This window comes from Punica granatum, chromosome 3 (assembly GCF_007655135.1).
Source record: "Punica granatum isolate Tunisia-2019 chromosome 3, ASM765513v2, whole genome shotgun sequence".
In the NCBI taxonomy this organism is placed as follows: Eukaryota; Viridiplantae; Streptophyta; class Magnoliopsida; order Myrtales; family Lythraceae; genus Punica; species Punica granatum.
Genome location: NC_045129.1, coordinates 7490119 through 7542161, shown reverse-complemented (window position 1 = coordinate 7542161; position 52043 = coordinate 7490119). Strand labels below are relative to the sequence as shown.

At 38.1% G+C, this 52043-nt stretch overlaps 4 protein-coding genes and 1 long non-coding RNA gene across 17 annotated transcripts; 2 read left to right on the top strand and 3 right to left on the bottom strand.

Annotated features, from left to right (window-relative positions):
* Positions 1-10489: 10489 nt before the first annotated feature.
* Positions 10490-15305, bottom strand: LOC116199596 (TMV resistance protein N-like). The gene is made up of 4 exons (XM_031530022.1): positions 14693-15305; positions 12559-13636; positions 12118-12402; positions 10490-12024 (listed from the first exon to the last, which is right to left on the bottom strand). Exons 1-4 carry the CDS (start codon positions 15169-15171, stop codon positions 10582-10584), a joined length of 3285 nt encoding a protein of 1094 aa, XP_031385882.1. The 5' UTR covers positions 15172-15305; the 3' UTR covers positions 10490-10581.
* Positions 15306-17463: 2158 nt separating this feature from the next.
* LOC116199598 lies at positions 17464-20856 on the bottom strand. Its single transcript, XR_004155570.1, has 2 exons — positions 20562-20856; positions 17464-17816 (listed from the first exon to the last, which is right to left on the bottom strand). It is a non-coding gene; the product is annotated as an uncharacterized LOC116199598 (long non-coding RNA).
* Positions 20857-24438: 3582 nt separating this feature from the next.
* Positions 24439-29778, top strand: LOC116199595 (TMV resistance protein N-like). Of its 5 annotated transcripts, XM_031530021.1 has the most exons (6): positions 24439-24540; positions 24662-25309; positions 25475-26564; positions 26853-27125; positions 27246-27332; positions 27468-29778. In XM_031530021.1, exons 2-6 carry the CDS (start codon positions 24678-24680, stop codon positions 28971-28973), a joined length of 3588 nt encoding a protein of 1195 aa, XP_031385881.1. In that variant the 5' UTR covers positions 24439-24540; positions 24662-24677; the 3' UTR covers positions 28974-29778. The 5 variants fall into 5 exon arrangements, with proteins under 5 accessions (XP_031385881.1, XP_031385877.1, XP_031385880.1 ...); XM_031530017.1 differs by having other exon boundaries at positions 27246-29778; XM_031530020.1 differs by having other exon boundaries at positions 24443-24540; positions 24676-25309; positions 27246-29778.
* Positions 29779-35972: 6194 nt separating this feature from the next.
* On the top strand, positions 35973-36594 carry LOC116200333. The gene is made up of 2 exons (XM_031531193.1): positions 35973-36181; positions 36264-36594. Exons 1-2 carry the CDS (start codon positions 35973-35975, stop codon positions 36592-36594), a joined length of 540 nt encoding a protein of 179 aa, XP_031387053.1.
* A 2941-nt stretch (positions 36595-39535) lies between these two features.
* Positions 39536-45307, bottom strand: LOC116200955 (TMV resistance protein N-like). Of its 9 annotated transcripts, none has more exons than XM_031531972.1 (6): positions 45099-45307; positions 44953-45026; positions 43849-44502; positions 41699-42773; positions 41257-41541; positions 39536-41164 (listed from the first exon to the last, which is right to left on the bottom strand). In XM_031531972.1, the coding sequence occupies exons 3-6, from the start codon at positions 44325-44327 to the stop codon at positions 39722-39724; spliced, it is 3282 nt and encodes a 1093-aa protein (XP_031387832.1). In that variant the 5' UTR covers positions 44328-44502; positions 44953-45026; positions 45099-45307; the 3' UTR covers positions 39536-39721. The 9 variants fall into 9 exon arrangements, with proteins under 9 accessions (XP_031387832.1, XP_031387836.1, XP_031387835.1 ...); XM_031531976.1 differs by having other exon boundaries at positions 43849-44478; XM_031531975.1 differs by having other exon boundaries at positions 43849-44458.
* Positions 45308-52043: the final 6736 nt, after the last annotated feature.

Below are 52043 nucleotides of genomic sequence, written 5' to 3'. Positions count from 1 at the left end.
TGTAATTATGTTCCGCAAGACAAATGGCCAGTGGGTACGGTACGGTACGGTACAATTTCCCTAATTGTTACGGCAACGACAATCATCATGGATTTTCTATAATAGCCATTAGCTGCCACGACCCGAAATTTCAGCAGATTAACTCCTATATTTCCCTCGATAACATGCTTTCCATAAATTTTCCAATATATATAACCAATTCAGCAAGCTCTCACATATATACATACATTCCAAGAGAGCCACAATACTAAACCAATTAACTAAAAGTTTCAGGTTGTAACATTTAAATACATTATCTACAAAAAGAATACTTTTCAACTAACTAAGGCCTAACTACAAAAAAATCCTTCACGCTGATCTCTAATATCTAGAAAGTTCTCGTGTGCTGCTAGTCTAGCTCCTAACTCATCTGAAAAATATATGCAGGATGTGAGCTGCATCTCAGTGAGCACAAAATTCCAGAGTGAAATGAACTATTATTAACTAAAAATATATTTTTAAATGAACAATGATAATATTTGTATATCCAAGTCTGTCATTTAATTCACCAACACAGTATGATTTACATTATACACAAATAATTACTAAATTGATTTTTAGACTATCAATTATCTTTATAACCATATAATAATAGTAGAATTAACCATTAATTCAGCACCACTTAATATTCATACATTGACTATATCCAACTCTAGCAAACAACACGGCTATCACAGAACAACTTCAAATAACCTCAACAATCATCACATCTATAGCAATCAGATCAAACAAACAATATATAACACAATCAATCAATATAGCCATAGGGTCGCATTTCATTACGACAAGTTAAGACGGTACTGTAACCCTGCACTTTTCACCCATATCATCATCAACTCCCAATATCCATATCTCATAAGTGGGGGCCGCCTATTAACCTCTGGAGGTAAGAGTTGACCTCAATTTATATTCCGCTTGGTCTAGCGGCCGATCGGGACCCCTTTTTATATTCCATCGGGTCCAGCGGCCGATCAGGCCCCTATTTATATTCCGCTGGGTCCAGCGGCCGATCGGGCCCCCATTTATATTCCGCCGAGTCCAGCGGCAGATCAAACCCATTTTATAATCCGCTGGGTCCAGCGGTCCCATGGATATAGCCAAACAACACAAACATAATCACTTGTAATCACGCTATCTCACCTCATATATCCATACCAAATTCTTATTCCCAAATTATCACAATATTTCCTTTAATAATACTCCGTATAATAATAGTAGAATTAACCATTAATTCAGCACCACTTAATATTCATACACTGACTATATCCAGCTCTAGCAAACAACACGGCTATCACAGAACAACTTCAGACAACCTCAACAATCATCACATCTATAGCAATCATATCAAACAAACAATATATAGCACAATCAATCAATATAGCCATAGGGTCGCATTTCATTACGACAAGTTAAGACGGTACTGTAACCCTGCACTTTTCTCCCATATCTCATAAGTGGGGGCCGCCTATTAACCTCTGGAGGTAAGAGTTGACCTCAATTTATATTCCGCTTGGTCTAGCGGTCGATCAGGACCCCTTTTTATATTCCGTAGGGTCCAGCGGCCGATCAGGCCCCTATTTATATTCCGCTGGGTCCAGCGGCCGATCGGGCCCCCATTTATATTCTGTCAAGTCCAGCGGCCGATCAAACCCATTTTATAATCCGCTGGGTCCAGCGGTCCCATGGATATAGTCAAACAACACAAACATAATCACTTGTAATCACGCCATCTCACCTCATATATCCATACCAAATTCTTATTCCCAAATTATCACAATATTTCCTTTAATAATACTCTGTATAATAATAGTAGAATTAACCATTAATTCAGCACCACTTAATATTCATACACTGACTATATCCAACTCTAGCAAACAACACGGCTATCACAGAACAACTTCAGACAACCTCAACAATCATCACATCTATAGCAATCAGATCAAACAAACAATATATAGCACAATCAATCAATATAGCCATAGGGTCGCATTTCATTACGACAAGTTAAGACGGTACTGTAACCCTGCACTTTTCACCCATATCTCATAAGTGGGGGCCGCCTATTAACCTCTGGAGGTAAGAGTTGACCTCAATTTATATTCCGCTTGGTCTAGCGGTCGATCGGGACCCTTTTTATATTCCGTAGGGTCCAGCGGCCGATCAGGCCCCTATTTATATTCCGCTGGGTCCAGCGGCCGATCGGGCCCCCATTTATATTCTGTCAAGTCCAGCGGCCGATCAAACCCATTTTATAATCCGCTGGGTCCAGCGGTCCCATGGATATAGTCAAACAACACAAACATAATCACTTGTAATCACGCCATCTCACCTCATATATCCATACCAAATTCTTATTCCCAAATTATCACAATATTTCCTTTAATAATACTCTGTATAATAATAGTAGAATTAACCATTAATTCAGCACCACTTAATATTCATACACTGACTATATCCAACTCTAGCAAACAACACGGCTATCACAGAACAACTTCAGACAACCTCAACAATCATCACATTTATAGCAATCAGATCAAACAAACAATATATAGCACAATCAATCAATATAGCCATAGGGTCGCATTTCATTACGACAAGTTAAGACGGTACTGTAACCCTGCACTTTTCACCCATATCATCATCAACTCCCAATACCCATATCTCATAAGTGGGGGCTGCCTATTAACCTCTGGAGGTAAGAGTTGACCTCAATTTATATTCCGCTTGGTCTAGAGGCCGATCGGGACCCCTTTTTATATTCCTTTGAGTCCAGCGGTCGATCAGGCCCCTATTTATATTCCGCTGGGTCCAGCGGCCGATCGGGCCCCCATTTATACTCCGCCGAGTCCAGCGGCCGATCAAACCCATTTTATAATCCGCTGGGTCCAGCGGTCCCATGGATATAGTCAAACAACACAAACATAATCACTTGTAATCACGCTATCTCACCTCATATATCCATACCAAATTCTTATTCCCAAATTATCACAATATTTCCTTTAATAATACTCCGTATAATTTTTGTATTCATATAGTGTGTATATATATATATATATATCATTTCACAATGGAATAGAGTACTCACCGATAACTCCAAGAAAAATAGCTCACTGGGTCGCACCTTCAGAGTGCAAGAATTTAGTCTCCTTGACCCCTATGATTTGCAAACATAAATTTAGAGAATACTTAACATATCACCATTACGGTCTTCCTATACCTCCCACAATCTTCTTTAGAGCCTGTTATTTCCAATAAGTCCTTGATTTTTATATGTATATATACATACACATATATCATATTCATTATATCCATTTCTCATCTATGCCAAAAACTACTTAAAACAATCTTCATATTATCATTTAAACAAACCTGATTGTTCTTGTCAATTTCAAGATAAATGAGAGATTCATAAAAGACCAAAAATATATAATCATAGTAATAGCAGCAGCCAGACAATACTCTATACAAGAAATCTAACATCATGAAACTCATGGCAGCAAAGCGTAATCTCTTAGCATTGCCTATCCAATATTATTTATAAAAATTTATAATAACTTGTTTAAGCTAAAATAGCAATAATTAGAACTTTAGTAATTTAACAACAATAAATATAATTGAATTCAGTAATCATATCTAGTTAATACAGATTGAACAACAATCATTATTCTTCAACTACCTTACCAACTCACATATCTAGCTAGCTCCTAACTTCCCCAAATTTCCACCTCAACTAACTGTCATTCTAAAACTCAATTTTTGATCCATTTCAGTTAAATCCCCAAATTCATTAATTCATTAATTCATTTAGATCATACTTAAGCAAATGGAATGTGTTCTTGATTACTTCACAAACACACCTCCCATTTTAACTTAATAAACTAACTATAGAACACTGAATCAGCAGCTAGCAGCAAAGGAAAAAACTGAATGCCTCGAAGGTCCTAAGACCCTGAATAAACTATAAATCCAACTTATTAACTAACTACTTGAACAGATTTTCACTTCATAGCCCACAAAAACAGTTAACGTTAAGTAAAATGGAGATCTAACCAATGAAAGAAAACAAGAATTCCGCTATTTACATATCCAAACTCTGTCAATATCCAATCGAAAATGCAATACTAATTCTTCCTTGTTAGATGACTTCTATCTCGGTAGTTCTCTCTCCCTCGCCGTTCTCCATCTCAATAAGACTAAAAAATACTTCCATGAAAAAGTCCATTGCTTATCTCAACTATGCTTCTATAAGAATATAAATGATAAGAATGAAACTTCCCCTACCATCCACTAATCTATTTACAGTACTCTATCTCAAACAAATCTAAGGAAAATGCTTCTTGCAATAACCAACCAAATCAATATCTAGCTCACAAATTTCAGCACCATCAATGTGGCCTATCTTAGTTCACTAAACATTCAAATGTACTAGTCTAAGTTATTCCATCAATTTCTCTAATTTAGTCATCCAACTAACTTCTTGTTTCTAAATCCATAGCAAGGACACAATCAAATAAATAAAGCTCAATCAAAGAAGAATTGGCAACATACCTAAGCTATCCCGTAACCTAATTCGATGCTGCTAAGCTTTTCCCCATTCGATGCCTCTCTCATCCGTGAGTTCCTCGACATCAGAACGAAGCCAAACCAGCAAGAACAAGCAAGAGGAACATAAAATCGGCAATGGCGAGAAGCTAGGGAATCAATTAGAAGCTCATGAGATAGAAAAAGAGAAGCACGGATGAGCTCGACGAATCTCAAGAAGGTCGTCAATGACGAGCTCTCGTTCTCCTCTGTCTATTATTCTCTCTCTCTCTCTCTCTCTCTCTCTCTCTCTCTCTCTCTCTCTCTGTTTCTTTCGTTTTCCCCCCAGCCCCAGACAGAACAAGAAAAAGGAAAAGAAGGAAGTCAATGGCGGTGGAAGCTCAGGGAGGAATTTCAAAGAAAAAATCGACTTTATTCTATTTCTTGGTAGGTTTCCAGTTGGAAAAAGAACTCGGCCTATTCAGTCATGGCGGTCATTTGTTTCAGGGAACACTGATGCAGATGGAAATGATTTTTCAGGTCCTGTGCATATTTAGAGGCTGGCCAAGTTTTCACATTACAAATGAGGTGAAGCTAATTGCGGCCCACCTACGACCTAACAGAACAAAATTGTATTATGTCAAGTTGGTCTCAGTCCTACTGCCCCGGCCTAGATCACTGGAGGAGAATGCGTCCACCTCTTTGGTTTTATGTGATTCAATCAGATTAAAGGGTTTATGAAAGTCGTAATTTGTCACCAACTGTTGTGTAATTTTACTGTTTCTGCAGCAAACTCACTCACACACTCACACAAGGATAGAGAGATAGAGAGAGGTGAAGGAATAAAGAAAACGTATATTCACTAATCTGCAGAACAGAGTTTTGAGTACAAGAAACAAACATAAAAGGAGAGAGTACAGAAACTGTCCTCACGTACAGGATAACTGCAGAACTGCTTCTGCACACCTGTCCTACAAACCTTAAAATTAGCTACTAAAAGTAACAGTAAAAGATAATGCAACCTAATAACTTAAATGCAGATAAACACAACTGCTTAACAAAGCAGAACGACAAAGATAAAATTAATTCAGCAGCACTGAGACAATACTCCAACAAACTCCTCCTTGGATCAGATGCTGCTACAAACTCCAAACTTCTGCATGAAACATTTGACCTTATGTGCAAGTTGGACTGCACCAACTTCCCTTCTAACTTGCAATGTCTTCTTACTCATGCCTCTTCCAAAGCCTAGATTCAGGAGGTGTTCATCCATCTTGCTATACCAAGCTGTAGGAGTCTCTTTTAATTCATAAACTCTATTCTCCCGCTTTAGCACTTGAAAAACTTCTGATGAGCCCTCAAGATCAAACTTTGTATTGGGCTCTAAAATAGCCAACTCCTCCTTGGTTGCAACCATCACTCTTTTATCAGCTTTGCCTTCTACTTCTTCTGCAACTTCTAAAAATGCAATTGCATCTGCAATATTGCAGCTTTGTTGCTCGTCTGCAAGCGGTGTAATCCCTTTAATAGACTGATCATCATCCACCTTAGACTTCATCTTCAGTGGATCCAAAGAAAAAGACTTATTCTTCATTGGAATCTCAAATAACTTCTGACACTTTGAATCATAAATCAAACATTTTTTCTCCTCAAACATCACCTTGTATCCTTTCTCTACAAGCTGACCAACACTAAGTAAGTTTTGGTCGATTTGAGGCACAAACAACACTTCAGTAATCAGCTTAGTACCACCAGGACCCTCAATCAATACATCTCCGTTCCCTTCAACAGCAATGAAATCACCATTCCCTATTCTCACTTTTGACTTTACTGATTTGTCTAACTTACAAAACAAGCTTTCATTGCCTGTCATATGGTTAGTACTACCACTATCTACAAGCCAGCCATCCCAAGATGCATTTGAAGTAAAGCAGGAGACCACAAACAGATGCTCTACCTCATTTGCTGCTGCAGTCTGTGCTTCTCCAAAATGATGATGCTGCTCCCTACAAATCCTCTCTACATGCCCCATTTTGTGGCATTTTCTGCACTTTACATCAGGTCTCCTCCAGCATCTAAAATGAGGATGACCTTTCTTCCCACAGTGCTTACAAGGATCTGTATAAACCTTGCCATCTCCAGCATCTAAACTCGTGCTCCCTTGGTTGTTTGGAAGATTGCCTTGCTTCACTTCGGCTTGCAATGCACCCTCTACTGGCTCTTCTCTCCTCATCATTCTCCTCTGTTCTGGTGCTTGTAAAGCACTTAGAACTTCAGCAAACTTTAGATCTGACAACTCCTTAGTATTCTCAAGAGAGGCAATTTTTGCCTCATATCTCTCTGGCACTGAAACAAGTAGTTTTTGTACCAACCTGCTATCACTTAAATCAGTCCCTAACACCCTTATCTTGTTTGCTATCTCCACAAGCTTGTCTGCAAACTCTTTCACAGTCTCTCTCTCTTCCATCTGAAGCCTTTCAAATTCTCTCAACAAATTTAACACTTTCATATCTCTAATCTTCTCATCTCCTTCATATTCTTCCTTCAAGTAATCCCATATAGCTTTTGCTGACTCAAGCCTCATGACTCTGGTGAAGATGGTGGGTGACACAGCAGCATAAAGACACGATTTTGCCTTTGCCTTCCTGGTCTTCTTCTCCTTGTGCAGCTTGATCTGAGCCATGGTTGGATTGTTAGGAAGGGTAGCCACCTCGTAGTCTTCTTCCACTGCTTCCCACAAATCACAACCTTCCATAAAAGCTGTCATCTTCACAGCCCATGCTTGATAATTCTCCCCATCGAACACAGGTGGTGCCATGGCAGAGAATCCACTCGAACTTGCCTCCATCTTGCCTTGAACTTCAACGGATGCAGCCAAAACACTCAATTAACCTCACAAGTCTCTCGCCCACACAGGTCCCTTAAGATCAAGGAAGCTCTGATACCATTGTTGTGTAATTTTACTGTTTCTGCAGCAAACTCACTCACACACTCACACAAGGATAGAGAGATAGAGAGAGGTGAAGGAATAAATAAAATGTATATTCACTAATCTGCAGAACAGAGTTTTGAGTACAAGAAACAAACATAAAAGGAGAGAGTACAGAAACTGTCCTCACGTACAGGATAACTGCAGAACTGCTTCTGCACACCTGTCCTACAAACCTTAAAATTAGCTACTAAAAGTAACAGTAAAAGATAATGCAACCTAATAACTTAAATGCAGATAAACACAACTGCTTAATAAAGCAGAACGACAAAGATAAAATTAATTCAGCAGCACTGAGACAATACTCCAACACCAACTGATCTCACTTTTGACCAAAATCTGAGGTTCACGTTTCTGTTCTTCAGCCTACTACTGCTACTGCAGATAAACTAACGAGGACCGTGGATAGCTTCAAGTGTATGAGCTCGTGCTGATGAATCTGTGACTTGATAATGAAACTCTGAACTACTGAAGCAGTTGGTGTTTGGTACTTTTCCGGGGTATATATATGCTCCGTATCAGTTGCTCAAATAGCTGGAACTTTAGATTCCCAGCTATTGCTCAAATATAAATTCACAAACAATTCATTTTTCTTCTGAAAGAATTATTGGAAACATTTTCCGGTATGTCTATAGTAATCCAATTCATTTGTAGAAGAGATAACGAACTTTTTCACCTTCAAACGTATTTCGTCGTCCAACTTAAACAAGAGCATCCACAGGGTAATCAAAAGGACTGGACCTGCAAAACGGTTGTGCTGATGTTAGGTCCATCCAAGTCATCTGAGATTCCATCAGAGAAATGCTTGGTTCTGCATTCTGTCATCTTCGGACCAGTGTAGTGAAGCGTGTCGGGAAGTGAATCGGTAGCTAGACTATAGAATCTGCCACATCCATATGTTCCATACGATACCCTCAGTTCCCATGTCACATTGAAATGCTTGTCCATGTGCTGCTGTCCCTTCTCGTTTGTGATATAAACATGGTTAAGAAATGGCCCATCAGTACACGCTCATGCTCTCATATGCATCAAATCAAGACCGACTAAAATGTGATGATCGGGTTGGATAATATAGTATTATCATAATCATATTCTGAATATATTCCTCCCTTCCTTAATAGTATAAATTACATATTGAAAGATAACTAACAGCTCCACTTCATGCAAGGACGGATCTAGCTAGGGGTGCAGGGGTGTGATCGCCCTCCTTATATTCGGAAAAAAATTACAAAATTTTTCCATTGAATTATTTTAGTTTGCTCCCCATTTGCTTGTCATCATCCTCAGCGTTCCATCAAACCAAATTTGAGAGCTTAGCACGACGATCTCACTTTTAATTTACTTGGATGCCGCGGTGAAGGCTAATTATTAATTATAATGGTTCATGGCAGGGTATAGCATGCGTCAAATTGCAAGGCCTTGAAGGCAACGTCATCCTTTGCTCAAACACTTTACCGCTCAAGCAGCCTCCCGAGAGACGTTATTGAAGCTTTTACTTGACTTCGAGATCCCAACCGAAGTCATCCTCGACTAGCCAAGGTCGATCTCTTGTTTGGGATGTTTCTTTTAAAAAAAAAATCTTTGAAATTATGTTTTTCCCCTGTCTAGTTCTTGTAAACTTTCTTCCTCACATCTAGCTTTGTTGGCCTCATTTTGTATCCGTTCAGTCACTTCCCGCAGCTTCTGTCTTAGAGATGCGATCGCCTATAAATTTAAACTCTTCCTTGTCCTAGGATCCTATCACATGCGGTTGAATGGAACTATCCAAAAGAATAATTTAGATAATTCAACTTCTTTTGAATCCGTTTTTCTTTAATTGTATATATGCATTGGGCACTCCAAATTTTCAAAAAAAAAAATCATAGAAAGACTAATTTATTATTTTATCACATGAGTTTTAATGGCTTTAAATGGAAAAAAATAGCTACTTTCCAGACAAAAGCAAGCACGGGGTTAAAGGTCAAGAGACCCTAAACGTTCCAAACATTCTCTTCCAATTGATTAATGGAAAAGGGAGAAAAAGACTAATAGACAGAACGGGGTTTAACTTTTATATATAAAAAAACGATTTTTTAATTTATGAATAGGAAATTAACTTTCATGTCACCCCCACCACTATTGCGGATTATTATAATTGCTAATATTATTTGCAATTGGTTTTTTTCATTATTCTAATAAATCTCACTCATTATATATACTTTCAATTTCAATGGTCATATTCTATAAAATTTTAGTACTTTCCGAATTTTAATCGTGTAGTAAAACCTGTATCCAACATCTATATTTCTGCTTTGCACTACTATTGTTTTTTTTTCCCTCGAAGATTTTTATAGGTCATTGTGCCAGAAAATATCTTCCACATGTGCGCTGTCAGTTGTTTGATTATTTTCAGCACAATCTTCGAGTTCGAAACATATAAGTGAAAAAGATAAAAATTAAGCAAAACAAGCGCATGACATGGAAGTTCGAACAGTATTGTCGTAAGAAATGTATTAATGCTCATCACGTCAGACTCTAAAAGTGAAACCAAGAGCAGAGAGGAAGAAGCACCGCGCATCGGGGCCATCATGTAGAAATATCCGCTTCTTGTTTTTCCATTATTCCATATTTATCTATTTTCTTCGAAATTTTGGAGAAAAATTAAAATCTTTTGGGTTTCTATAGTTGACGTTACAAATTTCAAATTCCATACTCGATCGTTAGACCCAAAACCCCTCGCGGAGAGATGGACCGATTGAGGGAACAAAATATCAATTGCATATCACTTGTCCATTTTGGATGAATAACAAACAATCAAAATGGTTATAAATGGGACTCTATAGGCCCTATGTGGAGTCAAATTTTCACCTAAAGAACAAATTATATTTGACTCTGTCGACTTTTTGTCATCCCAACAATAGAGGAAAAAGAAAAGAGGAGCATATGTCTATGAGATACATGTAGTCTAACACACCAATCATAGCTGGGAGATCCATACAGAAATGTCAGAAGTTACATGAAGAAAAGAAAACGTCATAGCGCTTCCGCTTATGCTACCAATTCCAATACTCGATATCCTTCTCCTGCAGCATCTCGAAGTGGGACAAATCCGGTAATTTTGCCAGAGAACTGCAGTGAAATATAGTCAAGTCCCTCAGATGTCGCAACTCTTCAAGCGCCTCAAGTGTCTGCACGGTGCAATAGGATACTCTCAAGACTTGCAATGCTTCCAAATGATGGAGGCCACGAATCTCCCCCACCTCACAATGTTCAAGTTCTAACTCTAGCAGACCATGCATGTTAGATAGATCTGGTGAACTACTCAACGACCTACAATTTTGCAGGGACAATCTTGACAACCTCGAAGGAAGTTGTGGAAGGTGCTGCAAGTCTACATATATAAGAGTAAGCTTCCTAAGCTGAGAAAGACCTGCAAAATTTTCAGGTAGCCGCAGCTCAAAGTGGTTAGGAAAGGACAGCTCCAATGCCTCCAATTTTGGCATTCTCGAAACCCATTCAAAGTCCTGAGGAAGCCTAGAGCTGTAACCGGTGGCATCAAGACGCAAGTGCAGCTCCTTCAAATTCACCAAGTCCGAGAGATTTGGAACCACTTTCAGTTCATTAGATCCTGCATACAGAGCAACTAAACTTGAAGGCAGATCCGGTAGCGCCTGAAGCTTCTTGCATTCGCGTAAGTCTAGGATCTGGAGATTAGCAAGTCGTCCACGAACTGTTGCTGGAAGACCGCAAATTTTCGTGTGGGAAAGTCTCAGGATTCTCAAAGTTGTGGCGATGCCATTAGAAATTTCCCCAGTCAAACTTCGACAGAACAAGAAATTTACCTCTTTGAGGTTTGGCAAGTCGGCTATGGCATCAGGAAATTCCCGCAGGAAACAGCCTTCCATCTTCAACGCTTTCAACTTTGCCAAATCCTTGAAGGAAAGAGGTAATTCGTCAATCCTCGTGTTCGTCAGGTCTATATCAGATAGCGATTCCAGACCACCAACAGAGTCAGGAAGCTCTAGAAGATTTTGACAGTTCCGCAGAGAAAGAGATTCAAGTTTTGCTAGTTCACCAATTGATCTCGGCAGTTTCTCAATAATCGCATCATCCAGAGCAAGATGCAAAAGAGATTTAAGACCACCGATCGAATCGGTTATCTCACCCAGTCGTTTACAGCCACGAGCGCTGAGAGTTTCAAGTTGCTTCATCGACCCCTTTGAGAAATGTAGTTTACTTACAGAAGTTCCATCAATTAGAAGCTCCTTTAAGCATGTCATGAAACTCAATTCACTTGGCAAATTGGCAACTTCACAGCACATCTTCAAATTTAAGGACTCTAATTCCTTGAGATAGCGGATGGATGGATCAATTTGCCTCAACCGGAGACAATCTTCAAGACTCAATACTTTTAAGGTCATTGGAGCGGGGAATTGAAGACATCCGGAAAGATTCACACAGGCTTTGAGGTCTAAAACTTTCAGTTTCCTAGTTGACTGCAAAAGATTAAGAGAGAAAAATGAATTTGTCAAGGGATTTGTATCGTGTTAGTCCCAATCCCAGATCAGATTAGAAGAAACAAATCATACCTTCATGATTTCGGTCCAACTGTATGTGTCTCTAGTAATTTGACTGTACGACAGATCTAGGATGACCACATCATCAAGATGCAAGTTAAGAAGATCAGCCATTTTAGAGCAACCTGCCCAATCAAGCCACCTTAAAGTTGGGAGACAGTTCCGGAAATCCCCTTGAATATTTGCTTGGTCCAATTTGAGAAACCTTAAGTTTGATAGAGGATTAAAGTCTCCTGGACTCAAACTCTTGGATTCATCATTAAATGCCAGACCAAGTCCAATGACATTTCGAGTTCCCTGCCAATGAAAGAAATAGAACTATCAATGGTGAATCATTCAAGATATTTTCACCGCAGAACTCAACAATAAAAATGTTTTTCACCGGCAAAAAAGGTTCTTCAGAGGTGCTCACAATCTACTTGAGAAAGTTGTAATATGGTACACAAAGTTTACCTCTCTATTTTGCAGCGTGGAGATAGCGTCTTCATGATTCCATAGCCTACTGCGTTTTCCGGGTTCATCAGGACTCTCATTTCGAACAATTTCACGGCCAAGATCTCTTAGCAAATCATGCATCCAGAGCACACCATTGTCTCCAATTTTCGCCAAAGATCTGGAAATCAGCGTCTCAATTGCAATAGATTTATGTTTGTCCCACATATAGCGTGCGATTCTCTGATCCTTTCCAATGAAAAAACAAGCTATGTCAAGGAATACCTCCCTTTCGCTCTCATCTAGGGATTCATAGCTTATCATCAACTTCTCCTTGACTTCTGCATCAGGTATTAGTTTCAATTTCTCAAGTGTGCCTTCCCAAATATCCATTGCTTTAGTAAATAAACGACATCCTATAACCTCAAGAGCTAAAGGAAGCGCTTTAACAGCTGAAACGATTTCGCAGGAGAGATTGTAATAGCCCACTTGAGGGGTTTCCATATGAAATGCATGCTTGCAGAAAAGTTGAAGAGCTTGACCACCATTCATGCATTCAACTTCATAATTCTCGACAGCTTTAAGAATGTCGCCTTTCCTTGTTGTCACAATTATCCTGCTTCCTGGACCATACAGATTCGGCTTCCCCAGAGATTCTAGTTGTTTGCGGTCGTCCAAATCATCAAGGAGAATGAGAACCTTTTTACTGGAAAACTTAAGTCTCATGAAATGAACGCCGTCATCCAGAGAATCGAACTTGGGTAATTTCTTATTTAGGAGCTTGGAAACTAATTGCTTTTGCAATCGCCGAAGTCCACTTATTTCTTTCGATGCTTCCCGAATGTCGTCGACGTGACTGCAAGCGTCGAACTGATGGCACAGTTCGTTGTAAACAGCCTTTGCAAGCGTTGTCTTGCCAACCCCTCCAATCCCATGAATGACAATGATTCGTACATCATTAGAAGCAACATCAAGTCTTCTCATTACCTCTTCTACGTGATGGTCAAGCCCAACTAGATTCTCTGGCAATCTCAGTTCAGCCTTCTTCAATATCCGACGAGCTTCTGAAATTATACGCTGTATAGCTATGCTATGATACCTACCAAGTAAATGACCAATGAAGATAGTAAGTGAAAGAATGAAACTAATAAATTGAATGATCGAAATGATTTCGATCTATTATATATAGTAGAATATATATAGAACTAGGCAGGTTGCCTGTACATGCACGGGTGTCCTTATTGATTGAGCGGATGTTGCGGTACTGGTATAATTAAATTTAACTCATATCTCTTATATTGACATTTGACAAGACAAATTAGCACAAAGACAATTGAGAATAGTAACAACCAAATCAATTATTGATTGAAAATAATGTTAATTAGAAATAAAAAAAATTCTTAATACACGTAAAAGTTAGTGGATACGAGCTCAATGTTAATTCTTGTAAAGTGTAGTGGGTATGATCTCAATGACTTGAAGAAGATGAGACGGAAATTTTTTTACGGAAACATAAAACTGGGAAAAGGAAAAGCGCACAAGAAGCAAAGAAACTGATGTGTATGTATTAATTATGTCTTCATGGGAAGTTTCTTATTTTTTATAAAAAAAAACTAAATATATATAAATAAACACAAATTTTAAAATGCATATGATACATATATTTGGCCAAGTATTTTAAGCAACCGCACTCAAATTAAACAATATGGAAAAACATAAAATGTGGCCCCAAAATAATATTTTGATTAGTTATTTAATTAAAATTTAATATACAATTGGTTAACTAATATATTCAAGATTCCCAAAAATTAAAACGGGTCTGCCCTTAAGAATTGTAAAAATTTTACTATTTAATTATACAGCTCGAACTAGATTAATTGGGACCCGTCGGCCTTCCGGATATCAGGTACACATGGAAAAAAGCTACAAAGTTACCGAGTTATCAACACAACATTGGGAAAAAAAATGATCAAACAGCCTCAAACACAATCATCTGGTTTCCAGCAAATAAATAAATAAAACGCAATCATCATCTGGTAGAGGTAAGACTCCCTGCCGATCACGAAAAATAAAGAAAGAAGTAAACCTTTCACCAAGTAATTAAAGAAGGAAAAGTAGAAGATAGAAATAGAAGCAGTGGCTAAATCGAACTTACCCATTCTCGAAGTTTTGCAAATCCCAACCCTTAAGGTGTCCAATCTTTTCAAGAGCGTCCTTCCACATGTTGATCGTCTCAGGGTCCACTCCATTCCTCTCGTGCTTTATGAATGAGTTTCTGAAAGTACCGATTTGGTCCTTCACGACGGAGGGCCCGATGTCGAAGAAAATGGGCAGGATTAAGTGATCGCCCATCACTTGGCACTCCAGCATTTGCTGCACCTCCATGAGGCAACTCTTGCTGGACGCGTAGTCACTGGAAAAGATAGGCATGGATATTCTCGATTGCTGGATGGCTTGCACAAGCTTGAGATGGATGGGTTCTCCCACAGGAAGCTCCTCGTCATCTCTGAAGACCAAGATCCCAGCATCCTCGAGGCCGTGGTAGAGGCAGTCGGCAAAGCTTTTACGAACATCAGGCCCTCTGAAGCTCAAGAAGACATCGTAGATCTTTGAAGAGCAGCTAGAGACATCCATCGTTAAATTTTGGGCTCCCACCAGTGCGTCTAAATCTTTTCCAGTGATCTCCAAGCTTTCTACTGTGTGAAGTCAACGGGAAATTTCTTTCGGATGAAAGAGGCTCAAGCGGTTCAGCGAGTCTAACCCTTAGTATTATATCTTCTTATAATACTAAAACTATTGTTTGAGGTCCATTGAACGAGAATTGGGACCGTGCTCCTTTCTCTATTTTTTCACTTTTGCCATTCTTTTCTTATTTTCAATATTTTCCTATAAAGTTTTATTTTTTTCCCTTATTTATCCCTTCATTTGATTTCTTTTCACATGCTTCAAAAGAGTAAAATTAACATATAACCATATATATAATTAGCCAAAACATGTTACTCTCTACAAAGCTGGAGTGAAATATCATTTTAATACTCGTATGCATATTTATTTTTCATAAAATCATATCTTGCATCTTTATTTATAAAAATGGTGGAAAATGAAAGGAAGAAGTGAGTGTTATTAATGTGTTAGATATTTTTATTATTGTGATTTCTGATTTTAACCGATTTGATCAATTCTTTCTTCTATCTTTCATTGATTTTATAATAAAAAATAATATAATAAAATGCATTAATTTCATTTAATTCAATAATAAATTCATGTATTCATATATTGTGGGGCAACTCTTGCCGGGCGCGTAGTCTCTGGAAAAGATAGGCATGGATATTTTCGATTGCTGGATGGCTTGCACAAGCTTGGGATGGATGGGTTCTCCCACAGGAAGCTCCTCTTCATCTCTGAAGACCGAGACGCCAGCACCTTTGAGGCCGTGGTAGAGGCAGTCGGTGATGCTTTTACGACCATCAGGCCCTTTAAGAAGACATCGAAGATCTTTGAAGAGCAGCCAGAGACATCCATTGTTGAATTTTGGACTCCCACCAGTGCGTCTAAATCCTTTGCAGTGATCTCCGCGTTTTCTTCTTTGTAAAGTCAACGGGATCTCTTTCACATGGAAAGGCTCATGTGGCCGGACGAGTCCATGTGACTAATCTAATTATATCGGAATGGAATGAATTCTTGTATAATCAATATAATTATATTGAGAGAAAAATAATAATTTTTAGACTGAATTAGAGAATATGAATGATTAAATTTAACTAGATGAATTTATTTTTCATGATATCATTGTATATATTATATGTTTAGATATATAAAACTAAAAGATAATATATAATACATGTAAAATTTAGTTGAAATATACAGTGTAAGTATATTTTTTTATTGAATGAAGATATTAACACTCTTCAAAAAAAATAGTAGAAGTGATGGAATGAACATTCCTTATGTTATTTTCTTTTAATAATGAACGTTGCATCATATTGTAAAGAAATTCTCCTTCAAATAGAATGTTTTTTCTAACTCATACAAGTATCTCCATATAAGAAAATGAAGTAAAATAATAGATTTTCATTCATTTTGGCGTACCAAATGAGACACTATCATCTATCATATACGGAGAGGGAGTATACAATTATGATCATGTACGTGGCTCGAAAACTAAACTTACCGGATTAAAAAGTAATCATCACATCAAATTACTTAAGAAATTATAATGATCGATTGACTTAGGTGTTTATGGGCTAAAACCACATAGAATGAGAAAGGGGCTTCAGCTACACGTACACTTACTCATCCCTGAATTTAATTAGAGATTATGGTTTAATTTTCACGAGAAAACTTTCTTGTGCCCTCTGATATTTATTTTTGGTCCCCAATTAAACTCGCATGCTTCTCTCGTGAAAAAAAAAATGAAAACATATGAAAGAGAGAAGTTATATCCATACACAAATTTCTGATAAATGCGCCGAAAGATGCCACGTAAGACAAAGGCTACCTCGGGCTGAATGGTTATTGGAGTACCCACCAATGACAAGTTGACAAATAACGCAATGTAGAAGTGTCACGTCACCCAACCGGTTTGCCCTATTAAATTTTAAAAAAAAATAGAGAAGAAAACCAAAACGATGTCATCTTGGATGAGTTTTGTTCAAACCCATGCGGCACATGTAAGTAAAGTGTGACACATGTATGTGAAACGTAAAAGTCACATATTGTCATACGAGGGTGAGTGTTGAGAGTGATTTGTGGCACATCGAAATTTTGAATAGAAATCCAAGAGTTTATCAACAATTTGACATATCTCAAATCCAAAAATTTGAGCTAAAATTTCTATTTAATATTTCAATCTAAGCTCGGATTGGACTTTCGTGCTGACACTTGTAGGTGAAGTATCAAAGTCACCAGTTGTCATGTGAGGACGGGTATGGAGAGTGATTTGTTCCATATTGTCATGACCCGAAATTTCGACCCTAAATTTCGTCGATATCCATTATCACACAAACTACTTACATCAAAACCTACTTTCCATAAGGCCTAGATATATATATATATATATATCCAATCCAGCAAGCTCTAATATGTATATGCATCTCAAAAGAGAGTATTTTCTCTTCAATCCCATCACTAAACCAACTACACAAAAGTTTCAGGTAGTAACAGATTCAAATACATTCTATGCAAAAAGAATACTTATCAAATAACTAAGGTCCCTACCTAGTTCTTCGAGCTGATCCCCGATATCAAAAAGTAGTTCTTCCGCGCAGCTAGAAGTTTATCTGGAAAAAATATATGCATGGTGTGAACTGCATCTCAGTGAGTACTATATTCCAAAACAAAATGAATTATTTATTAAATAAATATTTAACTGCTAACAACCGAATATTCAAATAAACAGTACAATCACATCTAATCCAACTATTCGCTCACTCACACACATATACGGTATATTTTATACATATACAAAAAAATAATTTTATTCAATATAGTAACTAAATTTAATTCCTACTAACAAATACACACAACTCTTCCAACCATTTCGCTAATATCCAATAGCACATAAATATCAAATATTCATTCATTAGCATTCCACTTCACAACACAACCACCTGACATATCAAACTCTAGCAGCCATACGGCTTTCGCAGAACATCCTTAAATAGTCTCAACAATCATCACATCTCCAGCAATCATAACAATCATCACATCTCCAACAATCATACCAGAAAAACAATATACAACACAACCAATCATATAGCCATAGGGTTGCATTTCCTTGCAACAGAGTTATGACGGTACCGTGACCCCGCACATCTCATTTATATCATACTCAACTCCTAATATCCATATCTCATAAGCGGGGGCTACCATTATCCTCTGGCAGTAAGAGTCTAGGCGTCCATTTTATATCCCGCCGGATCAGCGATCTAGGCGTCCATTTTTGTATCCCGCCGGATCAGCGATCTAGGTATCCCTTTTTGTATCCTGCCGAATCAGCGGTTTATGCGTCTCTTTTTATATCCCACCGGATCAGCGGTCCCATGGTTATATTCAAACAACAATCACAAGTACAATCAACTGCAACCATGCCATCTGATCACATATATCATCATACCCAATCACATTACAATGGCAGCATGTTATCACCACATATCTCACACACAATCAGCATACACAATCACACTGCATATCTCAAATCAAAATAAAACATAAAATGGCAATATCTCTCAAATCAATTCATACAACATAGCAAGACCAATTTCTTAATCTCTAACTATCACAATATTCTTTCTAAATAATTTATATAACTATAATACATCATTTCACAAGGGAATAGATTACTCACGTAACATATATATATATATATATATCATTTCACAATGGAATAAAAGTACTCACCGATAACTCCCAAAAATAAATTACCAAATTCAAGTCTTGGAGATGCATGACTTTGCTATACTCCATCCCTATATAATAATTTTAACAAGAAACCAATTTATAAGCATATATCATACCATCAAGTAACTAATCATACTCTTTAGCAGTACATTTATTCCCGAACAAAACCAGCATAAGCTCACCAATTCACAACCCATAAGCACATAAGCAGTTCTCTAGTTCACACTAGGATCACCACATCGATTAGCACTCATTATCGTAAAGAATTACATCCTATATCATAATCTCTATCATAATTAGCTTAATCAAATCGTACAAAAACCAAACTCCCTCTCAAAGATGCAGATAATCAAATCTTATAAAACCGACTTAATCGATACCAAGCACATGCATTTCAGTATGTAAGTTGTCTTTTAAGTTATCTGAAAATGAAAACAGAAAATCCGAGGATACGTTTCAGCTCTCCCGAGACCCAAAAACCGAACAATTTCCACTTATTTCCAAAAATACGTCGAATACTTATATTTTCAGAAAAATCACATAAAATTACTGAAAATAGGAAATTGAAATATGAATTATTAGGCGTAAAAATCAATAAAAATAGAGGTCGGGGCGTGTCAGACAAGCCTCCCGAAGTTGTTGGACGTCACAAGCAAAAGCAGCACCAGACAGCCTATCGGACCAACTTTGGGAGAGTATTTCTATCTCTACAGGACTCGAATTTCTGCGTTCTAGGTGTCTTTGGAAACCTCAAACAACAAGCTTCAGTTTAGAATCAGATGGAAGTGAAAAATATGGAGAAAACAGGTCAAAAAACTAGTTCGAAATCCTCTACTGATCATTTCTACAGCTGGTTTTAGAACACGATATCTTTCCAACAACTCAACCAAATTCGGTTTTGTAAAACCCTATAGCATTCTAAGCACGTCTCCTATCGTCGTAGACAAACAAAACCTCCTTAAACTGGTCAAGGAATCACCACACAGCTCACTCACAAACTTAAACACAGCAGTGGGTAATCGAAATTAAGCAAAACCTCCCTAAATCGATCCAAGAATCATTCTGCAACTCAGCTATTTTTCCCACACTACTTCCTATCATCAAAACCAATCTAATTCTTCTTAAATCGAACAAAAAGTGGGCATGTAATTCAATCCATAATTCGAATCTGAATTCTAGGAATCAAAATCAAATACATGAAGAAGTTGAAATAGCTACATACCCGACACATGCATATAATCCTATTTGAGTGAAACTAATCTGCCTCTATCACGCTAACAGCAACGCTCTATCTCTCCCGTGCTCTCTGTCTCTCTGACTGTCTCTGTCTCTCTCTCTCTCTCTCTCTCTCTATCTATCTCTTTCCTCATTTTTAATATCTCGTCATCTAAATTCACCTCAACAAAAATGCAATCAATTACAAATATTCTTTAGCCTGAATCTACACCCCATTAACCGAAAACAAGAGGAAAACAAGGGATTCTAGTAATTAATCAGAAACAAGAATAAAACATAGGGATTTTTTTTTTATCTGCAATTACAATCTGATTTTTCTCGTCTTTGCTCTCGGTTGATTTGTTGTGACCAGAGATGGAGAAAAAGAAGAACAGAGAAATATCACGTACCCAGAAAAAGAGATCGGAGGGAAAAAGATGACCGTGGAGTCGGGTTTTCGTAGACATGCACAAAGCTTCTTGCCACTGCCTCTGGAAGTTCCGCCGACTTCCTCCTCTTCTACCCATATGTTATGTAGTTTTTGTTCCAACCAACAAGATAAAAAGAAAAGGAAGAGAACAAATATGAAGGAAAGGAATAGTAGGCGTTGGAGAAGATTTTGGAGAAATAATTAGGCGGGCTTGGTGGGTTTGGCCCAAACTAATTTAATAAGCCCATATATGCCTAAAATAAATTGAGTCTTAATATAAGGTTATGTATGTGTGTGTAAATATTTGTATATTCAAAATGCCAGGTCTCACACATATCAAAATTTTGAATACAAATCCAATAATTTAAAAGAGATTGGACCTATCTCCAACTAAAAATACAAGTGTCACAAGGACTTGAACAAATTTGATTAAACAAATATTATTTTTGGCCTGTTAAATCCAAGTAGGCACATCACGTTAGATTTCTGCAAAAGAAGTTGGTGGTGGGGCGGAAATGGTAGATGGAAGCCAAAGTCTAGACTAATGTGGTGGCAAAACTATTTCACGGGCAACTGTGGCGACAAATAGAAAATTCGAGAAAGACTGCGACCGTTAACTCTTAAAATAATCCTTCTCCCCTCGAGGTTTGAGAAGGTTAGCTGTCAAAGGAACGACTTCCCCAACCCACGAGAAAACCGGGGGTTTTATTAAGATTTGGTCCAGGCAAAGGCCCATATTCTATTACTAATATAAACACAAAACTGACAATTTGGTCCCCGGAAGATACAACTTCATATCAATTGATCACTGAAAGACATTTCCTATACAATTTAGTCCCGCTGTTTGAAACGTTAGTACAATTTGGTCATTCCAATCATGTTTTTAACAAGTCCCTCGCGTTAAGTGATGACATGGTTCGTTTTTTGCTGAGTTGGGTCGTTAAATGACACGCTGGCCATCCAAGACCTAATTAAAAAAAAAAAGTCAAAAAGTCCCAAAATCCCTAGTAAATGACTTAAACGGCCAAAGGCCGGAAGAGGAGAGAAATCGACTCCCCAAAACAAATCGCTAGCCCCTCGTTTCCAAGCCCTAATTCCACCATCAGATTCGTCCAAGTCTGACTCGAATCTGCACTCGAATATGCTTCTTTGGTTGTCGTCGATGTGATTCCGAGGAGTTGCATCGGTTACTGTGGCTCGTTTCATCTCGAGAAGCAACAGTGGTGATTCTCTCTGTGGGAGCATCCGGGTCGTGGAAAGCTTACAGCTTTGTGGGGCATCTGGGATTCAACGCCAGGTCACTACTACGCTTTAACTGGTCTGGAGGAAAGTGAATGAGGCTTTGTGTTTGTTGAAGGTGGTCCTCGAATTCTCGATTTTGTCGGCAAGAAGACTTGTCTTTGTCTGCAGTAGTATGTGTAAATGTGAATTTTTTTTTTTAATAATGTAGAGGTTCCATTTGTCCGCATTACGGTGACAGAGGTCTCGGTTTTGTCTTTTTTTATGGTCTCTGTCTTGATTTTGTCTTTGTTTATGGTTACCAATATCTGAACCATTAAGAAATTAGTATGGATAACTTCCACTCAAATGGCTCCCTTCTCCTCCCATTTTTGTTAAGGTTGGAATTCCAGTTGGGTTGAAGGCGCAGCTCTATTAGGGTTTCAATCTCTTTTTGAGATTTTTCTGAATCTGGGGAAAGGGGCTCTGACGGATTATTTCGTAGGTTTTGCCTGTCTTTAAGTCCAGCGTGTCATTTAACGACCCAACTCAGCAAAAAACGAACCATGTCATCACTTAACGCGAGGGATCTGTTAAAAAACATGAACGGAAGGATCAAATAGTACAAACGTTTCAAACGGTGGGACTAAATTGTAATAGGAAATGTCTTTCAGGGACCAATTGATACCGAGTTGTATCTTTCAGGGACCAATTGATATCGATGGCTACGATGCCATCGATATCTCTGTTATCCTCAAAAGGCCACCGGTAGTCTTTGAGGCTATCGGCAGCATTGATTATCTTATGGTCGGCCACATGGGTCGGGGATGAGCGACCATGACTAGACGGGGGTGTCCCGTGATTTCATCTTTTTTCAATTATTTTTTAATTATTTTTAAAGATATCCATACAATTATAAAAAGTCAAATGATGGCTCTTGGTGTCACTTTCACCTTCCAAAAATACGCATACTAGTTGCAAATAAATCTATTTTAGCCACTAGATCATGGTTAAAACAATAGAATCACATAAAATGACTAACCACTAGGTTCTCTTGTCTGCTGTCACTCTCCCCTATATATTATCATCTTTTCTCTCGTCTACTAAATAGTATTATTCTAATTATATCCATTCAAAATTTGTATATATATATATATATATATATATGAAAATAAGGTCCAAATCGAATTCTAATGTCACCACATTATCAAAAATAAAAATAAAACTCTCTCGCTTTGTCACATTATCACTTATTTATTAAGAATATTTCTTATCATTAATTATGCAGTATAATATATATTATTTGTAGATAGCCTAGCAAAATATATACTATATAGCTGCTATTCAGGAATTTTTTTATATTATAGCAATCGGATTACCGCTCATATATATTGTGGCAAAATATCGAGCTGGAAACCAATATAAAGGAGGATTTATAATATTTATAGAGTTGCTCTTTATATTATGGACAAATATATTCTTATAATATTAACCACCATCAAATTCTCGTTTATATAACATTGTTTGTTTATTCAATCAAATATATTATTTATATTTATATTGTTTATATAATATTGTTTGTTTATTTATATTTACTAATCTAACATTAAATATTCATAATATTTTCTTATCTAATATATATTAGAATATATAGATTATATTTTCTTTATTTTAGAAATATATATTTGCAGTATATACCATATATTGAGACTTAGACTAATATTATCGATTATATATATGTCGTGTATATCGTATAGTAGAACTTAGACTATTATTTCTTGAGATAAAAATTTTATTATATTGAAACTTTCATATTCGATAGGAAATTTTCATATTAATCTGTATGATGTTTACACTATATATAATGTGCATGTTTATTCGATATACTACCACCGATATCTCACATCAATTTAGTCGATTTGCAAGACTTCATTTGGTTTCGTCAGGTTTTCTCCAAATCCATGATCATCATATTCATGTTTTTTTTTCTGTAAAAGTAATTTTTTTAGGGTGTTATTTGGATGTTAGTTTGTTTGGTGCATTTATTACATGAAAATTTTTCTTTATTAATCTATACCTTAATAGATTGTGAGGTGATATAATGGTTTATCAAATATTAAAAGAATTGGGACCGAAAGAAGTAACAAAATTATCAATTTTGATATGATTTTCCTTGATAAAGAGGTATGCTTTACATGTTTAACCAAGTATATTATTTTATTAATCAAAATTAATTTTTTACTAATTTATTATTTCTAGTGAAATTAGGATTCATTGATGCATGTAAGTATAATAAAGTCTCGGATTGATCTATTTCAGACATTACTTTTAGAAGAAGCTTATACACAATTAATAATCTCAAGATAATTACACTCCCATCGAAGTATCGTCCAGTTAATATTCAAGTAAAGATATCGTTTTTGCTAGTAGATATGAATGATTTTCTGTAATTTGTTGATATCCTTAACATAATTCATTCGTTTTTAACGAAATTATATTTATGCATAACGTGTAAAATTATTTAAATTAGTTGCAATAAAAAAAAATTCAATTGAGCCCGTGCAACGCGAGAGTCTTCAACTAGTTTAAATTATTTAGAATACTATTCATATTTTTATATTGATAGTTTATTCATAAACTCATGTATTCGAGGGGGTCTTCTTCCTCTTGCTCCAATTGTTTGTCTTCCAGGTCAGCTGAGTAATCTGAAGAATCTGCTGTGCCGCCACTGCTTTCTGTAGGTACATTGTGCTTTTCCTAATTCCTCAGGTTGATTGATCTATCCTTTCCAGAGTCAACTCTTACTATCTTTTATCAGATCATATTCTTGCTGATTGCTCGCTTCCAATCGATCGATCTTAGAATTTGTTTAACAGAGATGTTATCCATGGAGGGAAAGAGCTCGAGTGACTCTATATGGGCTGATGCAACATCTGATGTGGACGAAGAACAATCTCATAAGACTGAGAAGAGCCAGTTAACAGATGAGTTATCCATGGGGGGAAAGACCCCGAGTGACCCTATATGGGATCATGCAACATTTGATGTGGACAAAGAACAATCTCATAAGACTAAGAAGCCCCGGTCAACTCCATTTATACGTGGAAGTAATGAGGTGGTCTTTAGCTATGCTGAGCGCCAGTCATCTAAAGATCTGGCCTCATATCTCAGTCTGACATTGGAGACAGCCGGAATCATCAACTACGGACATGACGGACTCATTGCTTCGGTGGAAGAAATCTATCAACCCATTTACATTCCCGTGATATGTGAGGATTATCTGTCAACACCGGATTGCCTGACTGAGCTTCGATACTTGTTGAATGCCTGGAAGCTAAAACCTGACAATGTGATTTTACCCATATTTCATGGCCTCAAACCCTCTGATACATTCAAAAGAGCCACAACAATAATCGAGAAATGTTGCTTGGAGCCACCGATTCGTGAGGCTTGCATTGAAGCTCTTAAAGAGGTTGCAAAGATGAGTGGATGGGTTGTCACCGATCCCTGGTATTTTCCCCCTTCTTGTCCTCCATGGTTCACTTTTACTCTGTACCCTGCACTCTTGTTAGCCACTATCAATGAACTTCAGTCTCTCTCGAGTGCTTGATATAATCTCCTCTTCCTTAATCTCCCCTGATACGCTCCTCCTGACAGTTCTTCGTGCTTTTGCAGCTCTGAAGAAATTGTGCACTTGATTGCTCAAGAAGTTGCAAGTATAATACATCCAAAATTTCCACAAGAAGGTCCATATTTTGTTGGAATTGATCGAAAAGTAGAACAGATCATGAATCTCTTAAATGCCGAAGTTAATGACAAAAGGGTAGTTGGTATACATGGGATGGGTGGTATTGGAAAGACTACTCTTGCAAAAGTCGTCTATAATCGTCTCTCAGCTTGCTTTGAAGGCTGTTGCTTTCTTCCAGATATCCGGCAGACAACCAAACGAATGAAGAACTGCTGTCAGAATTTGCAGACAAAATTGATCTCTGGCATATTAATGAGAGAGTGTGACGAGATTACTTCTGTTGATGAAGGAGTTAGCTATATGAGAGAAGTATTTTGCAATATGAAAGTGCTAATAGTTCTTGATGACGTGGACAGAAGGTTTAATCTCACAGAACTCATAGGAGAGCTCGATACATTTGGTCCCGGAAGCAGGATAATCGTCACCTCGAGATATGAAAAACATCTTCCAAGAGTTGATCAGACTTTCGAAGTTCCAGAGCTGTGTCGATGGGAAGTTCAGCTGCTTTTCTCCAGTTATACAGATGCAGATTTCCCTCCTTTTAACGAACTTGCCGCTGAAATTGTATCTGTTGTAGGAGGACTCCCTCTCGTTGTTGAAGTTATTGGATCAGTTTTATTTGGTAAAGGAGTTGCAGTATGGACAGAGACACTTCAAAAGTTAAAGCTTATACATTATAAGGGAGTGCAAGAAAAGCTGATGATAAGTTATGAAGCCTTGGATGCCCCGCAAAAACAGATGTTTCTTGATATAGCATGTTCAGTCAATGGAGAGGATCTGCGGATTGCATCATACATGTGGCATGAGTTCAGCACATCTCATTTATCTGGAGGAAGTGAATACCGGCATTTATTGTCCCTTGTAAAAATTGGAGATGACAATGAGTTGTGGATGCATGATGAACTACGGGAGCTAGGAAGACAACTACTTGCATGTCAATGTGGTGACACAGATTTCCCGATGGAAATTAAACCTCAGACAACATGGAGAGACTACGGCATGTTTGAGGGCGTGAAGGTAAACCTTTGGCCAACAAGCTATTGCTTGATGTTGCCTGTAATTTTGATCCAATTTTAACAAACAAGTAGTGTTAGGTAAGTTCAGCCAATATTCCTTGTAATTTATGCAAATGACACACAGTCCATCGTTTATAGGTTATTCATATCCTTTGAACAATCTATAGGAGCAATTTATTGATACACTGAATTTCTTGTTGATATTCTTCTGTTGTGTCATGGAACATCCTTTATTTGCAAGGAGACTTTCACTGATTTTCTTCTCAAAATCATTAATTTCTCATGATAGGGAAAGGAGAAAGTTGGAGCTCCCATTCCTCGATGTGATGATCTATCACCATACGAAGATATGAATACCCAAGGGATGACAGGCATAAGGTTTCTCATTGTGGAATATGGAAGCATCAATAGATATGATGCTTTTCCAGATTTGAGGTGGCTCCAGTTGCATGGGTGCCCTCAAAATTGCCAAGAAGCTATATTATTTCCGAAGAGTTTAGTTATACTGGACGTTTCATGGAGCAACATCACTGAAAGCTGGGAGGGCTGGGGGCAAATCAAGGTGGTGTAACATACATGGCTGTAGCCTCCTTTTCTTTTATATGGATATCTTTAACTTTGTCTGTTCGTCCATTCCAAAAGGATAAAAATTTTGATTTTGCCTAATTATCTCTTGCAACAGATGGTGGAAACGTTGAGAGTTTTGAACCTTACAGGCTGTAACCATTTAATCACGACTCCAAACTTCTCTGGTTTCCCAGCCTTGGAGGTACTGATTCTTGAGCAATGCTGCCATTTGGTTAAGATAGATCCATCGATTCGCCATCTACAGAACTTAGTTTCACTGAATTTGAACTTCTGCACTGAACTTAGCAACTTACCTAAAGAATTGGGCTTCATGAAGGCACTGAAGGAGCTGTTAATAGATGGAACTTCTGTGCAAGAAATTTCTCCGTCAATTGGTCATATTGAGACACTCCAAACTCTCAGTGCTTCTGGCTGTCTTTCACTCGATCGACTGCCCAGTTCAATTTGTTATCTAAGATCCCTTTTAGTGCTCTCTTTGGATCATGCAAGAATAACCCAAATTCCAAGTTCAATAAAAGAGCTGGTAAACCTTCAGAAGTTGTCATTAAGGAATTGTCGCTTGTTAGGAGAACTACCAAGTACCTTCGGAGAACTGGGATTTCCATTATGTGAGTTGGATGTTTCTAAAACGGGCATCTCAGAGTTGCCTGATTCAATTGGAAACCTTAGTAGCCTGAGAGTGCTTAAATTGGAGTCTTGTTTCATCGAGGAATTTCCTTCAACGATTGTCAGGCTTGAAAGACTAGAGGAGATCCACGCCTCATACTGCAGGAATTTGACAAAGTTCATTCCCTCTGATTCAGATAATGTTGCATTTGGGAGCCTTATGTCTTTGAAAACATTGAGACTGGGATTTTCTCGTATTTCTGAGTTACCAGAAAACTTCCGTGCCCTGCCGCGCCTCGAGACCCTCGACTTACTTCAGTGCAACATGCTCAGGAAATTGCCAGTTCTTCCCTCTAGCATAACTAGTTTGCGGTATACTTGTAAAGGAATGGAAAGACCAAGGCTCTTCTGGTTGGATAATTTGAAAGAAGTGCTTTTGGCAGATACTGATACTGAGAAACTCATTTGCCGAGAAACGGATTCTAGGGAACCTACGTTTTGGCCAGATGGTGGGCTACCAACGCAAGAACGTAACTTTTTCAATGGATTTTCACTGATTGGCTGTCCGAAAGTGAGGATTGTAGAATTTCGCCTTCCATGGGTCACTAAGATCTACTTTCCCATCTCTTCCCGGCTTCGTCATTCACTCAAGAAAGTTGTCTTGTCCTGTGTGAACCTACAATACGTTCCTGCATTTCCTCCAACATTGGTAAGTCTAACGTTTCAATACTGTTGGTCTCTGAAGTCTGCGTGCGTCCACGGGTTGAAAGCTTTGGAGGAATTATACTTGGATCACTCTGCCATCATTGAAATCCTCGACCTCCATGAGCTAGAAGCTTTGGTAATACTGAAGTTATCCCACTGCAGAATGGAACATCTGAAGGGGCTCCAGGAGCTAACGTCTCTAAGAAGTTTGACTGTCTCTCATTGTGATCACCTCAGCGAGTTTCCGGATCTGTCCAAACTGAAGGCTTTGGTGGAACTACACCTTGATAACTCTGCCATCAGTCAGATCTCCGGCCTCTCTAACTTACAAGCATTGGAGATTCTGAAGGTATCCAACTGTAGAGCACTGGAACATCTGGAGGGGCTACAGGAGCTAACGTCTCTAAGAAGTTTGACTGTCTCCCATTGTGATCGACTCAGCAAGTCGCCGGATCTGTTGGACCTGAACCCGCTGGAAGTCTCAGACATTCTGGGTGGTTGTGATGGCTGATGGTATTCAGAGCCTCTAAGGATTTGACATCAGACTAAAACTGAGATCCTCAATGTTCTTATTCAAGGGAGGAAGGACTAAAATTAGCATACATTTTCTTGTAAATTTCGTGCATGTATTAAAAAAAGAAGAAGAAAGGATTTATGACCTGCTCATTATGAATTCATCGTTGATCTGTTCGGTTCCCCCGTCCGAAACAAAGGGTGTCTTCTCCTCTTGTATAAGCTAGTTGAGCACATGTTGTGGATCCCAATGGGTTGCATCTCCGTGGATGGATAGAACTGACATTTTCTTTTTAAGGATTAGTTCTGCTACGGATCTAATTTTATACATAGTGATCTGTCTCGTTTAACGCTTGCTTTTCTCTTATCAGAAATCTACTGGTAGACTCAAAGATGTTCATTCACTGATGTCGCTCTGTCTACGGATTGCCCAGCAGTTGGCACCTGGTTTCCTTGCAGAGGCCCCGGACAGTCCGAAGCTTAAGTGTGAATAGGCCTCGACAAAGTTGATAGCATCTAAAGGACAGTAAATGTAACTCCACAATGCAACCACAAGACATTCGGCACAATGTCATGGAAAAGCCCCCCACCGGGATCATTTACAAATGCTTGCTCTCTGTATATATGTGTTTTTTTTTTTTTCCCTTTTGCATGTGAATGCTCTCTCCATGTCAAGGATGAGTGCGTCGAAGAAATCTTCCCGACTTTTGGAAGCATAGGCATCATTTATTTGCTCGGACCATGTTCTTTCTTTGGACATTGACTGCAGAAGTAGTCGTTATGTTTAGTGTTGTTTCCAGTAATTCTTTTCTACAATGATCAACAAATGACCTGTGGTTTATATTTGCAATTATTTTCCACAAGACAAATGGCCAGGTACGGTACGATTTCCCCAATTGTTATGGCAACGACAATCATCACGAATTTTCTATAAAAGCCATTAGCCCCCACACATGGCCCTTATGGCTGCCTCATTACATCCTAGACTTATGATTTGAAGCGGTTCAATTAGCTTATGTTCACTGGATTCGTATTTATACGTTGATAAATTCCAATTTAAGAAAGAAAGGAGTTGCCTCATTACATCCTTGACTTATCTTTGGTTTTATGTGAATCAATCAGTTTTAAGTGTATGAAAGTCGTGATTTGTCACCAATTGATCTCACTTTAACCAAAATCCGAGGTTCACGTTTCTGTTCTTCAGCTTGCTACTGCTACTGCAGAAAAACGCCCGAGAATTGTGGATAGCTTCAAGTGGAGAAGCGCTCATACTGGTGAATTGCTGCTGCTGCCTCTGTGACTTGATAATGAAACACTCTGAAGCATTTGATGTATGATATTTTTCTGGAGTATATGTGCGCTCTGAATCAGTATGCGTGTTTTGGACTTTCAATCCCAGCTGCTGCTCAAATATAAAATTCACACACAGTTCATTTTCTTTTGAAGGAATTATCGAAAACCTTTCCATGTATGTTATAGTAATCCAATTTATTCGCCGAAGAGATAACGAACTTTGTCACTGTCAAACGTATTGGCAGTTGTCGTCCATTTAAACAAGAGCATCCATCAGGTAAGCAAAAGGACCGGACCTGCAAATCGGTTGTCCTGATGTTAGGTCCTTCCAAGTCATCTGAGATTACATCAGAGAAATGCTTGGTTCTGCATTTTGTCATCTTCGGACCAATGTAGTGAAGAAGGTCGGGAAGTGAATCGAAAGAATCTGCCACATCCATATGTTCCATATGATACCCTCAGTTCCCACGTCACATTGAAATGCTTGTCCATGTGCTGTCCTTCCTCGGTTGTGATATAAACATGGTTAAGAAATGGCCCGTCGGCACGCATTCATACTGTCATTTATGCTTCGAATCAAGACCGGCTAAAATGCAATGATCGGGTTGGATAATATAGTATTATCAGAATCATATTCTAAATATATTCCTCCCCTCTTTAATAGTATAAATATACATATTAAAACTAAATCAAAAGCCCCACTTCATGCAAGGATGGATCTAGGGGATGTAGGGGTGCTGGGGTGCAATCGCCCATTTTGGATTTGAAAAAAATTACAAAATTTTTCTATTAAATTATTTTAATTTGCCCCCCACTTAAATTTATAATTTTATTACTCGTTTTTTCTCCTCTTGAATTTCATCCCCCTTCAATTAAATTTCTAAATTCGTCTTTGACTTCATGCCACTCTTCAGACATTCAAGCATGCGCGATATCCAGATAGGAAGAGATGACGACCCCATCCAGGCAGCTCACTCCATACCCATGAGGCTCCAAAGCGAGCTTACACCGTGGATTAGCATCCTCAGCATTCCATCAAAAACCAAATTTGAGAACTTAGCTCGACTATTTCACTTTTTTAATTACTTGGATGTCGCGGTAATTATAATGGTTCATGGCTAGGTATATATAGCATGAGTCGAATTGTAAGGCTTTGAAGGGAATGTCGTCATATGCTCAAATACCAGTTCATCACTCAAGCAGCCTCCCAAAAGACGTTATCAAGGCTTTTTATTTGACTTCGAGATCCCAACAGAAGTCATCCTCGACTAGCCAAGGTCGATCTCATGTTTAGGATGTTTCATTTTTTTTTTTAAAAAAAAAATTATTATTATTATTATTATTATTATTATTATTATTATTCTTTGAAATTATGTTTTTTTTTCCCTGTCTAGTTCTTGTAACTTTCTTGTTCATCTAGCTTAGTTGGCCTCATTTTCTATACGTTCAGTCACTTCCTGCAGCTTCTGTCCTATAGATGTGATTGCCTATAAAATTACACTCTTCCTCCAATCATATACGGGTGAATGGAACTATCGAAAAAAAAAATAGAATAATTTTGAAAATTCAACTTTTTTTGAGTCCATTTTTGTTTCATTGTATTTGCATTGGACACTCCAATTTTTCAAAAAAAATAATAATAATAATAAAAGAAACGTAATTTGATCATAGAAAGACTAATCTATTATTTTATTCCATGAGGTCTAATGGCATTGTTTTTTATTTGCTGAATGAGGTGTACTGGCATCAAATGGAACAAAACTAGCTTCTATCCAGACAAGACAAAAGCTAGCACATTCAAACATTCTCTTCTCATTGATTAATGAAAAAGGGAGAAAAAGACAAATAGACAAATGGGGTTTAACTTTTATATAGGAAAAAAAAAAAAGGAAATTAACTTTCATTTCCCCCAACTACCGCTAGTTGCGGAGTATTATAAAATATTTTCATGTTTGTTATTAATAATATAATTAGTTTTTATTTTAATAAATCTCAGTCATTAAGTATATTTTTTCGATGTGAACCTTGGTATTCGGAAGTCCAATTGAGCATCGACTAATCAAATCGAGCCAAGTCGGCCCACTAAGGAGTGAAGCCCTCCCAACGTGAATTTTTTACATTTACAATAACTCGAATTCGAAATCTTACTTAAACGGAACAGACGTCAAACCGTATGAACCAATCCACATTGGGTCATTAAGTATATTTTCAATGGTCATATTCAATAAAATTTCTGTACTTTCCGAATTATAATCTTGTAGCAAAACTTGTATTCAACATCTAATTAGTTCTGCTTTGCACTATTCCTTTTTTTTCCCCGAAGATTTTTATAGGTAATTGTGCCCGAGAATATCTTCCGCATATGAAGTGCTGGTTGTTTGATTAATTTCAGCACAATTTTTGAGTTCAAAACATATCGGTGAAAAAATTAAAAATTAAGTAAAATAAGCGCAGGGCATGGAAGTTTTAACATTATTGTCCTATGAACGCACTAATGCTCGTCAGGATAGATTGTAAAAGTAAAACCGAGAGCCGAGCGGAAGAAGCACCGCTTATCGGGCCATTGTGTAGAAAATGTGCCGCTTCTTTGTTTTTCCATATTTGTCTTCTTCTTTTTTTCAAAATTTCAGAGAAAAATGTAAAATCTTTTGGTCTTCCATATTTGACATTACAAATTTCAAAGCCCCGACTCGACCGTTAGACCCAAAACCCCTCACGGAGAGACAGACCGATTGAGGGGAGAGACCAAGGCAGAAGAAGAGAAACCCTCTCCCTCCGCAATGCTGACAATGGGGAGAAAACGGGTGACAACCCAAGGGCCCGCCTCATCGTGGGACCCACAACCAGAGATCAACCCGACCCCGAAGATCTCCCTCTAAGAGCAGAGCAGAGAGGATCGGATCGGGGAGAACGAGGAGCAGCTGCAGAAGTTCGGCATCATCGAACTCTCCGAGTAGCTCCGATTCTCCGTGCCGAGACGCACCCCGCAACGCCGTGGGTGAAACTTAATATATGAAATATGATGAAGAATAAAGTATAAAGTGATTACATAAGTTTAAATTTTATAAGTTCTATGCTTATTATTATGAGTTTTTGACCAAAACAAACTTATTTTGCAAACTTATACTCAAGTTGGACTTTCCCACGAAATAATTTCCAAACTAAACTTAAAGTGAGTAAAGATATCGTTTTTGCTTAGTCAATATAAATGATTTTTTGTAATTTGTTGATACCCTTAAAATAATTCATTCGTTTTTAATTAAATTATATTTATGCATAACTTGTAAAATTATATAGATTAATTGCAACAAAAAATATTCAATTGAGCAACGCACGAGTCCTCAACTAGTTTAAATTATTTAGAAGTATTATGCATACTATTCATATTTTTACATTGATAGTTTATTCATAAAGTCATGCATATATTTTTTACGAGTAATTTAAGTGATAAATTGCACGATAAATTAAAATCGTAATAGTATATAAAAAAAAATAAAGAAATTGATACCATGCCTAATGAAAAAGTTAATATTAGCCGGAATTCGGCCAATATTTCACCTAAAAAAATATTTTACAAAATTAACATATTGCATTAAACAATAGATTAATATCTTAAAAAATCACAAAATATCGCGAGTCGCACATTCAGCTTTTTTATGATGTGGCTGTTCAGTTGGATGAAAATTTTAATTATTATTATGCTGGGAGCTTATTCGATCCCAGACTGGAATCGATCCAGTTGAATATAATCTATTATGTCCAACTGGACCGGATCCGGTCCGAGATTGGATGAATTTCCATACATTTAAGGTTTTTGTGCAAGAGGCTGCGCAAAATCAGGGTCGGTCAGGTTCACAAAATTTAATGATATAGAAGTTGACTTTAGCACCTCGTGGTAGGTAAGCCTATGCCATGGATCAGAATTGGCCCTTGCAACTCATGAATTCAAGCTGAGTAATCTGAAGAATCTGTTGGGCTGCTGGCGCTTCTCCTCAGTCGTTGCTCTGTCTTTCTCTCAAACCCCTTAACTTTTCTTCTTCGGGCACAAGTCCCCTGGATCTTCCGTTCCTGTAATAATTGAGCCACTCCCTTCTTCAAGTATGCCGCCTGCCGCAGGGCGTCATTGCTTGACTCTACTTTCTGCAGGACTTCCACTATTATTCGACAACCAGTGGCCGCCGCCGACGCACTTCACCATATCTCAAGTTGTTTCCTTAGGCCCCGTTTGTTTTGTAAGAAATTTGATTTTAACTTTAACTTTAACTCAACACACTACACAACAAAAAAATACATGTTTCCCAAGTCAAATTTATAATCACATCTTATTTGTCCTTTTCCACAATCAAAATCAAAGTAACTTTAACTCTGAATCCAAACTGCCCTCTGTTTTTGTGGTGTTGAATTAATACTATTCAAATTCATCGAAATGCCACTGTTTCTGTTTTCTATTTAATCTAACCGCCCATGATTGGGATTAAATATGCCATCCTCCTATAGAGTATTAAATTGAACTGGACTATCCGATTTGGAACCTCTCTTCTTCTTCTCCTTCTCCTTCTCTGGGCACCCCCTCCTCCCGAGGAGGCGACTTTGCCCTGGACACGAGAGATTGCCGGGAGGGGGACCCCGATCTCCCCCCTTCCCCTTTCTCTCTACATTAAACCTGAAGAGAGAGAGGGAATGGGGGAAGATCGGGTCCCCCACCACAATTCTTAAAAATAAAATAAAATAAAATAAAATAAAAAAACCAGATGATTGAAACTACGTCTATTTGAAGGTTTGCCTACTTAGATGATCGAAACTATGTCGTTTTGAGGGGTTTTGATTAATTAAATGATCGTCGTTTTGAATCCATTAAGGCCAACGTCGAGATTAACGGGCCAAATCATTAGATAACAGCCTTTTCCGTCAGGGACTTGAAGGAAACATAGATGGAGAGGGACTGCATTGCACAAACCTTTCAAAACAGCATGACCAATTTGTACACTATCTTTCAGGGATTAATCCGCTAGCGAGGTATTTTTTAGGGACCAAAAAGTGAATTTACTCAATAAGAAATATTTACAGGTTAATAAGAGTAATGCATATAGCCAATCATATCGTGTAATTTATGATAAGTCTGTAAAGGAGCCCCACGACTTAATTTGGCTGCATCCCATCTAATCTGTCCCTACTGGTTCGGTTTTGAAGTTTTATGCCTCATCAGATGATAGGGCGGGAGTGGATCAGATGGCCAATTGTTTTGACTATTGGATGGAAATCAATAAGATCATCCGTGCTAATGTCAAATCAGATCATGGTTTCTCATGATCAAATCCATGATTTGGGATGACGGGACATTCGATGATGTAAAACGCAGTAGCAATATTAGACTGTCTCCAGCGGGGGATTCAACTCCGTCTCTCTTAGCCACGTGACCAAGAGAGACGCATTCTGCTGGAGTGGAGTGGAGTGCGTCTTCACTCGTCATGCTCGTCTCTTTGTAGAGAGACGCCAGAGAACCAATCATGAGCTGTCATGTGGCGATTCATGTCTTTTATAGCTTTAAACGATGGAATGGCTCTTTTGATAGGTAGGGCCCGCTGCTCTCACCTCGTGGCATACAATGAGTCACACAATTACTTTTATCTTTTTAAAAAAAATGTAAAGCGAGATTACTTCTGCTGATGAAGGAGTTAGCTATATGAGAGAAGTATTTTGCAATATGAAAGTGCTAATTGTTCTTGATGACGTGGACAGAAGGTTTAATCTCACAGAACTCATAGGAGAGCTCGATACAGATATGAAAAAGATCTTCCAACATTTGATCAGACTTTCGAAGTTCCAGAGCTGTGTCGATGGGAAGTTCAGCTGCTTTTCTCCAGTTATACAGATGCAAATTTCCGTCCTTTTAATGAACTTGCCGCTGAAATTGTATCTGTTGTAGGAGTACTCCCTCTTGTTGTTGAAGTTATTGGATCAGTTTTATTTGGTAAGGGAGTTGCTGTATGGACAGAAACACTTCAAAAGTTGCTGTATGGACAGAAAAGCTGATGATAAGTTATGAAGCCTTGGATGCCCCGCAAAAACAGATGTTTCTTGATATAGCATGTTCAGTCAATGGAGAGGATCTGCGGATTGCATCGAACATGTGGCATGAGTTCAGCACATCTCATTTATCTGGAGGAAGTGAATACCGGCATTTATTGTCCCTTATAAAAATCGGAGATGACAATGAGTTGTGGATGCATGATGAACTACGAGAGCTAGGAAGACAACTACTTGCATGTCAAGGTGGTGACACAGATTTCCAGATGGAAATTAAACCTCAGACAACAAACAAGTAGTGTTATGGTAAGTTCCGCCAATATTCCATGTAATTTATGCAAATGACACACGGAGTCCATTGTTCAAAGGTTTATTCATATCCTTTGAACAATCTATAGGAGCAATTTATGAATACACTTAATTTCTGTCGAACCTGAAAATGCTGAGTCTCAGACATTCTGGGTGGTTGTGATGGCCGATGGTATTCAGAGCCTCTAAGGATTTGACATCAGACCAAAACTGAGTTCCCCAATGTTCTTATTCAGGGTAGGAAGGATTAAAATTAGCAAACATTTTTTTTTTCTAAATTTCGTGCATGTATTAAAAAAAAAAAAGGAGAAAGAATTTATGACCTGCTCATTTTGAATTCATTGTTGATCTGTTTGGTTCCCCTTTCCGAAACAAAGGGTGTCTTCTGCTCTTGTATTCGCTAGTTGTGCCCATGTTGTGGTTCCCAATTGGTTGCATCTCCGTTGATGGATAGAACTGACATTTTCTTTTTAAGGATTAGTTCTGCTACGGTTCTAATTTTATACATAGTGATCCTTTGCTCAAATACTTTATCGCTCGAGCAGCCTCCCGAGAGACGTTATTGAAGCATTTACTTGACTTCGAGATCCCAACCGAAGTCATCCTTGACTACCTCGACTAGCCAAGGTCGATCTCATGTTTGGGATGTTTCTTTTTTTAAAAAAAAAAATTCTTTGAAATTATGTTTTTCCCTGTCTAGTTCTTGTAAACTTTCTTCCTCACATATAAGCTTTGTTGGCCTCATTTTGTATAAGTTCAGTCACTTTCCGCAGCTTCTGTCCTAGAGATGCGATTGTTTATAAACAATAATTTAGATGATTCAACTTCTTTTGAATCCATTTTTTGTTAATTGTATATATGCATTGGGCACTTCAATTTTTTTTTAAAAAAAAAGATCTTAGAAAGACTAATTTATTATTTTATCACATGAGGTTTAATGGTTTTAAATGGAACAAAATAGCTACTTTCCAGACAAAAGCAAGCACATTCAAACTTTCTCTTCCCATTGATTAGATGGAAAAGGAAGAAAAAGACAAATAGACAGAACGGGGTTTAACTTTTATATATAAAAAACGATTTTTTTATTTATAAATAGGAAATTAACTTTCATGTCCCCATAACACGAGTGCGGATTATTATAAATTATTTTCATGTTTATTGTTAGATTATTAGCAATTGTTTTTTTCATTATTCCAATAAATCTCACTCATTATATATACTTTCAATTTCAATGGTCATATTCAACAAAATTTTAGTACTTTCCAAATTTTAATCGTGTAGTAAAACCTGTATCCAACATCTATATTTCTGCTTTGCACAACAATTTTTTTTTTTTTTGCCCTCGGAGATTTTTATTGGTCATTGTGCCCGAAAATATCTTCCACATGTGCACCATCAGTTGTTTGATTTAATTCAGCACAATCTTCGAGTTCGAAACATAACAGTAAAAAAAGATAAAAATTAAACAAATCAAGCGTATGGCATGAAAGTTTCAACAGTATTTTCGTAAGAAATGTATTAATACTCATCACGTCAGATTCTAAAAGTGAAACTGAGAGCCGAGAAGAAGAAGCACCGCGCATCGGAGCCATCATGTAGAAATGTCCCGCTTCTTGTTTTTCCATTATTACATATCTATCTATTTTTTTTCAAAATTTTGGAGAAAAATGTAAATCTTTTATGTATTCTATAGTTGACGTAACAAATTTCAAATCCCTGACTCGACCGTTAGACCCAAAACCCCTCACAGAGAGACAGGTCGATTGAGGGAAAAAAATATATCAATTGAGTATCACTTGTTCATTTTGAATGAGTAACAAACAATCAAAATAGTTATAAATGAAAATCTGTGAGGCCTCTGTGGAATATTTACTCCGATTGAGGGGAGAGACCAAGGCAGAAGAAGAGAAACCCTCTCCGTCTACAATACAGACAATGGGGGAGAAAAAGGGCAACAACCCAAGGGCCCGCCTCAACACCGGACCCACAATCAGAGATCGACCCATATGAGCAAGAGCAGAGACGACCAGATCAGGGAGAACAAGGAGCGGCTGCAGAAGCTCGGCATCATCGAACTCTCAAAGAGAAGCTCTGGTCCTCTGCTCGAGACTCACCCCGCACCGATGTGGCTCCGGCGAGGGCTGGCACACTCTTGTGCTGGAATCCAACAAGATGTTTGGTTTAACAAGCATAGAAAATCGACTCAACCTAAATATTGAGATTGTGACATTTTTTTTTATGAAAGCAAAAGAGTTAATTAGGGAATGTAGATGGAGTTGAGGCCTAATGAGAAGTGCCAAGATTTCGATGACATAGCTTTATAAAATGGACCAATATTGGAACAAGCACAGCCAACATACTTTCTTCTGCAATGTTTAGGGTCTCTTGACCTTTAACCGAATATTTTCAGTTCTTGGATATTCTATGCCAATGATCGGACTACATTTTGCTTTTCCTTTTTCGAAGTGCGCCGTAGTATCTAAAAGTTCAATAGATCTCGATTAATTTAAATTGGGCTGACCCACCAAGAATAAAGTCTTTTTTTAATTTAAAAGATTCAAAATCGAGATTTTATTTAAAAGAAATAAACACCAAATTATTTTAACTAAACCAAGTTACTTGCTTTCTAATTTTTATACAGCATTACTGTGATATGTACCACCTTTTGACTTAAAATTATGGTCGTCTAAGAGCTATATCATATTAACATACTACTTTGGGACAAAAGCATACTTTGGAATAGTCCACGAGTCATGGTTTCGAATCCCACTTTGCACGCATAGCCCCCAAGCCAGTTATGAGAAATACAAAAAACAAAAGACATTATAACAATCACATTACAAGGACTTATTTACTAGATTTCAAAAATGCAGGATATGTCATCTTCAGATATCGGATTTATTCAAAAAAAGAAAAAAGAAAAAAAGAGGGTAATTTCACCTAAAGAACAAATTAAATTTGACTCTGTCGAAGTTTTGTCATCCCAACAGTACAGGAAAAAGAAAAGAGGAGCATGTCTATGAGATACATGTCGTCTAACACACCAATCATAGCTGGGAGATCCATATAGAAATGTCAGAAGTTACATGAAGAAATGAAATCATCATAGCGCTTGTACTACCTATTCCAATACTCAATATCCTTCTCCTGCAGCATCTCAAAGTGGGACAAATCCGGTAAGTTCGCCAGAGAACTACAGTGAAATATCGTCAAGTCCCTCAGATGTCGCAACCCTTCAAGCGCCTCAAGTGTCTTCACGGTGCAATAGGATACTCTCAAGACTTGCAGTGCTTCCAAACGATGGAGGCCACAAATGTTCGCCATCTCACAATGTTCAAGTTCTAACTCTAGCAGGCCATGCATGTTAGATAGATCTGGCGAATTACTCGACGACCTACAATTTTGCAGGGACAATCTTGACAACCTCGAGGGCAGTTGTGGAAGGTGTTGCAAGTCTACATATATAAGAGTAAGCTTCCTAAGCCGAGAAAGACCTGCAAAATTTCCAGGTAGCCGCAGCTCAAAGTGGTTCGTAAAGGACAGCTGCAATGCCTCCAATTTTGGCAGTCTCGAAACCCATTCAAAGTCCTGAGGAAGTCTAGAGCTGTAACCTGTGGCATCAAGGCGCAAGTGCAGCTCCTTCAAATTCACCAAGTTCGAGAGATTCGGAACCACTTTCAGTTCATTAGATCCTGCATACAGAGCAACTAAACTTGAAGGCAGATCCGGTAGCGCCTGAAGCTTCTTGCATTCACGCAAGTCTAGGATCTGGAGATTAGCAAGTCGTCCGCGAACTGTTGCTGGAAGACCGCAAATTTTTGTGTGGGAGAGTCTCAGGATTCTCAAAGTTGTGGAAATGCCATTAGAAATTTCCCCTGTCAAACTTCGACAGAACGAGAAATTTACCTCTTTCAGGTTTGGCAAGTCGGCTATGGCATCAGGAAATTCCCGCAGGAAACAGCCTTCCATCTTCAACGCTTGCAACTTTGTCAAATCCTTGAAGGAAAGAGGTAATTCGTCAATCCTCGTGTTCGTCAGGTCTATATCAGATAGCGATTCCAGACCACCAAGAGAGTCGGGAAGCTCTAAAAGATTTTGACAGTTCCGCAGAGACAGAGATTCAAGTTTTGCTAGTTCCCCAATTGATCTCGGCAGTTTCTCTATAATCGCATCATCCAGAGCAAGATGCGAAAGAGATTTAAGACCACCGATCGAATCGGTTGTCTCACGCAGTCGTTTACAGCCACGAGCGCTGAGAGTTTTAAGTTGCTTCATCGACCCATTTGGGAAATGTAGTTTACTTACAGAAGTTCCATCAATTAGAAGCTCCTTTAAACATGTCATGAAACTCAATTCACTTGGCAAATTGGCAACTTCACAGCACATCTTCAAATTTAAGGACTCTAATTCCTTGAGATAGCGGATGGATGGATCAATTTGCCTCAACCGGCGGCAATCTTCAAGAGTCAATACTTTTAAGGTCATTGAAGCAGGGAATTCAATACATCCGGAAAGGTTCACACAGGCTTTGAGGTCTAAAACTTTCAGTTTCCTAGTCGACTGCAAAAGATTGAGAGTGAAAAATGAATTTGTCAAGGATTTGCATCGTGTTAGTCTCAATCCCAGATCAGAATAGAAGAAACAAATCATACCTTCATGATTTCGGTCCAACTGTATATGTCTCTAGTAATTTGACTGTACGACAGATTGAGGATGACTACATCATCAAGATGCAAGTTAAGAAGATCAGCCATTTTAGAGCAACCTGCCCAATCAAGCCACCTTAAAGTCGGCAGACAGTTCCGGAAATCCCCTTGAATATTTGCTTGGTCCAATTTGAGGAACCTTAAGTTTGATAGAGGATTAAAGTCTCCTGGACTGAAACTCTTGGATTCATCATTAAATGCCAGACCAAGTCCAATGACCTTTCGAGTTCCCTGCCAATGAAAGAGATAGAACAATCAATTGTGAATCATTTAAGATATTTTCACCGCAGAACTCAACAACAAACATGTTTTTCAACGATAAAAAAGGTTTTTTGGAGGTGCACGCAATCTACTTGAGACAGTTGAGAATGTGGTACACAAAGTTTACCTCTCTATTTTGCAGCGTGGAGATAGCGTCATCATGATTCCATAGCCTACTGCGTTTTCCGGGTTCATCAGGACTCTCATTTCGAACAATTTCACGGCCAAGATCTCTTAGCAAATCATGCATCCATAGCACACCATTGTCTCCAATTTTCGCCAAAGATCTGGAAATCAGCGTCTCAATTGCAATAGATTTATGTTTGTCCCACATATAGCGTGCGATTCTCTGATCCTTTCCAATGAAAAAACAAGCTATGTCAAGGAATACCTCCCTTTCGCTCTCGTCTAGGGATTCATAGCTTATCATCAACTTCTCCTTGACTTCTGCATCAGGTATTAGTTTCAATTTCTCAAGTGTGCCTTCCCAAATATCCATTGCTTTAGTAAATAAACGACATCCTATAACCTCAAGAGCTAAAGGAAGCGCTTTAACAGCTGCAACTATTTCCCTGGAGAGATTGTAATAGCCCACTTGAGGGGTATCCATATGAAATGCATGCTTGCAGAAAAGTTGAAGAGCTTGATCACCATTCATGCATTCAACTTCATAATTCTCGACAGCTTTAAGAATGTCACCTTTCCTTGTTGTCACAATTATCGTGCTTCCTGGACCATAGTGATTCAGCTCCCCCAGAAATTCTAGTTGTTTGCGGTTGTCCAAATCATCCAGAAGAATGAGAACCTTTGTCTTGGAAAACCTCTCTCTCATGAAACGAACGCCTTCATCCAGAGAATTGAACTTTAATTTCTTATTTAGGAGCTCGGAAACTAATTGCCTTTGCAATCGCCGGAGTCCACTTATTTCTTTTGATGCTTCCCGAATGTTGTCGACATGACCACAAGCCTCGAACCGATGGCACAGTTGGTTGTAAACAGCCTTTGCAAGCGTTGTCTTGCCAACCCCTCCAATCCCATGAATGACAATGATTCGTACATCATTAGAAGCAACATCAAGTCTTCTCATTACCTCTTCTACGTTATGGTCAAGCCCAACTAGATTCTCTGGCAATCTCAGTTCAGGCTTCTTCAATATCCCACGAACTGCTGAAATTATACCCTGTATAGCTTTGCTATGATACCTACCAAGTAAATGACCAATGAAGATAGTAAGTGAAAGAATGAAACTAATAAATTGAATGATCGAAATGATTTCGATCTATAATATATAGTAGAATATATATAGAACTAGGCAGGTTGCCTGTACATGCAAGGATTTCCCTATTGCTTGAGTGCACGTTACGGTACTGCTATAATTAAATTTAACTCATATCTCTTATATTGACAACATAAATTAGCACAAAGACAATTGAGAATAGTAACAACCAAATCAATTATTGACTGAAAATAATGTTAATTAGAAATAAAAAAAAATCTTAATACAAGTAAAAGTTAGTGGATACAATCTCAATGTTAATTCATGTAAAATGTAGTGGGTATGATCTCAATGAGTAGAAGAAGATGAGAAGGAAATTTTTTTACAGAAACATAAAACTGGGAAAAACAAAAGCGCACAAGAAGCAAAGAAACTGATGTTTATATATTAATTATGCCTTCATGGTAAGTTTCTTATTAAAAAAACGAAATATATATAAATAAACACAAATTTTATAATGCATATGATACATATATTTGGCCAAGTATTTTAAGCAACTGCACTCAAATTAAACAAGATATGGAAAAACATAAAATGTGGCCCCAAAATAATATTTTGATTAGTTATTTAATTAAAATTTAATATACAATTGGTTAACTAATCTATTCAAGATTCCAAAAAAATTAAAACGGGTCTGTCCTTAAGAGCAGGCGAGTAATACAATTGTAAGAGTTTTACTATTTAGTGATACGACCTGGCTCGAACTGGACTAATCGGGGCCCATTGGCCTTCTGGATATCAGGTACACATGGAAAAAAGCTACAAAGTTATCGAGTTATCAACACAACATTGGGAAAAAGAAAAGATCAAACAGCCTCAGACACAATCATCTGGTTTCCAGTAAAAAAAATTTTAAAAAAAATAAACCACAATCATCATCTGATAGAGGTAGGACTCCCTGCCGATAACGAAAAATAAAGAAAGAAGTAAACCTTTCCCCTAGCAATTAAAGAAGGAAAAGTAGAAGATAGAAATAGGAGCAGTGGATAAATCGAACTTACCCATTCTCGAAGTTTTGCAAGTCCCAACCCTTTAGGTGTCCAATCTTTTCAAGAGCGTACTTCCACATGCTGATCGTCTCAGGGTCCACTCCATTCTGTTCATGCTCTGTGAATGAGATTTTGAAGGTATCGTTTTGGTGTTTTACGACAGAGGGCTCGACATCGAAGAAAATAGGCAGGATTTTGTGATCGCCCTTCCCTTGGCACTCCATCATTTGTTGCACCTCCATGAGGCAACTCTTGCTGGATGCGTAGTCTCGGGAAAAGATAGGCATGGACATTTTCGATTGCTGGATGGCTTGCACAAGCTTGGGATCGATGGGTTCTCCCACGGGAAGCGCCTCTTCATCTCTGAAGACCGAGATCCCAGCATCCTTGAGACCGCGGTAGAGGCAGTCGGCAAAGCTTTTACGAACATCACGCCCTCTGAAGCTCAAGAAGACATCGTAGATCTTTGAAGAGCAGCTAGAGACATCCATTGTTAAATTTTGGGCTCCCACCAGTGCGTCTAAATCATTTCCGTTGATCAAAAAATCTAGCCAGCGAATACTACCCCGACAACTGCTCCTGAAACAAGGTCTCCCATTATCACAGCAAAATCACCGGAAACCTGTTTCCTCGATCAAAAAGCTGGAAGCTTTTAGAGAACACAACCTATGCCGAACAGAAAGAAGCAAAAGTGCCACTGGCAGAGCTTAGGTGGAAGCTGATTCAAGAAAATAATGAACACACGCACAACCCAAAAAAGAACGAGGATTTAACGAACCCAATAATCTTTAATCTCGGCGTCCAACTTAAATTTTATAAGTAAAGCAAAAGGAAACAGAGAGAAACTGCATTATAAAAGCCATGTCAAGAAGTTGATAACAGCAAATGCCCTTTGAGCTACAGCTTCATCTAGCCAGCTTACACACTTCAGTACTCTACCAGGATCAGGGTAGAACTAAAACAGGCAAATTCGAGCTCTCAGTTCTGAGCTGTACGCTCAAATCAAGGAATCAATTTATTATGCGCCCTTTGAGCTGAAAGCTTAATACATACTTATCCAAAAAAGATGGCTTAGAGACAGAACCACTAAGAGAGAGAGAATTTTACAGAACCCACCACGGGGAATCGGAAAATTTTAACCGGTTCTTTAGCTTCAAGAGGTCGTCTTGTCTGGTAAGGATGCCTGGGAACTGTAAGAAAGACGAAGGAACAGGATTAACACAAAGAGGAGCTTATGGAAGAATCCCACTTCAAGAAATCACCTGTACCAAATAATTCGTTGATGCAAAACTTCAAGCTGTTGATTAATGATGATGATGAGCCAAGACGAGTACTTTGGAAGAATTAGTCCACAGAAAGAGGGAGAGGAAATGTGCCCGGATCGCGTCGCGGTGTGAGCGGATTGAATCCGCAGCTTCTGAAGCTTCCGACTTAGCTCGCATTGACTTGAAGCCATTGTCGCCGGTCTTTGTTTTATTCTTTAAAAAAAAAACGATAAATTATAATGGTAGCCTAAAAGGTTTTAAAAATATATCAAATTGATTAAAAAAAATTTATTATTTGATAGTATAAAATATTTTAAAATTATAACATGATAGTACAAATTGTCATCTCGTCATTGACATCGTCAAACCAATGTTGATGGTGCAAAATCGATTTTTATGGGACATTACATGATGGTGTAAAATTTTTTAAAACTATAACTTAATAATATAAAATATTTTACGTAACTTATATAATGGTGTAAAATTTATAATATTGTAAAAAACTGTTTTTGGTGAGATAACGATTTGTACTATCATGTGATAACTTTGAAACATTTTGTATCATCAAGTAGAAAAAAAATTTTAGACCAAATTAATATATTATTAAAACTTTTTAAATCATTAGTATAATTAATTAAAAAAAATATTTCAAAAGTTTTCCAGAAGATCGATCCAATAGGAGAGATTCTGTCGGAAAACTGATCGGAGGAGACAGGGGACAAATGGCGCTCACATGGGACTGTCTTTTATAATAACAATAATAAGAAGCGTGAATTATGGGTCATGATTGTTAGTAAAACAATTACTGTACTCTACTTTATTTATGCTAGATAAAGACAAAAGTCGATGTAGAATTTTAGTTTTTGATGGGCCTATAAGTTTGAAAACATGGCACGGCAAGCCCCCTTCCGGGCCGAATTATATTTTTTTTCCTTTTCCTTTTCCATGCCTCCTTACTATTGTCAAATAACCCTATGTCTCGAAAGGCCAGGGCATCCCTTTAATTGTTGACCCATGTACTTCATGACGGTGGAATTTTTAATTTTTTTCTTTCACACCTTCCCATTTTTACTATTTTACATAGAGCATCATCCGATGAGATTCGTTTGACGAACGTGCTAACGGTCAAGAATTTGTTCATCTCATTTTATGAAGTAAATCGCCCGTTTAGAAGACATGTATAGAAATAAATGTTTACATTAATTGAATGGATTTAATAAAATTGGCAAAATCAATTTTCGAATAGAGAAAGTATTGCTGCTAATTTCAAATATAAAGATCTCAGTGCATATCATCGCCCTCTTCTTTCTGCGTGCTATAACTGATTAGCGATACGGCCGCATATAACATTCATTTCGTGACTATTCATGTCCACTTCAATTCTAATTCCTGATTATTTTGGTAAATTTCGAAATTTATCGTAATCCGCCCAAGTATCGCCGTAGTCCTCAAATAATTTGTTGTGGTAATAATTGCGACAAATAAAATTATGCAACACAAAACAAGCAATGGCAATTTATCCTTGCCTATGCGATTTGAAGTTTGGCATCAATTTCAGTATGGCGAATCTCATCTTCAAAATACCAAAACAACATTCGATAACATTACGCACTGATGCGTGGCGCTGATTGAATAGCTCATTTTTTTGTTGTCGGCGGATTGTCCTCACCGAAATCACTTCGGTGATACCATTCACCCTTGTATAGGCCAAATATCCCGAAATATTGGGAAACCCTGCATCGACAACATAATATTATTCTAGAAATAACAAAAGAAAAATTATAGTTAAATACGTGAGTGTCGAAATTTTTTGGGAAATAGAAAGTTTATCAGCAGACACTCACTACCACGCAACGTTGAAAATAATTCCAATGTGGCAGCTTCGGAAAAAAAAATTTGAATCATATGTCGAACCCTCCTAACCCTTTATGACATATGTAAACATAATATTGTGAGAACAAACGGCCAGTACATTTTGTGATATCTTTGTATTTCAATCGCAATAAGCTATTCTTTTCTCTTTAGGCACGCATGCACGCACATGGGTTCCATCCATAGCTCCGGTGCAATCCTGCGAGGTAATGCAAAATTATATTTAATTTATATAATATTACGAAATAAATTATTATATTATTGAATTATCAAAAAAATACCTTAAAGAAATGCCATTGTGGACAATTTTCAATTTCGGGCTGCACAACAATGTCCCTCTATCTTATATGAACGAGTCTTGAGGCTTGTATTCCTTGAAGAATTTTTCTGAATGATCGCGACACCATATCCTTAGAATGTTGGTACATTTCCGCCACTACTGCATATCGCGTACTATGTGAAATAACCAATAAGAACATTCCGAACATCTCTTCGATAGTGATACCATTCCTACTATCATTGATGACAAATTGCCGTCGAAGTGTGTTACAGAGGTTTCTAATAACGTACAGTTCCATTCTAAAATTCTCGTAGCATCTAAGTTATTCCCTAAAACTTCAAGTGTGTACTCTCTTCCTTGGAGTTGAGAAATTCTATACGGGATGTTCCGTCTAACATTTTCTTCGGCCACTGTAACTTACATTATCAAAAAGAGGAACCACTATTGTCTAGTTTCCATCCATTCCTTAACATATTGTCTTTCAACTGTGCGCCTATAACAGTGGAAGAAAATTCATGAACATGTGGTTAACGGTAAAACACAATAATTCATAACCATACAAAATAAACATTCAAAGCAAAAAAAAAAAACATAACCAAGTCAAGATATTTAAACACACATAACAAACATAGCAGTACGAGTAATGTCATAACAAATAAAAAGAAATGAGATTATCGAAAAAGTTCAACTTAACATAAAGCCGGATCCCGAGCTAATTCAAGAGCCTGCAAGATGTTGTAGCCATTCCCTTCGGTTGTCCTCCGTATAGTACATGAAAAGCCTCCTCATTTTATCATCAAGGAAGGCTAAGTTGCTAGTTATATACAGGGGATGAGGGATTATCAGTTTCAATTTATCAAACTCCACAATGGCTTCCTCAATGCTATTCCTCTCGGGCTTCTCAAGGCGTGAAACAGACTTGCTTCTCTTTAACGACGATGGCGTACTATGTGGCTTCTGTTTGAAACTAGCATTGAACAAGTCCATGCATTCTTGTAGTTGTGAGCTTGTCGATGAAGGTCTTTTGTGCACTCGACGTCGGGACTCAGATATAATAAGCTCTTGAACTTGGACGGGGTCGTCACTCTCGTCGGAGCCTTCTTCGAGGTTGATAGGTTGTTTCTACTTTTTCTTGGATGCTAATATGAATTTCTCATGCAGTTGTCGTTCCTCATCCAAAGTCCTTGGTAGATTAGTCGAGGAGATGCAGAGAGCACCGGTAGCAGTTGAAAAATTGAAAAGCTCATTCAGTATGCAGTAGTGCTTGCAGCCTCTGGTTCAAAATGTCTTGAACGCCTAGTTCTTTTGCACGTTGAAATAAGGATCATTCAACGGAACACTTCATTATATTCGAAGCAACCATACAAAGCTAACGTTTAAGCAAAGGACATGCACATATATGTTAAAATGAAGCAATAATATAATCAGCATTTTACCTTGAAAGACTTGTCGTATTTCTCAATTGATATTATTAGGAATTCAAGTTCACGCTTAAAAGACAAGAAAAAGATTAATCTAATGTTATGCGAAGTTGGCAAATGAAGATTATGCCTCGATAAACATATCCCATACATCGGGACTCGCCTTGATAGTGTTGGTGTCTGCATCCCATCCAATGCCAATATGGTTGACCAGTTCAGTGAATTGCTTGTACTTGTCCTTTATTTTTTGGGAGCACAGGTGTTCATCGGGAAATTCCTTTCCCATCTCCACCTTCATCTCATCCCAATCCTTTGCTTCCAAGATGCGGTGTGGTTTCTTTTCAACTTCTCGAGCATGGTATCAATGAAAGCCAACTCCATCTGATCAGTCCACTCAAGGATATTCCGTGGTGGATGCACTTGTCGGAGCAGAACTTCCACACGTAACGAGCAAACAAAATGGATTTCAATTACTCGGTAATACAATAAAAACTAGTCTACTGAAATGAGAGTTTATTTTTGGGATGAACTCAACGGTCCACTATTCATTAGTACCATAAAACGATTGCAAGAATGGGAAAACCGAAATCAACAAGGATGAGCACATCAAATTAACCCAAAAAATGAAAAAACCAAACAATGAAAAAACGAAACCATAAAACAAGCCCATGTTTACATCGGTTTAACCCGTGCCTAATCAAATTACCCCAAAGAATGCAACAAAACTGAAACCAACAAAGATGAGCACCTCACATTAACCCACATAATTAAAAAAAAATCACAGAATGGAAATAGATAAACTAGAGAACAAGCCCTTAGAATTTATCCATGTTTTCATCTTTCTTTCTCAGAACAGTGAAACCATGCCGGGTGTGGAAATATAGAGGCATTTTGAAGTATTATCTTACCTTTTTTCTGCGTTGTCTACTATGAGAAAAACTCCAAACTAGAAATTCATATGAATTTTAACCAAACTAAAAAAACCAATCTTGCAAATACCCTCTTGAAGAATAGTTTCTGGACCTTTCAAATTTTTTTTTCCAAACTCTAGAGAATTCCAGGAAACAATAAAGAGAAAAAGAGCAAGGACTAATGGCAACTCAGATGAACCCATGCCTTGGGGCATTGTACTCGTGCCTTGGGACAGCGCACATGGAGAAAGACAAGAGAGTGAGATGAGAATGAACTAATGTGCAATGCGGGTGTCGTACTCGTGCCTCGATGTGACATACAAGAACAAAGATGAGAGTATAATGAGAATGAACTAATGTACGATGAGAGTGTTGTAGTCGTACCTCAGGACGTCATACAAGGAAAAAAAGGAGAGTAGGACGAGAATGAACATACGTACGACGGGGCACCGTATTCGTGTCCCGAAGCGTCGTACAAGCAAAAAAAATAAAGAATACAACGAGAATGAACTAATGTATGATGAGGGCATCATATTCATGCCTTGAGGCGTCGTACAAGGAAAAAGACGAGAGTACGAGGATAATGAACCAATGTATGACAGAGATGTCGTACTCATGTCTCAGAGCGTCGTGCAAGGAAAAAAAATCAAGAGTACGACGAGAATGAACTAATGTACGATGGGGGCGTCGTAGTCGTACCTCGGGATGGCATACGAGGAAAAAGACGAGAGTACGACGAAACGAACTAATATATGATGGAGGCTTCGTGCTCATGCTTTGGGGCATTGTACAAGGAAAAAGACGAGAGTACAACGAGAATGAACTAATGCACAATGGGGGCGCCACACATGAAAAAAAAAAAGAGTACGACGAGAATGAACTAATGTATGATGGGGCATCGTACTCGTGCCTTGGGGCGGCATACAAGGAAAAAGACGAGAGTACGACAAGAATGAATTAATGTACGACGGAGGCGTCATACTCATGCCTCGGGCAACAAACAAGGAGAAAGTTGAGAGTACAACGAGAATGAACTAATGTACAATGGGGGCGTCGTACTCGTGTCTCGAAGCGTCGTATAAAGAAAAGGAAATCAAGAATACGACGAGAATGGACTAATGTACGAGAGGGCGTCGTACAAGAAAAAAGACGAGAGTGCAACGAGAATGAACTAATGCACGACAAAGGCGTTGTATTCGTATCTTGGAGCATTGTACAAGGAAAAAAAATCAAGAGTACGACAAAAATGAACTAATATACGACGGGAGCGTCGTACTCGTGTCTCTGGGCGACGTACGAGGAAAAGATGAGAGTACGATGAGAATGAACTGATGTACGGCGAGGGTGTCATACTCGTGCTTCAAGGCGTCGTACAAGGATAAAGATGAGAGTACAACGAGAATGAACTAATGTACGATAGGAGCGTCGTCCAAGGGAAAAAACGAGAGTACGACGAGAATGAACTGATGTATAATGGGGGCATCGTACTCATATCTCGGAGAGTCGTACAAGGAAAAAAATCAAGTGCACGACGAGAATGAACTAATGCACCACGGGGGCGTTATACTCGTGCCTCGGGGCGTCATACAAGGAAAAAGATGAGAGTACAACGAGAATGAACTAATGTACGACGGGGACATTGAACTCGTGTCTCATTGAATCGTACAAGGGAAAAAAAATCAAGAGCACGACGAGATTGAACCAATGTATGACGAAGGCGTCATACTCATGCCTCAGGGCAACGTACAAGGAAAAATATGAGAGTACGACAACAATGAACTAAATACGATCGGAGCATTGTACTTGTGTCTCGGAGTGTCGTAAAAGGAAAAAAAATCAAGAGTACATTGAGAATGAGCTAATGTACGACGGAGGCGTCGTACTCATGCCTTGAGGCAGCGTACAAGGAAAAAGATGATAGTATGACAAGAATGAATTAATGTATGATGGGGGAGTCGCACTCGTGCTCGGAGCGTCATGCAAGAAAAAACAATCAAGAGTGCGACAAGAATGAACTAAGGTACGACTAGGGTGTCGTACTCGTACCTCGGGGAGGCGTAGAAGGCAAAAGATAAGAGTACAACGAGAATGAACTAATGTATGACAGGAGCGTCGTACTCGTGATTCGAGGCGTCGTACAAGGAAAAAGACGAGAGTACGACGAGAATGAACTAGTGTACGACAGGAGCGTCGTACTCGTGATTCGAGGCGTCGTACAAGGAAAAAGAAGAGAGTACGACGAGAATGAACTAGTGTACGACAGGAGTGTCGCACTCGTGATTCGAGGCGTCGTACAAGGAAAAAGACGAGAGTACGATGAGAATGAACTAATGTACAACGGGGGCATCGTACTCTTGTCTCAGAGCATTGTACAAGAAAAAAAATCGAGAGTACGACGAGAATGAACTAATGTATGACGGGGGCATCATACTCGTGTCTCGGGACAACGTACAAGGAA

Excerpts from the sequence above, each read along its gene's own strand:
- LOC116199596 (XM_031530022.1), bottom strand. The coding sequence starts at position 15,171 with ATGGATGTCTCTAGCTGCTCTTCAAAGATCTACGATGTCTTCTTGAGC. Across the intron at positions 13,637-14,692 it reads TTGCAAAACTTCGAGAATGG|GTATCATAGCATAGCTATAC; the intron begins GTAAGTTCGATT and ends TTTACTTGGTAG. Across the intron at positions 12,025-12,117 it reads GTTGGACCGAAATCATGAAG|TCAACTAGGAAACTGAAAGT; the intron begins GTATGATTTGTT and ends AATCTTTTGCAG.
- LOC116199595 (XM_031530017.1), top strand. The coding sequence starts at position 24,678 with ATGTTATCCATGGAGGGAAAGAGCTCGAGTGACTCTATATGGGCTGAT. Across the intron at positions 26,565-26,852 it reads GCATGTTTGAGGGCGTGAAG|GGAAAGGAGAAAGTTGGAGC; the intron begins GTAAACCTTTGG and ends TTCTCATGATAG. Across the intron at positions 27,126-27,245 it reads AGGGCTGGGGGCAAATCAAG|ATGGTGGAAACGTTGAGAGT; the intron begins GTGGTGTAACAT and ends CTCTTGCAACAG.
- LOC116200333 (XM_031531193.1), top strand. The coding sequence starts at position 35,973 with ATGAAAGTGCTAATTGTTCTTGATGACGTGGACAGAAGGTTTAATCTC. Across the intron at positions 36,182-36,263 it reads ATGAACTTGCCGCTGAAATT|AAACACTTCAAAAGTTGCTG; the intron begins GTATCTGTTGTA and ends CTGTATGGACAG.
- LOC116200955 (XM_031531970.1), bottom strand. The coding sequence starts at position 44,327 with ATGGATGTCTCTAGCTGCTCTTCAAAGATCTACGATGTCTTCTTGAGC. Across the intron at positions 42,774-43,848 it reads TTGCAAAACTTCGAGAATGG|GTATCATAGCAAAGCTATAC; the intron begins GTAAGTTCGATT and ends TTTACTTGGTAG. Across the intron at positions 41,542-41,698 it reads CCACGCTGCAAAATAGAGAG|GGAACTCGAAAGGTCATTGG; the intron begins GTAAACTTTGTG and ends TTTCATTGGCAG.